The 58,760-nt window shown below is 45.4% G+C and overlaps 2 protein-coding genes across 2 annotated transcripts; one reads left to right on the top strand and one right to left on the bottom strand.

The window, feature by feature from the left end:
• Positions 1 to 309: 309 nt before the first annotated feature.
• Positions 310 to 35,322, bottom strand: TECPR1 (tectonin beta-propeller repeat containing 1). Its single transcript, XM_072982327.2, has 25 exons — positions 35,215 to 35,322; positions 32,746 to 32,978; positions 31,980 to 32,162; positions 30,000 to 30,122; positions 29,747 to 29,872; positions 29,113 to 29,287; positions 28,897 to 28,997; positions 28,443 to 28,544; positions 26,582 to 26,727; positions 24,476 to 24,978; positions 23,510 to 23,664; positions 22,691 to 22,843; positions 21,198 to 21,347; positions 20,118 to 20,275; positions 17,695 to 17,819; positions 16,813 to 16,915; positions 13,484 to 13,580; positions 12,532 to 12,611; positions 11,081 to 11,137; positions 8,039 to 8,213; positions 6,524 to 6,659; positions 5,645 to 5,737; positions 4,952 to 5,058; positions 3,275 to 3,394; positions 310 to 1,794 (listed from the first exon to the last, which is right to left on the bottom strand). Exons 2-25 carry the CDS (start codon positions 32,974 to 32,976, stop codon positions 1,594 to 1,596), a joined length of 3,600 nt encoding a protein of 1,199 aa, XP_072838428.2. The 5' UTR covers positions 32,977 to 32,978; positions 35,215 to 35,322; the 3' UTR covers positions 310 to 1,593.
• A 5,615-nt stretch (positions 35,323 to 40,937) lies between these two features.
• On the top strand, positions 40,938 to 58,525 carry BRI3 (brain protein I3). Its single transcript, XM_072982364.2, has 3 exons — positions 40,938 to 41,552; positions 51,127 to 51,244; positions 58,139 to 58,525. The coding sequence occupies exons 1-3, from the start codon at positions 41,357 to 41,359 to the stop codon at positions 58,269 to 58,271; spliced, it is 447 nt and encodes a 148-aa protein (XP_072838465.2). The 5' UTR covers positions 40,938 to 41,356; the 3' UTR covers positions 58,272 to 58,525.
• The last annotated feature ends 235 nt before the right edge of the window (positions 58,526 to 58,760 follow it).

Below are 58,760 nucleotides of genomic sequence, written 5' to 3'. Positions count from 1 at the left end.
AAGGCCAACACGGGAGTGCAATATTTATTCAATTAGGTAACATGAAGCAAGAATGCTTGGATTTGTTTTTAATAGTACGAAATAGTTTGGGGGCTGTATGCCCAGACATCTGTTGGGGGCCCACACTGAAGACTAATATAACGCTATTGCACTGCAGGTGGTAGTTGTCCGATCACCACAAAGTGCTCTTTTTTAAAAAACCTAAGAATGTCAAGCATCACACAGACAGCCCGCCCTCATTTCAATGCGCCCTCCCTTTCAAGAGAAAGTGGGAAATCGTTCTAAAGAAACCCTTGTCTTCACCTTCGATTCCGAAAACTTTAGTTTAATTGGCAGCAAATACGTTTACAATATATCGGTTCTGAAACTCAAGGACATGCACAAGGTGAACGGATGAACACGAAACACACAACTGCTGTGAAACCATGCCACAATGCGAGTCCAGGTTTGTTAAAGGGCTCCATGGACAGTCGCGTGAGATGAAAAGGAAAGAGAGCCATGCGTTCCGCTTGCAGCCTGCCTCCGATGGAGGTTAGCAGAAGGATCTGACCCTTCGGGAAGGCAGCTCCCTCGTTCGATGGTAGACCTCCCTCAAGGCAGTGGGCTGCAACTCCCGGAAGCCTTCACCACCAGCTCTGCTGGCCGCCGTTTCTGGGAGTTACAGTCCAAGCACATCTGGATGACCCACGGGTGGGAACCCCTGTTCTGAGTGGGGGGTGATGGGAGGAGCAGAACTGAAAAAGAAACAGTGGGTTCCTTTCTCCTTGGTTCCTCTTACTCTTGGGTAAGCCAGGAAGTGGACAGCAGCAAAGAGAAAAGTTTCCTGGCGTCCCAAGGATCCTGAGCGGGCTGCATGCCACACCAAGGCAGCCAGCGGCCGACCCCTTTTCTGTTGCATCGCATTGTTCTGCTCCAACTCAAGTTCTATTAAGAAATGACCTGATTTAAAATTAATTTCCCAGATCATATCTTAGACATCCTACCATAGCAGGAGACAGCTGTTCCCACCAGTCAAGAACCTGCCCTCACATAGCCGTTTGACAGAGGTCAGTGGGATTGTTACAAAACAGGTTTTAGGGGTACATTTCTAAAAGTGGGTAGGCAAAAAATTCATGAAACCAACCCAGTCGCTCCAACAGAACTATTCACATTATTGTCAGTTTATGCAGCAGCTGCCTTACAAAGGCTCAGCTTATGTGGACGGATCCTGTGCCATCCCAGACATTTGGCACCATATGCCTAACGTAAGTATGGAGAGGATAATAAATTAAAGTGGTTTGTCTTTTTTTTTGGTTAAAACAGCAATAACAACAACAATTTGCAAAGTGTTCAGAGAGAACATTCCACCCACCTTTAGCGTCTGACCTATTTGTGGGTGACTTCTGAGTTGTTTCGTGGGAACTGAGCACGGGTTTCTGGGTCCCCCCCCCGATCCCGGCAGCTTGTACTGTGGGTATCTGCGAGGCGTTGAGCCTCTTCTGTCGACCCAAGACAGAAGCATCCAGAGACCAATAGACTTCCGCCACATCTGCACAGAGGGAGTGGAACACAGAAGGAAAATGCAGGCCGTGGGCATTCTCTCTAGGAAGTGTGTTAACAGTGGATGGCGTTCTTGTCCATATCGCGAGCAGCGTCTACCAAGAGGGTGGTCTGAGGATGGTCTCCTCCTCCTCCTCCATTCTCTCCGGCATCTAATTCCCTCGGAGGGTGGGGAGGGTCCCTGGAGGTCTCTTGAGATGCCACCTTGAGGTTTTCCGTTGCGTTCCCTCGGACTGTGATGTGATCCCATCCACCCTACAACAATCAGAGACGGCGGTTTTAAAGCAGGAGTGGGCCGATGGTGTCCCACGCACCCCCCCAAGCTGTTTTGCTGCCCCAATCTCATCAGGCCCTCCCCAACCCTGTGCCCCCCCCATGTGAACGGATACTCTTGAAAGCTTGTCGGACCAGTCACGCTGCTTTTAAAGATTTCACTTCCTCCCCAGTAGGCTTTAAGGCCAACTGCTACAACAACAAAACAACCCTCTACACACACACACACGCACCAAAACTGGAAGCAAACTGTTGAAAATCACATAAACCTAGAATGCAGGAATTTTGTCCTTCTCCCATATTTTTGATGGTCCCCTGGATGATTCTGGGGCCAGGAAACATCCCCTTCCCACCTGCTGAAGCTGCCCATGGTTTAAAACCAAGTGGGAAATCATTCTGCCTGCGAAGGAGAACTAGAAGTGACAAGGCAAAACATGATGTGGAAATGTACAGTGGGGGTCTTGACACTTGTGTATTATTATTATTATTATTATTATTATTATTATTATTATTATTATTATTATTATTATTATTATTATTACTATTACTATTACTATTACTATTACTATTACTATTACTATTACTACTATTACTATTACTATTACTATTATTATTATTATTATTACAGTGGTGCCCCGCGTAGCGACATTAATCCGTTCCAGGATTAACGTCACTATCCGGAAACATCGCTATACGGAACGTAAAACCCCATAGGAACGCATTAAACTCTGTTTAATGCATTCCTATGGGGGGGAAAACTCACCAGTAAGCGAAGATTCCCCATCCAGTCTCCATTTTCGCTGCCTTGGTAAGCAAGGGCAGGGCGCAAAAACGCTGCGGGTGGCCATTTTCTGCACCCGGCAGCCATTTTGGAACCTCCGATCAGCTGTTTTCTTAACATCGCAATGCGAAGATCGGTAAGTGAAACACTTATCGATCATCGCAATGCGATGTTTACCCTATTAAAACATCGCAATGCGGTCGCATTAGCGATCGCAAAAAACGCGTCGCTATGCGGATTCGTTGTTAAACGGTGCACTTGTTATGCGAGGCACCACTGTATTATTATTGTTGTTGTTATTTAATAATAATAATAATAATAATAATAATAATAATAATAATAATAATAATAATAATAATAATAATAATAATAATAATAATAATAATAATAATAATGTGCTATGAGGTAAATTCTGACTCACAGCAACCCTTTTCAGGGTTTTTCAGGTAAAGAATATACAGAATTGGTTTCCCCTTCCCTTCCTCTAGGGGGCAACCTTGGGATGGTGCCGCTGACCCAAGGCCACCCGGGCTGGCTCTACTTGCAGGAGACATAGTCAGGAATCGAACTCCCAACTCTGGCTCCGCAGCTGGAGACCAAAGCCACTGAGCTATCCAGCCAGCTCTGACAACTGCATCAGGGCCCAATAAATCCCAGCAACTTTGCATGCACAGCACTCACCCCAATGCCATAGTCCCAGGCTCCTCCTCTAGGTTCCATGGGCTGGACTCCAGTGCGATGACAAACGGTCCCACAACTCAGGCTGTGGCTTCCTTGGACTTTATCTGCTATCACCCAGACCTAGAAAAAGCAAGAATAAGATTGCGCCCATTTTACATGCTGCAAAAGCTTGGAAATGACTAGCCCCAAGTAATGGTTACATATTAGTTCCTTTTTTAGAGTGACAACAATGCCAGGAAGTAACTTTTCAAAAGTAATGTAACTAATGAGAACTAAGTTAATTTACTGGTGCAGTGAATTAAAATTTACTAGTAACGTTAAAGGATATTTGAAGGTATTGAGCAAAATCCCATCACTTGGTATAATAAATTGTAATAGGTCCATTGAATCAATGGGGATTTGACGAGTCAACTCCTCCATAAGTTCCACTGATTCAAGTAGGCCTACTCTAACTGCAACTTACTTTTGGTATACTTAAGTCACAATTAGGATTTGGGCCACTTTAGAAGTATTTTGACAATAATTTTTTCAATTGCCAGTCTGCCATATTAACAACCTTATTTTTTTTTTAAAAAAGAAAATAGTAATAATGAAACAAACTACTTCTCAATCACTGTAACAAGTAATGCCAATTACTTAAAAAAAAAACAAACAAACAAAAAAAAAACTATGGCCAGAATCCTATTACTCAGGCACACTAGCACAAGTCAAACAGCATCAATGTCAAGAGTGAATTCCTCTAATCCAGGAGCTGGTACTTGAATTCTCATTGTCTGCTAAGCCACACAACTGGCACGTGACAGGGAATACAAGCACTGACTGCTTCGCCAGTATGGATTTGCCACTGAGATTCCCCCTAACAGAGGCAAGTCCAATAGGATTCCGGCCAATAAATAAAGGAAACAAATTACTTTGAAAAAGTAACTTTCCAGGATCTGGCCGATCTGTATTCTTAATGACTACAGTGGTGCCTCGCATAGTGAGGTTAATCCGTTCCGGATTAACCCTCGCTATGTGAAAACATCGCTGTACGGAACGGGGAAAGCCATTGGAACGCATTAAACTTAGTTTAATGCGTTCCAATAGGCTCCAAAACTCAACAGTTCAGCGAAGTTTGTTCATAGCCGGCAGCCATTTTCGCGCCCTCGGTAAGCGAGGGGAGGGCGCGAAGCTGCGTGCGGCCATTTTGGGGCTTCCGGCGGCCATTTTGGAGCCGCCGAACAGCTGATCCGCGGCATCGCTTTGCGAAGATCGGTAAGCGAAACGCTTACCGATCATCGCAAAGCGATTTTCGGCCATAGGGGCCATCGGTATGCGATCGCATTTGCGACTGCAGAAACCTCCTCGCTATGTGGATTCGTTGTTCTACGGTGCGCTCGTTAAGCGAGGCACCACTGTATACTAAAAGAAAGTGGCAAACTGATGGAATTTTATAGGCAGACATTTTATTATGAACCCATCTCTAGCCAGAAAACAGATTGTAGAGGCTTTGTAGCCCAAAGCATCTGGAAAGAAAGTGGCGAGGGAAATCTTGTTTCTTTTTCATGGTTGTTCTATTTATTTCTTGCATTAAATTTCTCCCCTGCCTTCCCACGAATAGGAGCAGCCCCCAAGCATCATTACAAACAGATTAAAAACAGTTACAATCTACAAGGTAAGTTCACGGCGCAATCAGACCTGGTCCAAAGGCCCGACGGAGACTTTACGGACGTTGTTCGAAATGTGCTCCCAGCTGGATCCCTGGGGATAGCTCGGTGTAATGCCCTGGCGATACCACAGATTACCTACGAAGGATAATAATATGCAATATCAATTTATTATTATAGCATTTCTTGTTTTAGCAAAACATTTGGGGAGGGCTTCAATCTGGAACACTGATGAGACCTATTTTAATAAATAACAGAAATACATACATTGGCGTGACACTCTTGACTTTGTTCTAATGTTTGCCGTAATAAGAGATAGGCCCGAACTGTCGAACCATCGATTCGTGCAGGTTAATTTTTCAGCCAAAATAGGTGTTCAGTGCCCCACCTTCTCTGGCAGGTGCCCCACTCATTATCGGTTCATTTAATTCTTTTAAACTCTTTTAAAATATTTGAATCATTTACTGTTGTTAGCTTTTAATAATTGTGTTTTGCATGAGGGAAGCCACCTCGGGCCTTTTTAAAGGAGAACAGGCATGCATGGTCAAAATAAAATCAAAAGCCTGTGCTAACTTTTTAACTTGCAGCAAGTCACCCATGAGATTTATACCAATTATGTAAACACCCCCATGAAAATTGAATGGGATTTTTGTTACCGCAGCAAAAACAATGGGAAGTAATTATGCAAGGAAACAAGCAAAGAAAGAAGTAAAAAAACACTCACCATTTTTATCCACCACAAACACGGACGTTCGCCCAACTGAGACTTGTTTGAGCTTCTGCTTTGGAGGAGAAGGAATGTGATACCAGCAGTCGCCTGCAGAAATGATGTCCACAGGGAAATTTTAAATACATTTTTTAAAAAAAAAAATCAAATTAATACTACTGATAGCCGCCTAAAGTGGTCCATCGGTCCAGATAGGCGGGGTATAAATCAAATAAATCAAATAAAAAATAAATAAATTGAAGTGAGGTTTTGTACGCAGCTGCTAAGCGTGATCTGTCAAAAACGCGCAATTGGAGAAATTCACACAGGCTACTGGCCCCGTTTCTGAGCCCATTTCCAAGCTTGGACACAGATCAGGAAACTGAGTCATTGAGATATTGTTGGACTACATCTCCCGTCAGCCCCAACTAGCTCAGGCAATGGCCAGGTCCCAAACCCTTCAGATTAAAAAAATATTATTTTTTTATTATTATTAGTTTTTTCTATATGCCACAGCTCTCCCAACAAGGGACCCAAAGCGTCTCACAACATTAAAAAAAATCACATAATTTAAAAACACAAGTTAAATATTAAAAGATAAATTAAACCTATATATGATTACAAAATTAAATTAAAATTAGATGACGTATAAGACCACTCCTCCACACCAGAAAAATGCACATCCACACATAGAAAGCTAGCAGGTTGTTCAGAATAAGTTGAATGTACTCTCATTGACATGCTAGTTTTCTACAAGCAGGGAATCATTTCGGGGAGCGCCCGCTCACACAATGAACCTTGCAGGAGCCAGATCTGCTTCAACATAATCTCACCACAGGATACAAAATCCTCACAGGAGAGCTGAAAATCAACCGCTGAAACTGAGTGAAGACTTACCTTCTGGTTTTTTGGGGGATACCGAACCGCGATAAAATATGGAGCCATCTCGAGCGACTGCCCAGACTTGGTAAAAGGCTCCTATGGAAACCGAAATGAAAGGTTGGTCGGTGCCAACATGTAACCAGGAGGTGCCCTAAAAGAAGAGAGGAGTGAAGGAGAAAGCAAACATGTGGTGGTTACGAAACCTCAGTCTTTTCTGAATTCCCAAGAAAGGTAAAAAGAGTAGAAGATTCTGTTCTTCTTTGGTCCGGTCCCTAGAACACACAAAATGGTCTGATCATAACTCAAGAGGAGAAGAGATGGAATAACCTGTTAAAATTCTATGTGACATTTTCCATATATGGCAAACGACTCTAGGTTAATGGTGGAACAACGTATAGCCATATGGAAGTTGCCAGAGAAATGCCCCATCAGGCCTAGCCACCAGCGCTGCTGATGGGAAATGGCGACGGGATCGTGGTTCAGCACAGCAGGTGGGGAAATGCTGATTCTTGTGGCTGTAGTGAATCCACTCCGGGTTTTAGTCAGAACTTTACAGAATCTATCCCGAGGGCTGAGCAGGGTTCTGTGCCTGGGAACAGCTACTGGAAAGCTTAGCTTAAAACCCAGGACACATTCGCTGGAAAATGGGAGTCCCCAGACTTCCAACATCTAGAGGGCCACGCATTTCACATTCCTGTTTGTAATTGCACAACTGGCACCACATGAAACAGGTTTTAAATGCAGCTCTAGATCATCATCTTAGAACTGAAGAGCTGGAAGGGAAGCTATGGCTCATCCAGTCCAGCCCTTGTCAAGGAGGAACAATGGGGAATCGAACTCCCAATGTTTGGCTCCACAGTCAGAGACGTAAACCATTGAGCTACTGCCCAAGATCCTGTATTTTCAGACCTGTTCCATATTTCAGTTGGGCTCTTTGAAGGAAGACCAGCTAGAGCAAGAGTAAGCTAAACTGATGCAAAAGACAACTACAGTGGTGCCTCGCTTAACGAGTGCACCGTTTAACGATGAATCCGCATAGCGACCTGTTTTTGCGGTCGCTAATGAGATCGCATTGTGATGTTTAGATAGGCTAAACATCGCATTGCGATCATTTCTGCACCCGGCAGCCATTTTGGGAACAGCTGATTGGTGGTTCCAAAATGGCCGCCGGGTGCAGAAAATGGCCGCCCGCACCATTTTCGCGCCCTGCCCTCACCGAGGGCGCGAAAATGGCGGCGCTACAGAGAAACTTAGCAGAACGGTGCGTTTAGGAGCCATAGGAACGCATTAAACTAAGTTTAATGCGTTTCTATGGCGTTTTCCGTTCCGTATAGCGATGTTTCCCCATAGCGATGGTTAATCTGGAACGGATTAACCTCGCTATGCGGGGCCCCACTGTACTAGATTCTCCAATGGATTGTTGTAAATCATAGCTGACCTGAGGACACAAATGAAGAAGGAACTAAACTGTTGCAAAAGATAAGAGGGAACAAGGTCTGCATCATAGGCACATGGGGGTGGGGGTCTTACCGCTGGGTTTTGGGGAGTGACGTTCAGTCGACACAGCACATCCCCTTTGTCGCTGATGGCCCAAAGAGCAACAAACTCATCCTCTGCCGCTGGTGATTGAGGAATGATCGAGACATTCCATAAAGCTATGGGAGGGATCTCCAACCATGGGCCAGTTGTGACGATTTTACATTTCCTGCAGATGGGGTATCAGGGTGAGAGGAAAAGAGGAACAGGAGTTAATTTTTCTGTCATTTCAGAAATGGCACAAACATCCCACCAGAAAATGGTCTTTGGGAAGAATACAACAGGAAAAAAATAAGCTAAAATCGTATTGCGACTTTTGACAGTGAACTAATACAAATCAGTGTAGAAAGTAGCTGAAATCTTGTTGATTAGCATAGTCATCCAGAAGTAGAGTAGGCATTTGAATCAATGAAAGTTGAGGAGCTGACTCACCCAATTGCCTTTGAGATAAAATATATACACATGCTGGACACACATCTTAACTGACTAATTATCAGCCAGGGTTTCTAAAGTCATTACTAATTGCAATATTATGTTATCTACTGTTATTTTCTTTCCCAACTAACCACACCCACCATTTCAGAAGAAGATTCAAAGGTAAAGTCTGTCATTCTTTATATTACCAGATGTTGTTCCCCTGTTGTTTCCTTTAATCACTATTGTTGTTTACAGAACCAGGCTTCAAAAGAAGCGAATATGAAACAGCCATCTGAAATCATGACTAGGTGTGAAATGCAACCTATGCATGAATGCTTTACCATGTAGTCCGTATTCTAATTCATATGTCTGAAGAAGTGGACCATGTTCCATGAAAGCTTGCATTAAAATATGGAACTTCTTAACGTCTTTTTGTTTTGTGTTTCTTGTACAATCGTCTCTGATTCAATGGGCTGAATCTAGAGTGACTTCTTACATTAAGCAAAAGAATTCCATCCATTATTTGTTGAGGACCAAGCTGAGAGACTCAGCACACCCATGGGCCAGATCTGTACTGATTTCACAACTCATTGCAAAAGTTGTGCCAATGCTGGCAACAGGATTTTGGTTATTGATTAGAACGGGGATCAGCCTGACCCATTTCCAGTCTTTGGCTTTCTTTAGGATTGGGGATGTGTGTCGAAATCTGTTTTGTTCAGTGTGTCTTTCCCATTTGGTTTTAACGTGGCAGCTTTGACAACGAGCCACAGTCTCAGCTGACCCTCCCCTTTGTTTTCGTAAGCGGCCATTCTAGTTGTGAAATAAAACGATGGTTCTAAAACATGTAAGTTTTCAATGTCATCTAGGGTCACAAACTATCTTCTAAACCATTACACTGACTATACAAATATTTAAAGTCTGGATCCTGAGGTGGGATGGGAAAGCCTTCACGTGTGTGTGTGCGCGCGCACGTGCACATGTGCATGGGGGGGAACGCTGCTATTCTTTCTCACAATATTCAGCCGTTGGGAGCTGGAGGCAATTTCCTTTACACCAGGAACCAGGCGGTTTGGGGCCTTGAGTGTTTAATCTGTAGCCAACAGAGGTAAACCCTGAGCAAGACAAGGACTCAAATTTAAAGGCTTACTGGGGTTAGTAAAGGAATGTGTGTTTTATGGATAACTGTGGGGAAAAAAAGTGGAGAATGCCACATGAGCCCAGAAGGAACTAAAGCAAGGTCAGTCAATGCACAGAGAAGGAACAATCAAAACACAGGAGCTGAAACCCTCCCTTTTCACCCTAGCCAAATACCTTGGGCTTTTTTTAACCTACATTACTACAACTTGATCAGACCTTGCCCAGTTGGCCTCTGCCTCCATGAGGACTAGTAACAAGAAGCACAGGCCATTAACTCAGTTTGGACTCACAGCCATCATTCCTGGGGGGGGGGGGTTCTAATTATAAATCAGGGATGGGCACCCAAGTTGTGGGACCCATTGTTGGGGTGACTCAACTCGGCTTCCCCCCCCCAACGAATCAGATTTGACTCACAACCCAAAACCCACTCACCTGCCCTTCCCTTTTTTCCTGTGGGGGGGTTTGTTTTTTTAATAGGGATTCAAAACTGGGGCTTGAGATTCGAGACCTGGTACCAAAGATTCAGGCTCAGGTCCAAAGAGGTGCCTACCTCCCTGGTATAGAAGTGCTCAGATGTGGTTTCACCATTTCCCAAAGACTGGGAAGGATTATATGCTACTGTCATTGACTTTGGAAATACATACGAGGAGGGAGAAGGTCTTGAACCGCCTTTAAAACCATCCACATATGAAAATCAGTGGTGTTTAAGTGACAAGGAGCAGGAATTCTTTTTAAAAGCACGCAAGCGATGCAAACATTTCCTTTGCTCTTCCCTTGGCAGCCTTAATTCTTTTTTTTAAAAATAGGTCTGCACCAAAACCAGCTTCTAAATATGTATTCTAAAACAGAATTTTGGCACTTAAAAAAAGGAGATTTGTGCTGGTATATTTGGAAAGCGCAAACAAGTAGACGAAGAGGCTCTAAATCCATGTGTCTGGGAGGGGCATCAAAATATGCCATGAACAAATTTCCGAAACATCTCTAAATGGAACGCTGGGGTGTTCTGGCCCTCCAGATATCTGGATGGCCAAATCTTTTTTTTCTTACATCTCTTCTGGACTCAGATTCCCATGATCCCTTACTCTGGGGCCAAACTGGGCCTGGTTCACAGGAGATGTAGACCAAGACATCTGGGAGACCAAAGACTTTCCTCTCTGTGAATAAAACACCACCCTTTCGCCCAAAATGTCCATCCAGATGCTGGTGGAGTCCGACTCCCAGCATTCCTCCCCATGGGCTGTGCTGCCTGTGGCTGATGGGAGCTGTAATCCAAGACCATCAGGAAGGCTGCCTTTCCCCCCTGACTCTCGGTTTGTAGTGGGGATGTTTTCGTAATGAAGACAGGCGTTGTGCATGGAATGGAATCAGAACACAGAAAAGTTGGCAGGCAGAGTCGGAAGGAAGGAGAGGAACGCAGGTGGGGAGTCAGGAAAAGAGAAGGCGGTGGCCTGAAAAGTATTTAAAGATCGTGCCGTGTTTTACCTGGCCCAGCGCCTCCGCCTCACAAAGTCCTTCATTGTCTTGTTCCCGTGATAAGACCTGGTGAAGAAGAAAGAGAGCCTTTTAAACACTGTCCAACCTGCGAGGATAAATGTTTTTCTGTCCCGTCAGTCCTCTCAAACAAAGGGGCAACCGTCGGAAGGGGTGGACCCAATGATGGGGGAGAAGGTGAAGGGACTCCTGCAAGGGTAGTGATATCGGTCCCCCATTGATTACTCCTTAGCACTTAGTCAGAGAGTTCCACAGGCCACTGACCTACCATCTTTGTGCTAAGGCAAGTCACAAGACCTCAGCAGTGCGTAGCGTAAGCCCCTTGAACAAGCCTGACCTTAAAAGAGCACTCTACTTTTACCCAGTACTTTGCAAGTACAGACACATGGGCTTTGTGATTCCTTAGAACTCACAACAGCTCAGTTAGGTAGGACTCTCAATGATAGCTAGTTTGTGGCCCTCTCCACCTCCTGGATTTAGCCAGACCCTGCTGTTCAAGAGACCAGTCGTCTGTCAGAATTTTTATTATTTTTTATTAGAAAACTAGAGTTTCATAGAATCAGTTTATATTGCTCAAGCCTTAGCATAAAGAATATATTCAAAGATCATTGCAGTTGAATAAAATAACTAATCCCCATTAAAATAATAAACACTATTAAGCTGGGCTAAGGTGGGCTAGCCCCACCTCTTTCTTTCTCTCCACTTACATTCTTTCTCCTTCAAGCCACATGCTCAAACCATCAAGTTCTTTTTCTCTCCCATCATCATGGAATCAAACTTCTCCCGCATAACCCATCGTCCATTTTCTACATAATCTAACTCCTCCCTTCTTCTTGACACTTCATGGCTGTTAACCAATTAGCCTCGAGGGGCTGTAACCCCTTCCTCCACCCTCAATTCCCATGAAGATCCAGGTGTTTTATCTCTTCTCCAATTAGCTCGGGATGTTGAGGCTTTCACCAACCCCTTGGCTGGATCTTCCGCTTTATCTCAAACCACGTTGTACCAGTCTTCCGAAAAACACTCCAATAGCACTTAGAAAAAACACGTTCCAATGTCTCTGAAATCATCTCCACACAGAACCTGTCTGACTCATCTTACATTTCTCTGACTATATATCCCACACTGCTTCAACTCCATCACACTAACATTTGCCAGATCATCATCAGGGACCAATTCATGGCCAAAACATGTTTGATCTCTGTTAGATACGGATTTCTCCTTGCTTATTTATTTAAGAGTGGCACTAAGCTGCTTGCTTTATTCAACTGGGATCATATATCCTGACTTCATAGCTGATTTTGACCTGTGCAGTGTGAGTGTGGACTTTTATTTTTTGCTTGTGTGAGTGATAACTACCAGCTACAGCCTGTTGTGTTGACTGTTTTGATCTCTACTTGTTTCTCGGGCGTCCAGAAAGAAAGAAAAATAGGAGTCCTTACGCTGGAAAATCTGCTGCGTACTGCCAGCCTTCCCGATCCGTGCCGCCTGAAACGCTAAAATCGATGTACCAGTCCGACACCTGGATTGCGGACAGAAAAGCAAAATTCAGAAGCAGAATGAAACTTTGCTCCTTCCCAAAGTTTGAGGCACTCCCTCACAAACGCAAACAAACACCTGTGTCTTCCTTTACTGAGTCAATCCATCTCATGTTCAGTCTTCCTCTTTTCCTACAGTTTTCCAATTTTCCTAGCATGACAGCATTTTCCCCCCAGTGACTCTTCTCATAAAAGCATGATTGCCTCAGTCAAGTCATTTTGATTTCTAGAGAGAGTTCAGGCCTGATTTGATGTAAGACCCATGTATAGTGATGCCCCGCATAGCGACGATAATCCATTCCAAGAAAATCATCGCTATCCGGAATCATCGCTATCCGGAACAGAAAACCCCATAGGAATGCATTAAACCCTGTTTAATGCGTTCCTATGGGGAAAAAACTCACTGCTATGCGGAAATCCTCCATCCAGACGCCATTTTCGCTGCCCGGTAAGCGAGGAAAGGGCGCGAAAACGCTGTGGGCAGCCATTTTTTTCCCAGCTGCCATTTTGGAACCGCCGATCAGCTGTTTTCTAAACATTGCAATGCGAAAATCGGTAAGCGAAACGCTTACCGATCATCGCAATGCGATGTTTAGCCATTAAAAACATTGAAGTGTGATCGCTTTTGCGATCGCAAAATCCGCATCGCTATGCGGATTCGTCGTTAAACGGGGTGCTCGCTATGCAGGGCACCACTGTATTTGTCTCTCTGCTGGTGCAAGATTTTCAAGATGGGAGGGCCGGTAAAAGCAGTGATGATGTTATCCAATCTCTTATGAGAATAAGAATAAGAAGGTGGCTGATACAAAATCTAAAGTCTGTCCTCCCACAGCAACTTGCTTAAGGATCCGCTTACCCAAGACCACTGGGGGGACGGGGGCTTGGTGTTTGTTTTCGTACACTCCCGTAAGCCAGATGCGTCGCTCCACATGTACCGATCCGTGGGCAGGCCCCTGCAAGACAAACAGACACAAAGCTGTGGCTGATCTGGGGCACCGTTACTCAGAAGAAAATCCTATTTAGATCATCAGAATGTCCCCGCCCCCCCAAAAAAACTTGGTGATCTTTTAGACTACAACTCCCATAGCCAGTTAAAACTATGGGAGTTGTAGTCTAAAACAGTGACCCGATGGGGAAAAGGCTCCTTTTGAAAACACACACAATGCTTCTCTCAGCCTCTGCTCTACTATCCCGAGGGCATCTGAACAAAGGAGAGAGGGCTGTCCTTCAAAAAGGCTGTAACTGTGACATCGAACTGTTGGCCTGCTCTCACAACCCAGAGAGGCTAGCTTGGCTGGTAAATGAAGGCACAGGGCCTTCTCTGTGGTGGCATCTCAGCTCCCAAGGGAAATTAGCCTTATTTCCACTGCCAGCTAAAATTGTACTGTTCTGAAAAGCCTCTGGTCTTTATTATTATTATTTTAAAAACTGGGTTTTAGAGAATGTCTAGATCTGCTTTTAAATAATGTCTGGGAACTTATATCTGTGGAAGGTCTGCCTAATTTGCTGCGGCTAATTGCATCTAATTGGTGAGGTTACGGTTGCATCTTAACTGAGCCACTGGCTGCTCGACCAGGACCGAGCCACATCCTGGTGCCTCCTCAGTCGCAGATGGTAACACATGCCTTATAGGATTCATCGTTTTTCATCCCCTCCCTCCTGTTTTTAAAAAGGTTTTCATCTCTCTGTAATATTTTTTAATCTATTTTCAAGCACGACACTAACGGAGTTTAGAAATGCTTCAGACCAAGTACAGTAGGACGGCTGGATCTGAATCGGTACCCGCCATTTCACTAATCCACCGCCTGAAAATAAAATAAAATAAAACCCCAAAACGCATGTTCCCAAGGTGTATTACCAAGACTGACCACTGGATGGAACCAGAGTTGTTGTTTAGTCGTTTAGTCGTATCTGACTGTTCGTGACCCCATGGACCAGAACACACCAGAGACTATCCTATAAAATGCACTCATGGCTTGACCGTCTCTGAGTGAAGCAGCTTCAGGCGATATGGAGAAACTGCATTTCGATGGTGGGGCAGATGGCAGTTGCTGGTTTCCAGGAAGCTTCCCCTGTGGACAGGAGGGCAGGAAACCCAGTCCTTTGCCAAGATTGGGCCAAGGCTCCCTCTCTCAACCATGCATGGCACCAAAGAAACCGGTAGTCAGAGCTTCACGTATTCGCGATTTCCGGTATCCGCAGGGGGTGGGCTTGGAAATGATCCCCCGCGGATACTGTGGTCCAACTGCAAAGAAATTCAACAGGAAATTGGGGGGGGGAGGAATTGCAACTTTTAGACCGACACCCCTATTTTAATCCCCAGGTGAGGACTTCTGCCCGTGAACTAAAAAACTTGGACTCTACAACTAAACTGACCGAAAGACACAAGCTGGGTATTCATAAAAACTTTCTGAAAGAAATTGTTCACTGGGACACAAAAGCAGTTCTAAGTCAAATGAGACCAAGCAAAAAACTAATGTTCCTTTCTACATTTTCAACCATGCAATGCAGACCTTTCCTTGTATGACAGAGCAGGAAAGGCTACTCGGCAGTCGCAATGAATCAAGGATCTCTTTTTATGAGATATACTTGTTGCATTCACAGATTGCATTCTCAGGGGTACATTAATACTCTGCAGCTATATGTGTGGAAAAAAAGAGTTCTGTGCTTAATACCGAGCAACTCCAGAGCGCTGCTTTCCAGCACAACCCCTTCCTCGCCAAACACACCCGGTTTTAACATTTGTTGTACGTCTGCCCTCACATGGTGAAATCCGGAATCCACTCATCAGGGCAAATGTCTTAGGCTTTTGCAAAACCAGAGGTCTGGAGCTCCAATTCCCCCCTGTGCATCTTTGGAGAAGAGCCAGCCTGAGTAGCCCTGGGCAAGCTGGACAGTCAGAACGAACTAAGCAGCACATCATCATCATCAAGAAGCTTATCGAAGGGTCAGGTTTAAGAAGATAATGTACACACCCTTCTTCCCCAACTATGAGGATTTTGCATTGATCACACCAAAAATTAGAATGCACCAGTCAGGTCGAAACTGCAGTTTGCAAAGTACAAAGACACCAGGGTGATTTCAAACATTCAGGGTAGACGGAGTGATCAAACTGGTCCTCAGTGATTTCAATGGGTCTACTCTAAGCATGACTAAATGTGGATCCAGCCCATAAACCATTTTACACGGAAACTACAACATCAGTGGGGGCCTGCTGGATCTAAGCAGGAGACCTCTCTGGTCCAGCATTCTGTAAGCCACGTGACTGGTCAACCACGAGACACCTGGACGTCCACAACACAAAGGCACAAGAGATGCCTGGCCACAATTTCACTGCACAGAGCTGATGACCCATACAGGCCCACCCTTATGCAACCCTCCCCTTGGGCACTCATCCATTCTCTGGTTCCACGCCAGCACTTTATCTTATCGCTGTGACTTAAGCTACTTCCCTTACGCAATCATTAAATAGCAAGAAGATTCTGGCTAGGGCTTAACATTCTGCATCAAATCCCAGCCTCACTCATATTTCCCTTCACATGCACTGCAGTTCCTGCCGTTCATATCCAGCTGGAAGGCAACCATTGTTTGCAATTTAATCCAACCCAGTAAACTGTAGTTTGCATTTTGCACCACAAAACGTAAGTGGAAAGTTGGGCACAAAGTTGTCATCATTCATTCATTCATTCATTCATTCATTCATTCATTCATTCATTCATTCATTCATTCATTCATTCATTCATTCATTCATTCATTCGCCATCAAAGTCTTTTTAGAAAATAATGCAGATGCAACTAAGAAGTGGAGTAGTACACTCAGGACTCAGAGGGTTAAGTCATCAGGATTTTTTGATTACCGAGAACAAGCACATCATCTGGGCCTTGCTCTGGCTTTTTTTTAAGCTCAGATGTACTAGCTGCAAGGGCGGAATGAATTTTCTCAGCAATAATATATTGGTGCGAGGTATTCCTGCTATAATACACAGCACTGAGTGGCAGATTGGTCTCAGATAGGTAATCAAGATCCATGGGCTCTACAAAAGACCTGTTCCCTATGAAGATGAAAAAATGCAAGAATTGTTCTGCCAATATGGGTCTATCACAAGGCGTGTCACATTTCAAAATCTACTATTACACTATCAAAGTGGAGCATTATCCAACCCTTCAGGTTTTCAGCGTCACTCACCTGCTGCTGTATCCAGTGACAGGATTCCATCGCTGGTTCTCATAAATGTAGACACATTTCACATCCGATTGTGTGTAAATGTTATCTCCACTGCTTGCCAGACCTACAAGTCCCAAAGTATGAATCATCACTCGCTGGTTGTGCATTTCCATTTGTTGGCTATGATCAGCTGGTGTCATGTACTGCCAAGTCATTTATGGTGATACTGATCCTTCGAGGGTATTTGAGATGTTCAAGGAGCAGTTTATCATTGCCCTCCCCAAGGCAGCTTTCATGACTGAGCAAGGTTTCGAACCCAGAGCGTACATAAAGCACTTTATCCACTATACTACAATGTCTCTCACGGATTTACAGTGGTGGGATTTTTACTCCAAAAAAATCCCATATCTATAAATTCTTCATTTTGAGAGTTCTGGCTGACTGGGAGGTGCCTTACAGACATCTCGATGTGGTTCGCCTGTGAGAAAGAGCCTACACTGGAAGGCTGTGATGGTGAACTAGGCCTAGCTTCCTGTTCTTCAGGTGGAGCTCTGGCCTCGCTAGGCCTCAAAGCCTTCCACGTTTAGGCCTTTCTCCCAGGCGAGCCATGTTTAAGGTGTCTGTCAGTCAGAATTTTCACAATTGAGAATTATGGGATTTGTAGTCCAAAAAAATCCAACCACTAGTGGCTTATTTAAACATTCATCTGGGGCCTTGATATCTATAAATCAAGCAAAACACATTAAAAGGCATTGAAAACTTTACATCTAGAAAACACTCGGAGCACAATGGACTGAGACAGTTTCTACACCTGGAAAGTATTTCTGAAAAGAGGAGCACCCCTTCGAGTCACGTGCTCACTTGTTCTTTGCGGTAAGAAATTTAGTAAGAAATCCTGGTTACCCAAGAAGCTGCCTCCGTATCCGCCCGTGTAAACCCAGGCTGTGTGGTCATAGCCGATGCCCCAGACGATGCCGCGGCTGTTGCTTTCAACCAGCCGGAGGTGTCCCCCAATCTGACGCCAGAACCTAAAAGTCACAAGGAATCCGCTCAGCATTTATCCAGGGTAGGGAAACATAAAGGAACACATTGGTGAAAGCCAGTATCCTGTTGGGTGAAATGACAATGGACGCTTGTCATGACTATTTTGAGAGATGACTGTTGCGCAGCTGGCTGTCCCAGGTAACCACAACCAAATGCTGGCCAATATTTTTATCTGCTGGTTGTTGTGGGTTTTTCGGGCTGTCTGGCCGTGTTCCAGAGTTTTTTCTTCTTCCTAACATTTCGCCAGTCTCTGTGGCCAACAGAGTTCTGACTCCTCTCCTCTGAAGAGGCCGGCCACAGAGACTGGCAAAACGTCAGGAAGAACGACCTTCAGAACACGGCCAAGGAGCCCGAAAAACCCAGAACAACCAGCAGATCCCGGCCGTGAAAGCCTTCGAGAATACATTTTTATCTGCTCTATCTTCAGAGGTGCTAAAGGACCCTGTATGTTCTTTCCTTCCCCTACCATTTATCCTACTTACAGTCCAGAGATGGCTGGAGTTTTGGTAACCTTGCCTGCTGCTTTTAGTCCGTTTTGGCTGGGAGGGACCTTTTGGGGCTGGGTGACTGTCCATCTACCCAGCACGACCCCACTGCTCTTGCCTGTCTCCCCTTTCAAAGCTTCTCAGTGCCTTTTCCCTTCCTTGCGAGTCTGCCGAAATCTGTTGCTGAAAGCAGTCACGTTTGTCAATTTGCTGTCTGATCTGTTCAATAACTTTTAAAAAGGGGTTCTTAATCTTTCTCCTTACTAATGTCTCAGCGAGAAATTGAAAAGTAAATGCCTGTGAATGAGGGAAAAAAAGAGGTGGTTTACTCTGGGAAAACTGACACGCTTCTGCTCTGTGAATCCCTGCACTTCTGCTGCGCAGCCAGAGATGTCACCAAAAATTCAAAACTCTGCAAGGTGAGAGACAACATGAGACTCTGACTCCTCAAATTAAGCTGGAGGCTCAGCAGAATGGGCTAGAAACTGGCACCCCAGGCTGGGACTTGGGAGGTCAAGGTTCAAGTCCCTATTGAGGCACGGAATTCTCTAGATGATCTCAGGCCAGTCACTCTCTCCCTCTCAGTCTGACCTACCTCACCAGGTCCGTGTGAGGATCAAAATGCAGGAGAACCGTGGGTCCTGCCTTAAGCTCACTGGAGGAAAAGCAGGACCAAGTTCAATAACTAGAAACAACAAAGGAAGAACAAACTGGAAATTCCTTAAGTTTGACATTTGAACCCAGAAGCAAGTAATGTGTTCTCCTGCTGAGGTTTGGGACTACAGCTCCCATAGTTCCTCACTTCTGGCCATGCTATCTAAGGTGGGTGGTACCTTTCAACCTCATGCTCTGCTAACTAAAGGAAATACCATATTTTTCTGTATATAAGATGCCCCCATGTATAAGACGGCACCACTTTTAAAATCCAAAATTAAGAAAAATAAGTGGGGCTTAGCAAGTGTAGGGGGAAAGGGATCAAAGTGCTGCAGGATCGCTTTGATCCCTGCTTTCCCCCCCACTTGTTTTTGTTCTCTCCTCAGCTTACTTACGTGTATAGATGAGCCTCAATCCTTAGTCTAAAGAAGATTTTAAACAAAAGTATAGTCTTATGCATGGAAAAATACGGTAATCAACATTCGCTAGCATATGTATTTTAGCTCTAACCACTACAGTATACCCTCCCTCAGGTTCTGTTTATTTCCAGTAAGGAGGATGATTAGAAACACAGCAGGTTCTGAGAGGTCAGGTTGGTATTTGGGAGCCCCCATCCAGCCCACTTCGCTGTTCCTTAGCAAAGAGCAAGCTGCCAGCCTAATTAGTTAATTATAGCTCAATAACGAACGATGAGTGATCAAATTAACATTGATGGTTAACAGGTTTGGCATTCACCGTTACAAAAAGAACCAAAGGCAGTAAGACTGCACTAAAAGCTACACAAAACCCATGTAACGAACATATCAGTCAAAACAACAACATAACCCACAGGCGAGCGCAAGTAAAAGTGTGCAAATTGGTGTTTCGGGACTACGATGCTCAGAATTCCCACAGCTGCCCTATGGAATCCTGGGAACTGTAGTCCCACAGCAAGAGGGCAGTATATAGACCTCCAGGGGAAGGACAGAGTTCGAACTGCAAAGTTACGAGTCAGGTGGAACCAAAAAGTGCTTCTCAGCCGACTAAAGAAGGGATTTGGCAAATATCGCTCTGCCGAGGAGAAGGCACTGCCCTGCGCAGCTGCCAACACCCACACCCACCCCGTAAATCACACGTGTGGCCCGTGCAGGAGAGGTTGCTTACATTTGGTCGCAAGGCATGGGGTGCATTGCCGTTTCCAGGTCGGGGCTCGGCTCGCTCACAAAGATGTCTCCTTTACAGGTCAGAGACCAGATGGCTTGGTGGGAAGGAGGCCCCTGGATCTGCCGGCTTTCGCAGCAGGACGTGCTCAGGAGAGCCAGCTGGGAGAGAGAAAACGGGTGTAGGTTTCCTACCAGCCAACTGGGAGGAGTGTGCAAACTCCCCCCCCCCTCTCTCCCCACTGAAAACACCTCCTTGCCCACTCATTGCCAGCAGCTACAAAGTACACTCAGCATCCAAGCATCAATCTAAATATTGAGGGGAATAGATATTCTTTAAAATTAAACTCCCTGTTTCTCCTGTTCTGGGATTTTCTTAAGGACAGGTCCCCGGGTAGTCACATGTACTACTTAAGCTCTGTCTTTAACCTAAAGATGAATCATGCAACATAGCACGCTAAACTGTAAAATACATTGATGCAGAAAATCACATCCTATTTCTCACCACTTGGGAAATATGTCAGCCAAAAATAAATAAAAAAGATCAATAAACCGACCAGCCCTAAATCCAATTCCCAGTTTCAACTGGAATCGACCCATTAAATGAATGAGATTATGTACCACGAGAGTTGATTTACCGTTAACCAACTGGTTTGGTGGGTCTGCTCTGGTTGAGATCAGCCACTGAACGTAAGCCATTATGTATTTTGCTTAAACAGAAGCATTCAAGAGCAACATTTTACCTGAAACGTCTTCGTAGCTGTGATGAGCGACTGTAGCCCTCCAGACATCTTTGGCCTACAACTCCCATAAGCCCTCTGGCCAGTGAGAAAACATAAGGGATTATGGGAGTTGTAGTAAAAAACAAAAACCCAGAGGACTCCCTGGTAGTCCAAATTGCACCAGACTCTGAGACACAAATGATCCGAATTCATTTTCATAAAAATGCCCCACTGGCTACCAGTTTGTAAGGTGAACAGTTAAGCTGCCGATGATGACCCCAACCCTGTTAGTCTTCAGTTCTTGAATTTCACTGCACTGCTGTGGGCGTTTGTTTTTTGTTGCAATTAACCTGCAGTCTTACCCAGTCGTGCATTTCTTGCTCGGTAGCTGCCGCCAGTCGGATGGGCCAACGCTGCTTGGTCTTCTCCGGCGTATACAGAGCAAACGAAGGCTTCGTCTCATTCAGGATCTCAACCAGGATGGTGACTTCATTGAGGAACACGTGGATATACTAACAAACGCATGCAACACAAACACAGGTTGTCTTATTCAGGACATGCACTGTTATGCAGTAGAACCCTCATATCCATGGGGGGGTCGGTTCTAAGCTGCTGCCCCCCTGCCCGCATATGTTGAAAAACACGGATTGTAGTGAATGCTATACATAACATGGTCCTTGGCTCCCTGTAGTGGCTAGTCCTGGATAACTTCATCTTTAGAAATATATATTTCTAGGATTTTTCCTTTAAGATTTTTAATATTTTCAGACCATGGATAGGAGAATCAGTGGATACTAGTGTTCTGGATATGGGGATCCTACTATACTCCTTTAAAATAAGTAAGTAAAGAAAGAAGATGTACAGAATAAATAAATAGATAAATAAATTCAAATATCCCATCTGTAGCTACCACCAAACCACCTACAAGCAATTACATCTACCCCAGTAAACCACAACGCTATATTATTTAGCCAGTGTGTTTAATGGACTTACAGTGGTGCCTCGTATAACGAGTGCACTGTTGAACGATGAATCCGCATTGCGATGCGGATTTCCCCATCGCTAATGCGAGGGCACGCTCGCATTACGATGGGGGAACAGCTGTTCTGCGGCTCCAAAATGGCCGCCGGAACACAAAAAATGGGTGCCGGTACACCCAAGATGGCCACCGGAACAAAAAAATGGCCGCTGGCACACCCAAGATGGCCACCAGAACACCCGAGATGGCCACCGGAACAAAAAAAATGGCCACTGGTACACCCAAGATGGCCGCCAGAACACAAAAAATGGGCACAGGTACACTCAAAATGGCTGCTGGTACACCCAAGATGGCCGCCGGAACAAGGGAAAACATCGGAGAACGGTGAGTTTTGGGCCCATTTGGAACGCATTAAACTTTGTTTAATGCGTTCCAATTGGGGTTTTTGATCCGTTTTACGATGTTTTCCCATAGCGAAGGTTAATCCGGAACAGATTAACCTCGCTATGCGGGACACCACTGTATTTTGAATCACAGCCCCCGGTTTTGCTGGTAAAAGTCAAACCAGAAGTCATCAGAAGTGGGCTTCTTGTGGTATTCCAGGTCTTGGCAGACTACAACTCACATTATTCCTAGCCAGCATAGCCAATGGTGAGGGAGCATGGGACCTGGAGTATAACAACATCTTTAAGACCATGTGCCTAAGATGGGGTGGAAGCTCTAGAGAATCTGGGTTTATTCCACCTTCCTGTTGTGTGGAAGGAAGAGAAGGAAGCTCTTGAGAGCCGGCATTTGGTGAACATTTTTCTGTGCAAGCGCATAACACTGAACTGTGGCTTATGGGACAATGCAGTCTCTGGGGTTGTTTGTTCGTACCTTCTTCTCCTCGTAGTGCATGTAATAGATGAAAAGGATGCTGTCGCGTGTGCCGTCGTCGGTGAACTGGTCGAGGGCCACGCGGACATCCACCCATTTGTAAGGCTTCCAGTTTCTCCACCACTGCAAAGTGCCCGTTTTGACCCAGACAGACTAGAGAGGCAACAACACACAAAGCACATTTAGGTGAAGACACAATAGCCAAACATCTTCTCCTTTCCCTACATGGACCTTTTTTTTCAGTGTGAAGATCTATGCTCTATTAATATTCTTCAGACAGAGTAGCAACACATGTACCAAGTAGGACTGGACTATGAGCAGGGAGCAAGAGGCGGACAGATACATCAGTTGTGTTTTTATTTCTAGATCTACATACAGATTGATAATGTTATGCTCCCTTCCTCCCTCCTCCTTCCACCTAACTAGGGACACACCTGAATACACAGAAGCCAGCTTTAGGAACTTTTGTAATGAATTTTAGGGCTCTTTCTCCTGAATGGACCTCCTAAAATGATAACCATAAGCATTCCATTTCTACCCAGTTCCTCGAGTAACTATGCCTATTTAACAACCCTAAGTTCAACACTAGTCTGCAGCAGTCCACTAGCAGAATGTTCTTATATCTTATTGCTGCTTTTATAAGGAACCTCTACACAAAACGCTTCAAGAGACACACAATCCAATTTAATAGTGCTATGAAACAATAAAATTATAGAAGGAATACAAAGCACTTCAGAATGTCTTTGAGGACCTCTGGAATCTCCCAAAACTTGCTCAGTTTGGAAGGCCCCCCTCCTAATGACAGCTGCTAGGCTTTACCTGCTCAACAGCCTGTTCGTAATGTCGGAAATTCTCTAACTCCCGCCGAGTTCTTTCTCTGAGCTGCTCGAAAATTTGTTTTCGCCAGGTGGCAGTCTGCACCGGGGTGATGGACAGGGAGAGGGACTGCCCCGAGGAGGAGGAAGAGGCGGTGGCTACAGACAAAAAGAGAAACGGGCCATCCAAGGTTAGGTAACGACGGCCCACCATCTTTCACTTTAAGCCTTTTAAATCCCATAAATCTTATGTTTATGATATCAATACACGTGGAGCTTTTATTTGGTTTTTACCTGCTGTCATCTGTGACAGAGTAGAGCTGGTGGGATATTTTATCATTATTACAGAGTATTTGTATCTGCCTTTGTAAATAGCCTTGGGAAAGATGGTGTGCATTGAAAAATGAGTGGTAACGATATCAACATGAATAAGCGAACACAATTTAAAAGACTTTGGAAAAGTGACTTTCCTGGATTACCCCTCCCAGTATCCCTAGTTAGCATGCCCAATGGGAGTTTATGAGCTTTGTAGTCTGAAAAGCAACATCCATGTAGAGAGGATTCTGGGAGCTATGGCCCCAAAACGTCACAGTGTTAACAACCCCCCCAAAAAATAAATAAATAGTATAAAATGTTCCATAGTATAAAACTCAACCCTGAGTGCTCATTGGAAGGACAGATCCTGAAGCTGAGGCTCCAATACTTTGGTCATCTCATGAGAAGAGAAGACTCCCTGGAAAAGACCCTGATTTTAGGAAAGTGTGAAGGAAAGAGGAGAAGGGGACGACAGAGGATGAGATGGTTGGACAGGGTCATCGAAGCTACCAACATGACTTTGACCCAACTTCGGGAGGCAGCGGAAGACAGGAGGGCCTGGTGTGTGCTCTGGTCCGTGGGGTCACGAAGAGTCGGACATGACTTAACAACAAATAAAACGTTCCGTAAGAAAACTGGTAGCAAACTCACACACCTGATTGTGTTGTAAACCATTTCAGGGAGCTGTGTGAATCCACCAGGCAGGCTCCACCGGAGACCCAGGCCCACAACGGGTGGTCGTCGGTCACAAAATGATCCTCGACGCCCCCAGATAATGTGCTGAAGGAGGAGAGGCTGGAGGTCTCCGCAAAGGGGCTGGCAGACCCGGTCTGGGGCTTGCAGGCTTCCTTCAGGTCAATGTTAGTCCACTGTAGCTCAGCCGGTTGGGAGCCGGGCTCTGAGACCGTGTCCTCTGGGGCCTCCTTGGCTCTTTTCTCCAGAGCAGGAGCAGCTTCATTTAGGGGGGAGACGAGGATGGGACACGCAGCCGCAGGGGCGCCTGAGCCCGTCCTCTGGGGGTCCCCGTTGTTACGACTGTCCCCCGAGGAAACATCGTCCGCTTCCAGAGATGCTAACGGCTCCGGCGGAAGGTCTCCCTCGGTCTGGAAGAGGGAAGTGGCTTGTTCCTTGATGTCATCCGTGAAGAAGCAGCCGGCACTTTTTGGGGGTGGGGGTAGGGAAATTAAAAATAATTATCTGAATAGATTTTGATCCAAGAGAGATCACAAACTGAAAGAAATCTGTTGAAGTGCCACAATATTACCCAATTTCTCTCTCATTTCCCCCCCCCTTTTCCTCTCTTTAATTTTGCCAACCTTCTGAGCAGACACAGGCAGATTTATCTATTTATTTGTCCGCTGCAGGATTAGTTACGTAACCTTATGGTGATTAGGGTTATGTAACGTTACAGCACCTAATGACGGTCATACCCTGACGTTTCTCCGAGGAGCTCAAGGTGGCGGCTGTAGTAGCTCTCTTCCTCGTTCGTTTTCTGCTCACCACCAGACCTTAAAAAGTGTGTGCACGCTCAGGGTGAGGTGAGCTCACGCATTTCAAGCTTCAGCGGAGACTCCGGAGCTCTGCAGGGCACATCCGGCCGAGGTGTGCAATTTTGTGTTTCTGGACTGCAACTCCCAGAATTCCTAAGGCAGAATTCTGGGAGTTGCAAACCAGAAATAATTTTAAAAAAATGAACCTGCAGACATAGTCCTCTAAGGAAAGGGTCGCCATAAGTCAGAACTGACTTGATGACCCAGGATGACAATTATCAGTGGAGGGCTAATTTCTAGGCAGGAAACTCCCTCCTTCTTCAAAACCGAAATACAAAGCAGAAAAATGGAGGCAAGGAAGCCTTTCCCTTTAGGTTTCTCCTGTCCCGCTCTCAGGATTCTGCCCGAGGGGAGGTCCTGACTGCCCTCTGGGAACGGAAATCTTGCAAATCTAAAAGTCACATCCCTGTTTTATTTGTGCCTGTTGTTTCTTCCAACACACAGCTCTCAATGCTGTTGTGGTTGATCTTTGACCGTAATAAAGTTTTATCTATCTATCTCTCAATGCTGCTAACGACGACAGAACGAGTTACAAACCAGATCAACAACAACCGCAAACAGAAGAAAGCACTACAGTGGTGCCTCGCATAACGAGCACCCCGTTTAACGACAAATCTGCATAGCGATGCCGATTTTGCGACTGCAAAAGCAATTGCATTGCAATGTTTTTAATGGGTAAACATCGCAATACAATGATCGACAGGTGTTTCGCTTACCGATCTTCGCATTGCGATGTTTTAAGACAGCTGAGCGGCGGTTCCAAAATGGCCGCCGGAAGAAAAAAATGGCCGTCCGCAGCGTTTTCGCGCGGTTTCCTTGCTTACCGAGGCAGCCGTATGGAGGATTTCCGCATAGTGGGGAGTTTATCCCCCATAGGAACGCATTGAAGGGGTTTCAATGTGTTCCTATGGGGTTTTTGGCCCCGTATAGCGACGATTTATCCGGAACGGATTATCGTCGCTATGCGGGGCACCACTGTATTTAAAAAATGGAAAAGCAGCCCCAGCCCATTGGACTCCAGATCTTGCATCTCAGCTGTCCATATCTTGGGACCAAGACGGCAATCCAAGCGACATTCATCTCTCTGGATGAGCTTCTCTATGGTTCTGCCATAGGGACCTTGAGCTTGGAAGGCCCGAGGTCCTCCCCATTTCAGCTGTTCTTTTCCCCCTCCGCCCTCTTCCAAATTTCCAGCTTGGGTTTGTTGCTACCTGAGGCGGCTGGCGGAGCTGTCCGTCTGAGATCGGTCGCTGTCGCGGCTACAAGTGATGGCCTTCCACGTTTTCCCACTTAATTCGCTCGGCGTGACTCCTTGACGGAAATAAACAGCCCTGTCCTCACAGCTAATGCCCCAGACCTAGGAGAGAAGAAGGAGGCAGGGGGTGAAAGAAAAAGAAAAGAAGGGATGATGGAGCGGAAAAAAAATCGTATTTTTAAATAGATAATTGATATTTGAAATCAGATGCGAGAATGTTAAGACTCAATTTATGTGCAGCACAGGCTGCGTGTACACTCTGGGTGTGTATTAGCCAAGTCGCCTGTGACCTGTTACGAATCTTTTCCAAATGAAATGGAAATCTAGCCCATCAGGGAAAAATTTAAGCCACACCCTTCCTGACACGCTAGCTTTCTAAATCTTCACTGATTTTGTTCTTGCCACTGAGAACAGAACATTTTCAAATGTCTTATCTCTTCTGAGACTGCAACAGTTTTTTTTAATATTTTGTTTGGATTTCAGGACTTTGTGAGCCAAAAAAAAAAAAATCATAGAAGTGTTTTGTGCCAAAGCCTTGTAATAACGAATGTTTATACAGTGGTGCCTCACACAACGATGTTAATTGGTTCCAAAAAAATCAACGTTGTGTGAAACATCGTTCTGTGAAACACCATTTCCCATAGGAATGAATTGAAAACTGGTTAATCCGTTCCAATTGGAACGGATTGCCATCGCTGAGTGAAAATCCCCACAGGAAACATCGCTGTGTGAAACAATGTTTCCTTCATTGGAATGTATTGAAGCTGACTCAATACATTTCAATGGCTTTGCGAAGTCCTTTTTCGCTCCTGTAAAAGTGTCTTACAATGTTTGGAAGCTGTTTTAAATGATTGCAATGGTTAGCCCACCTCCTGAAACCTATGCAAACTGATTTTGGTGTTGTTCTGACACTTCGTTAATTTATGATGATTTTTTGTTTTCTCCATTGGAAACCATTAGATAGACCATCCAATGGTTTCCAATGGAGAAAATTCAAAAAATCATCATAAATTAACGAAGTGTCAGAACAACACCAAAATCAGTTTGCATAGGTTTCAGGGGGTGGGCTAACCATTGTAACCATTTAAAACGGCTTCCAAACATTGTAAGTCACTTTTACAGGAATGAAAAAGAGACATCGTTGTGTGAAAATCCCCCTAGGAAACATCGCTGTGTGAGGCGGCAAATTTAACAGAAAAAGGCATCGTTGTGTGAATTCATCATTGTGTGAGGCACCCGTTGTGCGAGGCACCACTGTACTTTTCTGCTAATGTGGCTGTTGATCAAAAGAGCATTTATGCTTTTGTTCTTTGGCAGGAATGAGACATCTTGCAGTAGCTGGTGATTTTTCAGTCCCAGTGTTCTGAAGGACCCTATGTTGCTAAGAGCCAGAGGTTGGGAGTTTGGTCCCCCCACTGTATCCCAAGGGAGAAGAGCCAGCCTGGGTGGCCTTGGGCCAGCTGTACAGTCCCAAGATTGCCCCCTAGAGGAAGGGAAGGGGAAACCACTTCTGAGTACTCTCTACCTAGAAAATCGCGAAGAGGGGGTTGTCAAGTCAGAACTGCCTTGATGACAAATTATTATTATTATTATTGATTATTTTTCTAAGAATAAGAAAATTTGAGAATATTTGTGGCATCCAGAGCTCTCAAGTCGTAATCCGGTACTGTAACCACGACACCACACTTGGCTCGCTGAGGTCAAGCGAAAGATAACAGACAGCATGAATAGCTGTCAGGCCCCTTGCAAGCTCTGCCTTTTCATCCTTTCTTGCAATGGCTTTTATGCCACCCTTCCTGGTCTGAAGTTAGCCTCACCTGGTCATTCAAACCCACGCCCACCATCATCATCTCGCCAACCATCTCAATCCAACTGGTGCCACACGGATTGTGTGAATTCACGCCTCTTCTGAACCAGACCTGGGATGGACGAAGATCCAGATCAGACTTGGAAGCAAAGTCTTGGTCTTCTCCTATGTCATATACTGAAGCGAACCGGACTGCCAACTGAATTTCATTTTTAACCCGAGTCAAGGGGTCCTCTCCTCTTTCATTCCCTGAAGGCCAACCCCCCCACTGCCACTTTTGTGGGCGTGGAACTGGTTTTGTGGCACACACGGGTCCCTCCTCCAAAAGAAGGGAAAGGCTTGGGGGGGGGGGTCAGGAAGCAGCCGCTGCCAGCTTTCAACCCCAGCCACATTCTGCCTAATGACAGGGCCGGCCCTGCAGCTTTTGAGCATTATTATCGCCAGAGAAGCTCAAACCCACTTACTTTCCTGTCTTTCGTGACCGCCCATACCACGTTCACCCCGACAGACACATGCAAGATTCCGTTCTCCGTGACCGGAGAGTCCACGATTGTCCAAGAGATTCCTGTCAGAAAAGAAAACACAGATCTAACTGAAACCTTTGTTTTCAAATTCCATGGCAGAGATAGATATACATATATTAAAAGTACGTTCTTCTGGGACCACAAAATAGGACTTGCCCTGAGGGTTGTTCCGATCGATCCCTTCCCTCACAATCGCCTGGCCTTCCCAAAGGGTCGCCCACACAAGGTCATACGGCCCACAGCTGATCTGGACAGCTTCACCGGGAGTAGGTATTAAAGTCCACGAAGAACCTTCCGGATTGTGACGGCAGACATCTTCTCTATACCACACCTGAGGAGACAGGAGGAGTCTTTAGGAAGGGTTGAATCCCCAATTCAGGGGTCCGCCAGAGGGCCACGCCTCTTCCTCTTTGGCCTTTTGATGAGCCTGCCCATCACTAGAATTTAGCTCCCAAAGTCGGTGGGACAGAAAATGGAGGCATCACAAAAACACTAGATGCCTTTATGAAATTCTGTGTCCACACCCAGGCAAAGGCTGACCTAGATCAGGGATAATAAAATGTGCAGCTCTCCAGTCCTTATTGAACCAGTTCCCATCATCCCTCATGATCATATCTGTGGCTGATAGGAGTCATAGTCCAAAAATACCAGGAAACAACCCCCCCAAACACACACACAATATTTCTCCATCTGTCACCTGGAACAACTGACCAACAGATGGGAAAAATGTTTTATCACGTGCAAAAAATGGTGAAGTCCATCGGCGTGACTGCCCGCAGAAAGTGCTTACCTTTCCTTGCAAAGAGACAGCCCAGACGGACAATCGCCCGACCGGCTCATCGGTTATCTCCCAGCTCCCGACGGAGAGATCATTAAAAGGGTCTGGAAGTTGCTTGGGATCCTCCAGGTATGGAATCTACAGCGGGAGAAGATAAGCTTAGCGTCGCTCTTCTCTCAGCATCAATCACGGATGTGAATCGGACGGGGCTGACCCCAGACATGCCGTACCTTTAAGAAACAAAGAGGGGGGGAAAGGGAGGTACCTTGGCCCACAAATCCCGCGATTTGTATCTCCTGTAACGAATCCACCTCCTGCGCCGCACGCAGGAATTCCACCGCTTGTCTTTGGTATAGGCGGCCGGGAAGTCAATAGCATACGTCCAGCCCTGCCAATAAAAAACGGCAAAAGGTGTCAGAGGTGGGAAACACCCGTTTGGTCAAGATGTAAGAATATGAGTAATCGATCTCTAAACATCTCCACACCTGAATTTGTGACCGCTGACCTAACATAACCATACAGCTGTTTTTCGGAGCTACGCTTCATTGAAAGCAAGTCCTGGAGCTCATTGGTGTTAAAAGCCAAACTTTACAGTACAGATAGCACATTGGAAGCTGCAAATCTATTTGTGTGGGAGAGACATGATTCCAGCAGACTTTCAGGTCCAACTTGCAAGGGAAGGCTGTGCTAACCTCCTGATGATCCATCACAAAACAAAGGTCAAGATCCAACTGTATACGTCAGAGGATGACATTCTTTCCCCTCCTTTTCCTGCAGCAGCCAGTCTGGTATCAAACAAAAAAAAAAACCTTGCTCTACATAGGTATCTATCTCTTCCTAGCGGGTTTTCTAGATGAGGGGGGAGACAGTCCTGGTGGAAACAGTGGGACCTGGTGGAAGTACAATATTGCATTCCGACCAAAATAAGCTCATGGGAACATTACGGGAGGTATGAAACACTGACAATCAGATCTATTTAAGCGGATAAGGAATTCCTTCTTCTAATAAGCTATCTGTAACACATAGCTTGATCCTTATTGGAGGCTTCACATGAAGAGTTCCATAGGCTTCAGGCTTGCAGAACTGACTTTGTTTTATACGAAAACCCCAAGATCTGCCAGCTGGAGGGTAGTGCAAAAGACACACACATACAATTAAACAGTTCTTAGCCCAGGAATCTGTTTTGAGTAGTCACAGAATCATAGAATAACTGAGTTTGGAGGGGCCTATAAGGCCATTGAGTCCAACCCTCTGCTCCAGATCAAAGCAGATCTGATAGATAGTTGTCCAATTTTCTCTTTCTCACCACCTCCAGCGGCAATCAGTTCCGTTGTCATACTGCTCTCGTACTGTTAAGGAGTTTTTCCTGATATTCAGGCCTGAATCTGGCTTCCTGTAGCTTGGAACTCATTATTACGTGTCCTGAACTCTGGGAAGACCGAGAACAGATCCTGCCCCTCCTCTGGATGACTATCTTTCAAATATTTCAAAAGTGCTCTCCTATCACCCCTCCGTCTTCTTTTCTCAAGGCTAAACATGCCCAGTTCTTTCAGTCTTTTCTCCTAGGGCTTGGTTCCCTGATCCTTCTTCCTGCCCTCCACTGAACTTGTTAGTACCGAGCAACTTGGTTGTTGTTCTATGAAAAAACAAAAATCCATGTTGGTCAATCCATGTTCCCTTCGTTTCAGGAATATAATTCAGGATGGGTGGGGGAATCAGATCATTGCTGCTGTTAAACAATCCGCTTCACTCCAAGTCATCCAGAAATCTATCAAAGGATCTAGCCTCTCAGACCTGATGAAAATGGAGGAAGTGGCTGAGCAAGGATAAACTCTCTGGGAACTCCCAAGACATTATGGGCCTGGTGGTCTCCTGAGAGGCACCCTGTACGGAGTGTAATAGAAATCTCAACTGGCAGGCCCGTAATGCCTTGCAGTTCACATTGAACTTGGCTCCACAACATGTCTTCGGATAGCCCAGTTTCCCTCTGTAACAAACACCAGATTTCTAAAAAAACAAACAAACAAACAAACAGCCACACATTCTTACTCAAAGATAGGAAAAGGTTCCTTCAAACTTCATTTGGGAAGTATACCTCCCATAACATCGCAGTCAGCATGGCCACTCTTGAATGAAGTATGATCCATAATTCCTCTCAGCCAATCCACCCACCCTCCCCTTTAACTTCCTCCCCACGTATACATCCCAAAGATGTGGATTTCCCAAAGCAATGCTGTTCACCTACCCCTTTCTCTGTAGGATCCCCGCCAAAATTCTCATCCACATACCAATCTGATTCCCACTCCCAGTGAGGCGATGGCAGCACAAAGCTTTCCAGCTTCTGATTCTTCAGCCCACTCACATCGCTCCACTGCCAGCGATCGCTGGGCAGCAATTTCTCTGAGAAGCCGGTCACAGGGTTCCAGCGCTGGTGGAAAGGGAACACGGGAGCAATGAGGAAAAAAGGCACATTCTTACAAGGTGGTCTGAATCTATACAATTTAGGAAAGGAAGTTTGTAATAATAAAAATATTGTTCAATGGGGTCCCGTGGGTATGGGGTACACGGTAGAATTTAGTGTAGTCCCCTTTAAGGCTATTAATTTAGTCCCCTTTAAGGCTATTAATAAAGTTTTTTTCAGCACAACATTCCATGAACTATAAGTTTTTTTTAAAATCCGAGCCTCTTTTTTTTTGGCTGTTTTACAGCTATCTCCTTGAAAACTTATCTTTGTGAGTTACTCCTGGAGACCTCTGGCTGAGTGGAAGAATTACGAATCCTTTGAAGACTCAAAATATATCCACTTGAGCAAATGGGACATGAAAAGACTCCACACCTCACCCCCCCCAAAAAAATGTGCTAGTCTTCAGAATGCCCCGAGATTCTTCAGCAGCAGCATTCGGAATATTCCTCCAAAAAGAAAATAAACAGCCTGAACGTGGGCTGCTGTTGCTAGGATTTTGGTTTGTCGGGCAGATGTCATCCAGAATCCCCGTAATCATGTTACATACCTGATTTTCATAGGTTTCCTCCTGGTATCGGATCGGGACATCGTTAGAGTGGATGTAAACGTAAACCTGATGGTCACAAGCGATTCCCCAACAGCACTGTTTGACGGCAGAAATCCGCTTAAATTCCAGCTCTCCATTTTTACAACGCTCCCAGTACTGGCCAGTCGTTGACAGCGTGTAGACTCTGCCAAAGATATCAACTGCCCAGAGGAGAGAACCGGAGGTGCTCATGGCTGGAAGATATATATATATAAAAAACACAGTTTTGGAACCGGAGCATTGGCATGGATCCAATTTAGTTTCTCAAAAGGGTTTTCCATCACATGTCTTGGTTCAGGCTGAACACGGCCTGCTTGCAATCCTATACCCATCTACATGCATCCCTTCCCCAGAGCTTGGCGGACTACAAACCCCATGATCCCTACTATCACGGCTAGCATCATGGGTGCTGTAGTCCACCCCACACAAATCCACAGAAAACAAAACAAGTGGGGGAAAAGCTGATAAAGAAGGGGGAAGGGAAATATAAGGGGATTTTCTTTCAAGAATCTATCAGGGAATCTCAATTCTTTTCTCATTATAGTGCTTAAGACAACGTACAACGTTCTGCACCGATGCTTTCTCTTCAACAACCCTCTGAGGCAGGCTGGGCCTGCTGTAAGGAGACCGTGCTGATTTTGTTAGCTGAAAACAAAATATTAAGTCCCAAACTTCCTGTTCAGTCCAGGCACTTAGTGATGGTCTTGAGTCAATTACCATTTCCTGGGCTAACCTACCTCACAAGACAGATGTCAAGGCAACACAACGATAGGGCTGAAAAGCTGTATCCTTTTCTTAGCTAGATAAATATAAAATAAATGAATGACATTGGTTTCTACACGTGTCAACGTGGTCCTACATCTGCTTAGTCAGGATGAAAAGGAGCAAGCTGAGATGTAGTGGAACAAGGGCTAGCTGGGTCAAAGCCCCAAGCCTTTCTGAGTAGCAGGGATTATGCCATCATCTGCCCTGGGCTTCCTCCTTTCCTCTGAACTTAGCCACAATCTTCAAAGGCGCTGGGACAGACTGGGATTCTCCCACAGTAGCTGGAAGAAAAGTGGTGTAGTATTCCAAGCGATTCCTTTTGTATAATGCAAAGTATTTGAGGTATTCTGAATGGGCAATCAAGAGCCACTAGCTTTACAAAAGACCTGCTCCTCGTTCATTCTCTGCATTTCTGGACTCTTCCTGGAGTGGGGGCTTAGCTATGGCAATGGTCCTGAAGAGCATTTACAGTTCTGCGTTCACTGCTACACCCCCGGAAAGCAATTCAAAACTGCATTCCACACACTTTACTTCTTAAAAAGCAAGCTTAGAAATGCAGGCTTTATTTCGGTCCCAGACGGCCACTGCAGAGTTCTGGCATTGGAAAGGATCTCACAAACCATCCAGGCAGGATGGATAGCAATCTGCAACTGCAGCATCCTTTCCTCCCATCATCCCCCCCTCCCTCTTTCACAGATGCAGCAAAAGATTGCTCCCCACCGCTTTCTTCTCCAGATGTCTCGGTCTAATCAATCTCTGTTTGTTTCAGGTTCAGAGATGGGCAGTGTCACATTTTTGGACTACATCTCCCAGCCAGCACTCATGGGAGTTGTAGTCCCAAAAAAGGGGGGGTCTCTTTCATACTCTGAGTAGCTTGCAATCAACAATTTGAAGGAAATGGTTAGAATACAGGAAACTAGCTGTAGCTCTCTCTCTCTCTTTTTTTTTTTGGTCCTACAATTCCCATCATCCTTTACCATTTGCTGGCAAAATGTCTGGGAACTGCAACCAAGGATCTCCTCGCCGGTGGGTTAAGTTACCTGAACAGGCCCAGGAAAGGCACTCATTCGGATCTGTTTGTTACCATGCAGCTTTGGGGCGGGGGCGCAGAAACTGTGAGCCAACCACCTGCTCTTCTTAGCCTGTCCTACCTCACAAGGTTGTTGTGAGCATAAAATAGATGCTGAGGGAGAGACCACCACACATAATGCCTTTCAGCTCATATGGAGGGGGGAGAGAAACAGGATACAAAAGCAAACAAGCGCTGTGGCAAGGTAGTCAGCACCCTTCAAATCAACGAGTTTTTACTTCTGAGTAAATCTGCTTATCATTTTGCTGTAAGTATATCCCACATAAGACCAGGTTGTTGTTTTTTCCCCTTAAACTTCTGGATTTAATCATCTTTAGGATCGCGCTGTCCAGGACGAGATGCAGGATGCTGCCTCTTTCCATTGGCCATTTTTTCCTTATTATTATTATTATTTTGCAATTAATTAACACACGCCAAACCGTCACGAGGGTTATGTTCACACGCACTGGGAAAAGGGGAGCAGGTGCCCACTGAGAGAGGACCCCCCCATCCCGATCTGGGCTGTACGGCTAGATCTCCTCCAGAATCCGAATTAACCCCCCCTTCCCCCTTTTTCCCCAGACCGACCCCCCTACCCGATCCTCCGGAGGGATCCTTTCGGGGTTCCCTCCTCCTACCGCCGCCGCCGCCGCCGCCTCAGCCTGGCCGAAGAGCTGCAACCGCGAGAGCGAGGAAAATCCGGGCTGGGCCGAGCCGCTCGCTCATTGGCCGGGAGCTCTCAACCCTCGATCCTTATTGGACGGCATCCGACGTCATTCTCTCCGGCTTCGCCTCCGCCTCCTCCTCCTCCTCGCGGATAACAAGCCGGTCTCGTGTCGCGCCTCAGGCGGCGGCGGCGGGGGGGGGTGGGTTGCGTGTCTGCGCGTCGTGGGAATGGGGGTCGGAGGTCACTTTCTGATGGCGGATAGCCTGGTTTTCTTTTAAACTGTTGTTGGGGGACAAGACTGAGTGAGAAAGAACAGGTTTTTTTAAGAAGAGCTGGCGAGATTTATTTATTTTATTTATTTCCTTCGCTTGAGCTACCGCCCTGTTAGTGCGATGCGTTATTCCGGGTGGTTGACAACAAGCAGAATAACAGAACACAAAAAAACGTGTAAAATGATTTTAAGAAACAAGCATGACACCATCAGCAAACAATAGTACAAAGGCACTTTCTCTATGAGAGCGAAAGCAGAGGGGGTACATCAGGCAGGGGGGGTCCTTATGGAAGGCCTCCCTGAAGAGCAGGGCTTTGAGCTGCCTTCTGTAGGTTAGCAGGGAGGGAGTCGGGCCTCGATCTACCGGCAGCTGGTGCCACAGAAAAGGGTGCCACCGCAAAGGAGGCTGGGCTCCGGCTTCCGCATAGCCTGGGAGGATCTGCTGGGCCAGGCAGATGATGGTGGGGAGAGATGCCTCTACAGACAGAGAATTTGCTTTGGGCATATAATATAAGGTATACAACATTTCATGAGCGTGCAGGACCTGCACCAGGTCTGTGTGGGCTGTCATAGGATTTGTTTACTTGTTATTTTTCTTTCCCGTTTTTCTGCTAGCTAACCCAAGGCCATCTCACATCAGTCCGGTGAGGTAGCTCAAACTAAGAGAAGGTGACTGGCCCAAGGTCACGTAGTGAATTTCACGGCCAAGTCAGGTTTCGAACCCAGGCTGGCCAAGGTCCTAGTGTAACACGAACGGGTATATCAGTCGTCGTGGTGCTCCGACGGTCAATGTCCTGCCTTTCTGGATGAAGAGGCTCTTGGAATGGCTTAGGTAAAGATTCCCCTTGACATTTAGACCAGTCGTATCCGACTCTAGGGCGCCGTGCTCATCCCCATTTCCAAGCCGCAGAGCCAGCGTTTGTCCAAAGACAGTTTCTGTGGTCACGTGGCCAGCGCAACTAGACATGGAGCGCCATGACCTTCCCACTTTGGTGATACCTATTTATCTACTCGCATTTGTACATGCTTTCGAACTGCTAGATTGGCAGGAGATGGGACAAGCGATGGGGGCTCACTCCGTCGTGTGGATTCAATCTTACAATGGCTGGTCTTCTGACCTTGCAGCACAGAGGCTTCTGCGGTTTAACCCGCAGTGCCACCACGTTGGAATGGCTTACATATCAATTAAAAACAACACTACCCCTGATGTCAGACTTGCAGTCTAAAAAAAAAGAAAAGAAAGAAAAAGGCACGACGTGAAAGGAAAAAGGAATGAGGAGGGAAAAGGAAAACAGTAAACTGAGACTCCCCTATTCTTAGAAGTTAAGCGAGGTGGCTTCTAAAAAGGACTGCCGTTTACCTCTCCCCTTTTTTTTAGCCTGGTGGAATGGCTGCTGGGAGAGAGGCCAAGTCCCATGATGCTGGCTTTTTGAAAAGGGGTGATGTTGACTCTGCTCTTCCAGCCGTGTCTTTCCCCACACCCCAGCTCCACATTCCTGCCTTGTCTGGATCACCAATTAGTTGGTGATTTTTACAAGAAAGCTAGCATAAAATGTGCTTCCTTCCCAAATATATAAACAGCACAGAAGCAGAAGTCAAACGGGGGGGGGGGGGGAATCTGGTTTCACCCCGTGCCACATCTGGGCAACCGCTAGCCCTTTGAGAGCTAAGATTCTACCCAAGGTGCTGCTACTGGCAGTGCGTATTAACTGGTGGCCATCAAGGGACCATCATGGGGTGAGAGCCGAGGCTCCTGCTTGGCTCCAGTTAGTGCAGTTTTATATCTGCAAGTGCAGGCATTCAGCCTGGAGGCAGGCGTTGCATCACGGCCTCTCCCAATTTGAAGAGACCCTTGTCCAGCAGGCTGAGACAAAGAGGAAGTCCCGAAAGCAGCAAATCCAGGGAGCTGGACAGGGGACAGATTGGATTTGTCTTCACTGTGGAAGGAATGGTCACTCTCGAATTGGCCTTCTCAGCCACACTAGATGCTATTCCAAGACCTCCATAGAGAGCACGTTCCCATCATCTCTCGAGACTGAAGGAGGCCTACTTTGACATTTGCAAGTGCAATGCCTGGGGACCCGTGGCAGATTGGGCATGATGGAAGTTGTAATCCAAAATGTCTGCAAGGCACTGGACCAGGTAGACTGTTGGGGGCACAGGTATGGAAGGACTGTGTCTTCTCGTGCAGGAAGACTCAAGGGCCGTTCAGGCTCTGCTCTCCGTCCTGCCACCCTCGCAGGACCCTTTGAACAAGGCTTGGTAGTGGCTCCCAGTGTCTGATTTATTCCAGCAGGATTTCAGTCATTAACCAGAATCCCATAATCATGGAACTAGTTGATAAGAACTAGCTGGTTTTGTTATTACTTACAAATTTATTTTCAACTGGAAACAAGATTTGTACAGGATCGTGGAATATATCTGGGAAAATTCTCAGTCCTCCAGGGGAGGTGGTCTGGATGTTGAGTGATGGCCACTGGACTTCTTTCCTATTAGGTTGAAATGTTTCGCTCCTCACCCAAGATGTTTCTTCAGCCTGAGGGGAGCTGGTAGGAGATCCCTACCAACATGAAACCAAGGTGGAGGATCTATCCAGGGACCTTCTACCAACTCTCCTCAAACTGAAGAAGCAACTTGGACGAGGAGCCAAACGTTTCAACCTAAGAAGAAAGAAGTCCAGTGGCCACCACTCAACTTCCAGATTATCATGGAATGTACAATGGTGCATTATATATAACAAATGTAAGGACTGGGGGGGTCTGTGGGAAATAAATAGGGGACTGGGATGGGAGGCTAAGGGGAATATAATTATAAAAGATTTGCCAGATTGATAGAGAGTATTACACATGGTTGACCCTTCCCTTCTTCTGCAGGCATCCTGGGACCGTACAGTTTGCCCAAGGCTACCCAGGCTGGCTCTACTCGCAGGACACACCAACCTCTGGTGCTGTGTCCAGAAACCTAAACCACTGAGCTATCAGCCAGCTGTGTTTGACTCATCATTAGTAGAAATCAAGCCTCTAGAGGAAAAGGTATGCTTTGCATGCATTGTTTAACTCCCAGAAAGGTTACTGCTTTGTAGCACTATATGTTGACACCCTTGTAGGTCATATTACAAGCGGATCAGTCAAATCCTCACGTCTTCTTCCTCCTCTTGTTGCTTCTCACAAGAAGAAATGAGAAGCTTCTCCCCTAAGATCTGCTATCTCTGCTCACTGCTGCCAGATTAGTAATTGACTAACGGCTGAGAACACGGGCTTTTGATGAATCAGGCCCATTCATGTGTTTTTAATCTAACAGTACAAATGTAGGAGAGCTGACAAGCCTTTACTTAGAGCAGTAAAAATTAACTTCCATCCTGTGTGAGCTCTTGTAAATAAATTATTTTCTTCAGATATACACCAATATCTTGGGGAGAGTGTAGAAAAATTATAAATGAATGACCTCAGATGGTCATGGCAGATGTTAAAGGAGAGATCAGAGCTGGTTTCAACCTCTGTGTGTGTGTGTGTGTGTGTGTGTGTGTTTGTGTTTGTGTTTGTGTTTGTGTTTGTTTGTTTAAATGCTTCACTCTTCGTACCATGTGGCTGGAATTTTCCGCTGAGCCTCCAGGTGTGAAACCACCCCTCAAAGTTTGTGTTTTAAGAGAAAAAAGTTTGTTTTCTTTTTTCAGAGAAATCTCGTGTCTCAATGGACGAGGCACCATGCAAGATACCAAGGTAACATCCGTGGCACACTTGGGCTTTACTTCCAATAATAGAGAGAATCCACCAACTTTCAGGACGATCTGCGGTGCCACAGCTCTAATCAGTAAGAAGTTTCCAGATTTTCAATGACTTACCCGTATTTTTCCGTGTATAAGACAACCCAATGTATAAGACGAGCCCCACTTTTCCAACCCCAAATAAGAAAATTCGATCGCTGCTTTCCCCCTTCCACTTCTTAAGCCCCGCGAAAGCAGGATCTGGAAGTGGAGGGGGAAAGCAGCAATGAAAGGGTTGCAGGATCAAAGGGCTGTGATCCTGCAGCTATTTGATCCCTTCCTCCTTACTTCTGTGTATAAGACGACCCTCATTTTTTTACTCTATTTTAGGAAAAAGTATCATACGTGGAAAAATACGGTATGTATCCCCGTGGAGCAAATAGAGTGAGAATCTTGCTTCATTTTCTGCCATGATGGACCAAACGTCTGATATCCCTCAATGGGTCTCACCCTAATCTTATCTTCCCTGCAGGGTTAAACACAGGCAGCTCCTTCAATTGTTCCTTGAAGGTCTTCCTTGCTTTTCAGGCCCTTCCACCGCCTCTCATTTCCCACCAGACATGCTCCCATGTTGACACATGTGATATCAGTTCTTGTGTAAGAAGATCATATGATGGGGTGTTTTATTCTCCCCTCCAGCCACTTTCCGCTGATCCTAAAGAGGAAGTGAGGAGCCCAAGCAACGGAACAGCCAGGATTGGGTCCGACTGCCTAGCATGGGTACAAAACATAGCCAGCCGTGCCCTCTTCCAGAAACCTCCTTTCACCTCCCCAGTGTTTCATTTGGATAACTCAGTGGCTGCAGTTCGATTCCCCACTGGGCCTCCTTGAGACATGCTGATGATCCACATGGTCCCTTGCAGCTCCACATTTCTAGGATGATGATGATTTTAATTTTAAAATAGATACCCAGTAATGCATGATCTGTATTTATTGAACCTGCCTTTTTTTTTTGAGGAGGGAAAGCTTTTTTTTAAGAGATGGCTTTTGTTCTTGAAATTTGCGTTTGTTCTTCTGTTGCTCTGGCTATCTTGGTGCCAGGCTCCCGTACCAGCTGGGTGGGGTAGGGAGGTATGTTGTGTTGGCAACCTCTGGAGAGGACTAGGATGTTTCTCTCTCGCTGCACCCCAGGATAATCCTGACGACCCTGAGTCCGCCCTACTTGGGGCTCATCATGAGAAGGGTAGGCTTCTCTGGGAAAAGCGATAATACAGGCAAAGGTGGGGAGGCAGCAGGAGAGGAGGAAGACCAAATACAAGACGGACGGACTCCCTAAAGGAAGCCACAAAGTTTGAGTTCACAAGAGCTGAGCCGGGCTGTTGAGGATGGGACCTTTTTTTGGGGGTGGTGGCTCGTTCACGGGGTCACCCTCAGTGGGAGGCGACCGGAGAGGACATAAGGAGGAAGAGGAGGGGAGGGGCGGCCGGGCGGGCGAAAGGGGACGCGTCTCCTTTAAGAGGGGGTTCCCCCGGCGCCTCTGCCGCTGGAGGAGTCACCGCCGTGTCTCCGCTCCAAAGGGCGGGGTGGGTGCGCGCGCGGGGGAAGGGGGGGGAACGCGAGGGAGGGGAGGGGGGAGAGCCAGCCCGCCGGCGGGTCACGTGAGCCCAAGTCTTGTGACCGGCCGGAGAGCCGAGGCAGAAGAGGGCGAAGAAGCACGTTGTGTGGCCGCCGCTGCCGCGGGCGCTTCCCGGGCAGGATCGAACCGGGAGGAGGAGGGGGGGCCGGATCGGCTGCTCCCGGCGCCCCTTCGCTTCCCCGGGGTGCAAACTCTCTGGCCAAGCGGGAGGGCGCGGCGGCGGCGGCGGCGGCTCCGGGCGCTCCTTGGGGCGGGTGCCCTCGCCGCCTGCGCCCCGGGCGAGTAACGGGCGCGCCGCCTTCTCCGCCGCTTGCCCGGTGGGGAGAGTCCGGCCGCCGCCCCGGGAGCCGGGGCAGGGCAGAGCAAGGAGGAGCGCCCGCCAGCCGCTAGCCAGGGGCGGATCGGGGCCGCCGCCCTCCTCCTCCCGCCTGCCTGCCTGCCTGCCTGCCTGCGCGGCGAGCATGGACAGCAAGCCCCTCCTGCAGGAGAGACCCCCGGCTTACAGCCCCTCCAGCCAGCCGCGGGGCGCCGGGGGCGGAGGAGGCTACGAGTACGGGCCGAACTACGGGGCCATCCCCACCGCCGCCGCCGCCGGGCAGCCCCCGCCGGGCTTCCAGCCGCCGCCCCCTTACCCTTATCCCACCGGGCCCGGCGCAGGTAAGCTGGCCAGAGGCGGCGGCGGGGGGGGGGGGAGAGAAAGAGAAATGGGAGGGAGGGAGGGGGCGCGCAGGGAAGACTTGCCCTCGGACTTTTCCGCTAGCCCTCCCCCAACAGGTCGGGACGCCCGAGAACCAGGGCCGAGAGAGAGGGGGGGCCCTTTGGCTTGCCTCCCCCCCCGGACCCGGGAAGGATCTTGTCAGCTGTTTCTGGTATCCGAAAGAGGAAACAAGATTCCAGGTTTTGCAAAGGAGGAAGTGCGCCCCCCTCCCTCCATGTCGAGAGTTGGGGAAGTTAGTTATTTACTTACTTTTTTGGGGGGGGGGCACCTGTTTTTCTTCCATTTGCACATTTTTATACATAGGTAAACAAAAAGTGCCTTGGGGATACATGTTTCTATATGTATATATCACTTATTTGTGGTGTTTCTGGTGTTGTTTTGACTTGTACACCACCCTGTGGTGCTAAAGCACACTCTGGGCGGTTTGCAACAAAACTATGCAGACAAGACTTTGCCCCCCCAGCAAATACACACACACACACACACACACACACACACACACACACACACACACACACACACACACACACACACACACACACACACACACACACACACACACACACACACACACACACACACACACACACACACACACACACACACACACACACACACACACACACAGAGGGACACAACCTCAGACCTTCTTAGTGAACTATTTCGGGAGTTTTACTCTGTTGTGCCCCCAGCCCGAAGGTTTGACCTGAAAAGATACCGCAAGCAGCATGCCAGATTGCAAACATGGCATTTCCTGCCCGTGGGGCTGTCGTTTAGAAGGGCCTTCTGTACTTTTTGCTTTCGGTTTACTTAGTTGAAATGAGGCGGTGGGAATTTAGCAAACCCAACTGTGCTGACCGGAAGGCCTTCTCTGTTTTTTTTTTTTTTAGCGTGACTTTTTTGCAATATTCAAGGGTATCAGAAACCACAGGTTCAAAGTGTAAGCGCTTTAAATAACTTTTTAACATTTTGCACTGTGTGAATACTTTGCTGATGGCAGTCTGAACAGAACCCTTATACAAGGAACACAGAGTTATGCAAGAGCGTCAGGACTTGAACAGAGTACCTCTCTTTATTGAAGTGGCTCTTGATAACAGCGCCGAGAGACAAGCAGTAGCTAAGCACTGCTTATCCTGCAGTGGTAGAACTCTCCTTTTCATTCAAAGAGCTTGCGTCGACCGTGGTTCATAGGATGCCCGCTTCAGGCCGGTCCTACCTTTGGGCAGGGTGGGACACGGAGCCTTCTGGCACGGTGGTTAAACTGCAGTCAAGCCTATGTTCACAGCCTGAGTTTGAGCCTGGCCTCAGGTATCCGACTTAAGGTTGACTCAGCTTTCCATCCTTCCAAGACTGGTAAGATGCCCAGTTCACTGCAGGGTGCACGGGGAGGGATGTGTGTTTTGCATAATTATGCTGTAAACAGCTTTAGCACTACCAGGTGGTATATAAACCAAAACAACGTATCTCAGGCAGTACATGAGCTAGGAGGTGGCAGCAGAGCATGTGGAAAGAGCTCAGTGGTGCCCCCCCGCTGCGCTCCCTGAGCTAGCTTGCCGGCTTCAGAGGCAAGAGAGAATCCTGGCCCATAGGGCCGCATTTTCAAAACTGTTGGTGCCCGGATATTATTGGGCTGTGTTAATAGTTATGCACCACCAAGTCAATTCTGATTTGCTGCAACCCCCTTTTTTCAAGCTTTTCTAGTTATAGAGTACTCAGAAATGGTTTATCATTCTCTTCTTCTGGTGGGGGGTGCCCTGGGATCACGGTGCAGTTTGCCCGAGGCTACATAGGTTGGCTCTTCTCCTGGGAGTCCCAGTGATGAATCAGATTCCCGACCTCTGGCTCTGTAGCCAGATACCTAGGTCATTGAGCTGTCTGGCCGTCTTGTTGTACTATAACTCCCAGAATTCTTCACCATTGGCCACGGTTGCTGGAGGTGTCTGGGAATTGAAGTCCAGCAACATCTGGTAACCCAGGTGACAGAACTACAGTGGACCCTCTACTTACAGAATTAATCCGTATTGGAACGGTGGCTGCAAGTCGAAAAGTCTGTAGGTCAAATCTCCATTGACCTACAATGCATTGAAAACTGATTAATCCCATAACTGGCAGTTTTTATTCTATTTTTGTTCCATTTTGGTTTTTTTCTGGTCTGTAAGTTGATTCTCCGGCTGCAAGTCGAATCTAAATTTTGCAGCCAGAGAAGTCTGTAACTCGAAAAGTCTGTAAGTCGAGCCATCTGTAAGTCAAGGGTCCACTGTACTGCTCCAGCAAATGATGAAAAAGTTCTAACTGGCAGTCTAGTTGGAACGGGAGGGGACACCTTGGTCTTATTTTGGATCAGGCGTGCAAAATATATTGGGTCGACCGTGTGCCCCTTGAAAATGACACGTCCCTTTGCTGTGATGCTTCTGTTTCACGGTGTCATGATCTTACAAGGGCCGTATGCAATCTGGCTTCCCCTGAATGTGTTGGAACGTCGTTCCTGCCATCACCGGTGTGTCTGAATTCCAGTCTGTCTGGGGATGATGGGAGCTGGAGCAGAAAACATCTGCAGGGCACTAAGCTATGGAAGAGCTATGTCCTACATGACATGTTTGTCTGATAAGTTATATTGAAAGTTTGTATTACAAGCAGCATGCCGCTGGATTGGTTATGGGGCAGTAGAAGGAGAGGCTGTGGTTTTTTGTGCCCTGCTTATGAGCGTTCCTGAAGGCTGGGATGGATGGCTGAGGGAGGGGCCATCCTTAAAATGATCCAGGCCTTGTGTAGAGGAATGGTTCCCAGCCTAGAGTTCTTAGAGGTTCTTAATAGAGATGGGGAGATACTTGTACAGTGGTGCCTCGCTTAACGATTGCCTCGTTTAGCGATGAATTCGCATAACAATGTGTTTTTTAAGAAAATAATATGCCCCGTATAACGATGTTTCCTGTGGGCGATTTTCGCTTAGCGAAGTTTGGGACCATGCTTCGCATAACGAATGCGATTTTAGGTCCCCTGCTTCACTTAACGATGTTTCTTTTTTCAATTAAAAAGTGTCTTAGAAGGGTCAAAAACGGTTCTAAATGCTTGGATTCGTTAGAGGACCCCCTAAGTCATGTGCAAACCTGGTTTGGCTTTGATCTGAACTTTCGTTAATTTTTTGTGAATTTTTTCTTCCCCCATAGGAAAACATGGAGCTGTCAGATTTTGACAGGTCCATTGGTTCCTATGGGGGAAGAAAAAATTCACAAGAAATTAACGAAAGTTCAGATCAAAGCCAAATCAGGTTTGCACATGACTTAGGGGGTCCTCTAACGAACCCAAGCATTTAGAACAGTTGCTGAGTCTTCGCTAATTTTTTGTGAATTTTTTCTTCCCCCATAGGAAATAATGGAGCTGTCAGATTTTGACAGCTGTCAAAAGTTGGGGGGGGAATTCACCATAAATTAATGAAAAGTCAGATCAAAGCCAAATTAACTTTTGCATCCGTTTTAGAGGGTGCAGAAGCTAATCCAAGCATTTAAAACCATTTTTGACCCTTTTATGACACACTTAATTTTGCAAAAATTGACTTCGCAAAGCCATTGAAATGTATTGAGTCAGCTTCAATACATTGCAATGGAGGAAACATTGTTTCGCTTAGCGATGTTTCCTATGGGTTTTTTCGCTTAACAACGGCAATCCGTTCCAATTGGAACGGATTAACCGGTTTCCAATGCATTCCTATGGGAAATGGTGTTTCGCATAGCGATGGTTTCACATAGCGATGTTTTTTTTGGAACCAATTAACATCGCTATGCGAGGCACCACTGTATTTGTAAATGAATAGGAATACCCCCCCCCCCCGGTCCCAGGTGCACCTAATGCAGGTCTGGCCACCCAAGACTGGATCGTCCACTCATGCGTTTTGGCGCTGTGAAGGTCCTGATCTTCCTGCCAATTGCAGCAGTAGCGCTGCTGTCTCCTTGCTCGGCTGGCCACTCCAGGCAAAGGGGGCGGGAGGACATTGCCCCCCCCGCTGCTGAGTGGACCCGGCGGAGATCCCGTTGCAATTGGCGGGACAAACAGGACCTTCCCAGCGCTGGAACATGTGAATGGATAGTCCGGTCCCGGGGGCCAGATCTGCCTTAGGTGCCCCTTGGACGAGGTTATTCATATTTGTTTACGGACACGAATATCCCCATCTCTAGTCCCTAAATTAAAACTCCCGGAAGCCTTCACCGCTAGCTGTGTTGGCCAGGATTTTTGGGAGTTGTAGTCCAGGAACATCTGTGGACCCAGGGTTAGGAAAGTGGTTTAGATCTCTGCCTGCAGAGCCAGAGATTGTGTGTTCGATTCGTCAGTGTGCCTCCTTGAGAGAAGCTGGACTTGATCCATAGGGTCCCTTCTAGCTCCATACCTCTAAGACTATTATTATTAAAACTGTTGGATAGCTCAGTGGTTTAGGTATCTGAAGTTGGGAGTTTGATTCCCCGCTGTGCCTCCTGTGGGTAGAGCCAGCCTATATTGCCTTGGGTAAGTTGCACAAACCCCAGGGCACCCCCAGAAGAAGGGTATAGTAAACCATTTCTGAGTATTCTGAATCTAGGAAACCCTGATTCGTATTATTCTATACAAGCATAGAGAGTTAAGATTCCTTGCTGATGTCTAGTGATGTTAAACAAGCATCATTGCATGACATTTCTCAACTCACTTTCTGGCAGTAGCTATAAGCGAGGGAAGGGCATTGTCTGTCCTCAGACAAGTTTGAAGCTTGAATGTTGGTCCACAGGATCTCCTCCCTTCAGTGAAAGCATTAGCCCTGGGAAAAGATATCAAGCATCCTTGAAGCAATTGAGCAATAAAAGGCCCTGTGGAGCTATCTAGCCCCTCAACTGTGTTGGGTCTTCTTGTCTCTGGCTCTGGTTGGTAGACATCAGGATTCTAGGAGAAAAATAAAACAGATCTTGTAAATCTGAAATGCAGTCTCCAGGTCCTGTAAGGTGGTAATCTCCCTTTATTGGGGCACTTAGTCCTCATCTTGAGTACTATGTCCCATTCTGGACACCGCATTTGAAGAAGGATGCCAACAAGTTGGAAAGGTAGTCCTGCAGAGGAGGGGCAGGATCTGTTAAAAAAAAAAGTTTGGGTATAGCTTATAAGATGGCAAAAAACATCTTGATAATGAACAGATCAAACTAAAGTTGGTTCCTGGTGGAGGCTCAGCGGCATTCAGTCTTTGTACAGTGGTCTCGTGGTGGACCTGGAAGGCCCAGGAAATGGGCTTATTCTAAGTTAGACTCCGCATCATCAACTTTGCCGGGCAGCTATGGTTTTAGAGCATTTCAGTAGGACTCTTTCTCAGGCTTAAGAAATGGTCTTAGTTCTGTTCTAAGTAGTTGCTCAGCTAAACCCGCTTAGCTTCAGAAAATGAGACAGGTGCAGGTGTGATCAGAGGGGTCAGTTTTCTTGCCTGTTGGCCTGTTCTGCTTCCCACACATCATTTTAACCTTCCCCTTCCTTCCATCGGAAATTCTTGCAACACTAGGGATGGGTCAGAATGGGCTCTCAGCCTATGTTTGCTTAGATTTCTCCCAAATTTATAAACCACTTCCTATTCAGGATGTATAATACTGTACAGAAGAGGCAGGGACGAAAAGGACTGAATACTCTGGACAAGTCTTATAGCGGGATGGTTATTTTTAAAGAATGCACTGTTTCAACGTCTTGTGTTTTTAGGCACAATTTCTTGGCTCTTTGACCAGTCACAAGGCCACCAGGCATAGGGCCATTTGCTGCTTTTTCTCTTGGCTTCTCCTGGGTTTGTTGTTGTTTTCAATTTAAATACAGCATGCCCTAGAGAAACCACATATTCGTTAGTTAGCATGTCCCCAAGCAGAATTCCTCCCCCTTCCTAGTTCTTGCTGGAAACGATGACCCTTGTTCAGTTTCCAAACTGCTAATGTGCTCTTTTTATTCCAGTGGTCTTCAGATAAGTTCTTTGAAGTTAATAATTAGCCATTTGTGCATTCTTAAGACCTGAAGACTAGAGGGCTTAAGTCTAGAAACAGTTTGCTCTTGTCAGGGTGATAAGTATTTATTTATATTATTTATTTATTTATTGGACTTATATACCGCCCCATAGCGCTACAAGCACTCTCCGGGCGGTTTACAATTTTAATTATAAAGGCTACACATTGCCCCCCCAGCAAGCTGGGTACTCATTTTACCGACCTCGGAAGGATAAAAGGCTGAGTCAACCTTGAGCCGGCTACCTGGGATTTGAACCCCAGGTCGTGAGCACAGTTTTAGCTGCAGTACAGCTTTTTAACCACTGCGCCCATGAGGCTCCATATTCAGAAGAATTTGGCCCAGTTTCATCTTGGTGAATGCAAGAGAGGTGTGTGCGTATGGAGAGCAGAGAGAAAATGCTGATCATGTTGCAGTTGAGTTGGAATATTTCATGGAGGTCCAAAGACACAAGGTTTTATTAGCACTTGTGGCTGCTGATAGTTGAGTATAGGGGGTGGAACAAGGAAAACCCTTCTGCTTAGCTCCTGTTGCTTATTTTCATATTCATATCCCACTTTCAGTTATGTAAGATGAGATCCAAAGAATCATAAGAGTTGGAAGGGGCCTATAAGACCATCCAGTTCAACCCCTTGCTCCGTGCAGGAATCTAAATCAAAGAAGAACTGGCAGATGGTTGTCCAATGTTCTCTTCAATACCTCCAGTGATGAAGTGCTCACCACGTCCTGAGCTCTTTGGTTCCATTGCCGTACTGCTCTAACAGTTAAGAAGTTTTTCCTGAGATTCATCCTAAATCTGGCTTCCTGTAGCTTGAGCCCATTGTTACATATGCCTGTTTCCTTCTATCCATGTTATCTTCTGAAAAATCCAGAGACAGGGTTGAGAGGGGCTCAGCGGAGACGTCATCCTGGATATCTCTGTGTGTCTCGTCCACTTTTTATTGCCTAGTTAACTGTCTTGCCACACCTGCTCCTTGGCTCATTTAATCTTTTCATATAAAATAGAACATGTAGGAAGTTACTTTTTAACAGTTATTGATTCCATTAACTCACTTCAGTGTTTGAAAAGTAACTGGCTCTTTTTATTCGTTGTATGGTTAGGATGATAGCTCATTAATGGTGCTTACTCGATTCCTTGTCACTTTTTGTTGCATTCTATCTATTTTGTTTGAAAATAAAAGAATGGTATAAAACTTGACCATTTCTTCTTTCAAAATATCTGTTGAAAACCCTTAAAATGCCTTTTAAAAGTAACTTTGGGAAGGGATACTCTTTAGCCCTTTGTAGAGTTATGGCAACTTAAATCCAGGAATATTTAACTACTCTATTCGTTGTAATGTATGGTATGTTCTGTCTAGTTAGAAATGGATTCATGCCTTTCTAATTTGTTTTAATAAAACATTTTATTTTAAAAAGTAACTGCTGGAAGTATCTAGATAACGGTAGTCAGTGTGCTGGTAAGATAATGTAAATGCATACTCATCCTGTTACTTATGAAATGTAATTTTGTCACGCTATTGACCTCAGCCAGTAACTTGTTACAGATTGACTTGTAAAGTGTTATTTCTAAATATGGTATTGTCTGAAAAAGTATAGGGTCTTAGTAGAGTTTTCAAAAATAGACCGACATTAAAAAGGTAAAACCCAGCAATAGCGGTCATTCAGCACTTGATGACGCATTGTATGGTTTGTCTTCTTTAAGAGGTGTTTAGTTATTGGTCAGACCAGCTGTTGACCAGTCATGTCCAGAGAGGTGATGTCAATGAAACAGGCATTGTGATACCATCATCCTAAATGGAAAGGGCTGGACGGGCTGCTGCTTTTTGAGTCCTTGTAGGTGACTCTACTAGGCTGGTGGTGCTGCCCCGTCATGGCTTTTTTGAGGGAAGCAGCTGGAAGATGTTTAAAAAGGAGACCCTGGGCTAATGCTACAAAATACTGTACAGGGGAAGCCCATGATTTCATGCAAACAGCTTCAACTTCTGGTATGTTTCAAGTTAGTTTCAAGTTAGTTCAACTTCTGGTATGTTTCAACCTCTTTAGAGGTTGGTGGACTTCAGCTCCCTTCCTCCCTAACAGTGATTTACTTGCCTGGTGATCTTTGGCATTCCCTGGTGGTCTTCCATCCATGTACTAACCAGGCATAATCCTACGGACAGCCACTTGCTCCTCCTTAAAGCCCTGTACTGTATTTTTTCTCTCCCCCCATTTTTCCACTGGCCAGTAAAATAAGCACAGAACAACTTATTTTTCTAAAACAGATTGTAATTCGACCTGAAATCATACTTTGGAAGCAAAAAGACAGTGTTCATTTGTGCAGTTTCTGTAAATGCAACATTGGAAGTCCATCTGTCTGTTGAGAAACACAGCACTGTGGCTGATTCGTTTCTCCTGCAAATGAAGACTCTTCTTTGGGTCAGACTGTACAAGATGCTGCTTTTGAGTAATAAAACTGTATCCCTCCAGAGACAAATTCTTCCAAAGCTGCTGTGTCTGAGCAGTCAGACTTGGAAATGATTTGGCTCCCCATCACAGAACACAAGCAAGGTACTTTTTCAAAAAAGGATGAGCACATTTCTTAATCCTCGAAGGAGGTCTTCTAATGTGTTCCCTGCATCGTACAATGTGACCCTCAGACTCCTGAATGTTTAGCTGGCCCTAAGTGCCACAAGAGCAGAATACTTGCCAAGACAGGGAGGTGTCTGTAAATCCAGTTGCCTTCAAGCTCTACGGAGCTGCTTCTATGGGGTGCGTAGGTGAACCTTAGGCCAAAAGCAATGGTGAAGTCAGAAGTGACTGAAAATCACTTCTGATTTTCAGTCACTTCTGATTTTCAGAAGTGACTTCTGATTTTCAGCCACCCAAAATAGGTTGGTCTGGTGGCCTGTTTTACAGACGCAGTCTTCTGTTTTGAAGACTTTCTGTTGGATGGGCTTTCCTGTTGACATAGCCATTGGGGAGAGATGGTGGGACTTAAATTTGGTGGGCAGCTTGATGCTTTCTTCTGCATTGCAGTGTGATGCCCTGTACCTCTGCTCAATGGTAACCGTCATTTAAAAACTTGCATTGCGCATATAGTTAGCCTATGCAAAAAATCCTGCATTTATGCATTTATTTATTTATTTGATTGATTGATTTGGGTGTATTGGCATGCAGAGCCTAAGCGGCCACATTCTAATCTTGGAGGCATGCCAGAATATCCACTGTCGCATGTTCAGGTGCAATTCACAACAACCGACAAACGCAGCGTTGTCTGTTGTGGATGTTAATAGACCTAGGGATTGACGGGTGGTAGAACGGTCCTTTCATTGACCATGTTTATATTCCAGCAACCACATTGTGCTAACCATTGTTGATAATGGTGCTTTTTTTTGTTTGTGGAACTTAAGTGAGTGGCAACAGGCAGGAAGAATTCATCCAGACCGAGTGCTTGCAAAGCTAACAAGGGGAATGTTCTCAAAATGACTCAACTCAGTAACGTTTCATGGAACTTCTTTTTTGTCTTTATGTCTCCTTGACCAGGATATGTTGTTCCTCCGGGCCCATCACCACATAACTTTCCCAACACTACGTACACAATAATCCAGCAGCCCCTTCCCACCACATCTGTCGTAGTTGTTGGAGGCTGTCCGGCTTGCAGGTATAATTCTTTTATGTATCTCTCTTCTCTCTCTTTCACACTCAAAGGTTCGTTCATGACTGTATCTTTATTTGTAATAATACATTAGAACAGTACAGTTAACATTTCTATCCCACCTTTCCCCCAGTGAACTCCAGGTGGGGTACATGGCTCTTCTCTGCCCCCAAATCCTGTGAGGGAGGTCAGGTGCATAGAATGGGACTGTCCCAGCATCAGTTAGTGACCTCCAAGGATGACCTAAGGATTTGAACCCATGTCTTCAGAATCTAATTGTGACTCCACAGTGGCATCTCGGAACTGTTTGAAGGAGGGAAGATAGTTTCAAGAGAACAGAAGCCCTTTCCTCCTTTAAAATAACACAGTTCCTCTTCAATCTTTGCATTATATTATATCCATATTCTCTTTCCATGATGGAATTCCACATGCGATGCCCAGGTTGTGTCTCTTATGGCACTTGGAAAATTTACTTTTTTGGACTATCCTCCAAGTATTGACCAGACGCAGAGATGCAAGACATGCCTTCAAATCATGTCTCAGAATATGAATAGTGAGGGATCCCGCCACTCTTCCTCCACCCCCAGCTGCTCCCATCTCCTGAGCTGACACCCAGCGGTCATCTGCACGCTGGCAGGGAATTATGAGAGTTTTAGCTAAACATACCTGTAAACCACTGGTCTGAAGGAGGTTGGTTAGGCTACATGCTAAACTAATTTCATTCATACAGATTTTCTGTCCCAGCTTCTATTATTCATAAGGTAGCCTGTCTCTTAAAACTGTAGCACTGTCTGTTTCCTCTCCTTCCTGCCCTTAGCCACAGATAGAGCTTACTTTGGCATTAGCGTTATGTTTAACTCTAAGCAACAGCAAGCTCTTAACTGGGATTTGGAGCTGATCCCACAGAGTTGCTAGCTAGTTTTGGAATTGCTGGCTATGACATGCGTTCATTCCAAATGCTGTTCGTTCATTAGTTCTGTTTATAACCTACCTTTATTGTCCATCGAGAGCCGAGTTCCTATTTTCTTAATTCTGACAATCAGAATACATATGATTTTAAATGAATATAATAAATTAATAAAATGAATGAATATAATTGTTGGAGGCCTCCTTCCCCGATCTGAATTCCTCTGATCATACTGGGGATCAGCTACCACCAGTCTTGACCGTTGGCCATCCTGGCTGAGGCTGATGTGAGCTGAAACTGAAAATATCTGGATGGTAGAAGCTGGGGAGAAGGATCTGATAATACACCAGATGATCTTAAATCTGGGCTCCAGGAGCCAGCCTCTAGTTTGGCACTCAGAAAACTTAAACCTAGAGGAAGTGCAAATGTTCTGGTGGCTTGACTCTTCTACTCTTCTTTTCTCTTTGGGTAGGGGAAGGCTTAAGTAACGTCTTATTTTTATTAGAGTGGGAGGTCTGGCTTCAGAACAATGGGAAGTAATATTCTTTCCTTTGGACTGGATCATTAAAATTCAGAATTAAAAACTGTCCTTCAGGCACCCTTAAGAGCTGGAAACGTGTTCTTCTCATGAGTTTCACTTTGGGAAATACAGTAGCTGGCACCACGAGGACAGTTTTTTTACTCATTCATTTCTGGGTAATAGGAACTTATCACCTGTTCATTTTCATTTAATTATGCCTGTATTTACGGTGATGCAAAATGTGTCTGTTTCTAAATATGTTCAAGAGCACAGCAACATTTCCTTGCAGGCAAGAATTTCTGCTTCTTCTTGTTCTGGAACCTCTCAAACACCTTTATAGTCCACAATCCTTAGAAACTGTCATTCTTGGATCAAGCTAATATAACTGGGTTTAAATATTTCTGGTTATCTGGAGACTCTACACTTGAGAAGTATCCTGGAAAATATGGCTTCTTGATGTAAAAAAATCTTCACATGGGCAGGAACCTCTCCTCTTCAGATGCTGTTGCATGAAGAAAGTAGTGAAGGACCGGGCAGGGCTAGGCTCTGCTCTCTCCTCCTAGCAGGGAGGATTGAAATCAGTTTGATTTAAATCATGATTTAATTTTTTTAAAAAATCATTGATTTGTATCCATCCTGCCTCCTATTGTGTTGAGAAAATAGGATTCTCTAATGCCCTAACCACACCAGTATTGGTACATAGCAACTTCTCCTTAAGAGGAGACGCCTGTGACTGTGATGAGGTATGACCTTAGACATATCTCTGGAGTTAATGTGTAGGTTCTTTAAAAATGCAAATAGCATTAGCTGCACTGAGGGCTTTGGCACCAATGAGGAATGCTCCTCCTGCTCAGTTTTGAAATTTTGATCCCCTATTGAAATCCGTTTATCTCGTGTATCTCCAGGCTGCTTCTTGGGATGTGAACGTCCTAAGCAAGGCCCAGATGTTTTATGGTGGTTTCAAAACCGGTGCCATCATCCCCTGCCAGCAGAATCAATGGTTGGGAAATACTTATCTTCTTTATGACATAGAGCTTCCATGGTGATGGAATTACATCTGTAAGCTGTCAGCTCCGACATGCTGTCCACACTGGCCAAAGGACAGTTAACCTCTGATTTAAAAAAGGGTTGTCAATCCATGTTCTGAATCTCATTAGGTCACCAGGCAGCAGAAGTACAGCTCACATGTGAAGCCCTGCTTGTGGTAAAAAATAAATGTCCCACTATTTTTAGAGAGCCTGGGAGGGGCATGGCTGTAAACCAGAGGAAAGCTGCTTAGGTTCGCCATGCAAACTTTTATAGTTAAGATTAGCAGATCTTTAAATGGAAGCTGTTCCTCTCACCTTTACCCCCCCCCCCAAATACATTTCATCTAAGCAGGGACTTCCAAAAAGATTTAGTTTCCGAAGTGTAAATTGTTTACTATACAATATATGGCACTGGGCTAACAATCTTGATTGGTCATGCCCACTTTATCATTAAGCAGTGGGAATGCACCAAGGGTTATTTTACCATTGGGTGAGACTCCTACGATTCAGGCATAGCCATTGAACTAGCTGGCTTAGAAATTCAAATAGGAAATAATATGCATTGTTTTTTTGTGGCCAGGGAGCTTTTCCTGACTCTATAGTAGTAATTTCTGATCTAAATCATTTTATTGCTGGGGGTGGGGAAGTGAACAAATCTTTAACTGAATCTTTAAAAAAGAATTTATAATTTATATATCCCAGGGGGGTGAAGGAGCCCTTAGTTTTTGTCTCTTTTCCCGACAGGGGCAAAAATGTCAGTGTTCACCTTAGAAGGAAAAATGGTGTCCTTTTATTTTGATTTGGAGGCATAAAAAACCACTTCCCTTGGAATGTGTAGCTAGCATCAAAGAATAATAACACTGTTATACAGCAGTCAGTTTTTTTTAAAAAAATGTAGCATCATAGACTTAAATTCAGAGTTAAACTGATTCAGCAAGTCTGCTATTGTTGGGACAACTGGATGTAGCCCATATGTTAAACAAGAACAGAAGAAAAGGTTGCCAAGATGCCATTTGAAATACTTGCAGCATGAAACAAAATAAATATTTGCTGTTTGTATGGGGAGGAGAGAATTAAAGTGATTGCTACCTTCATTTGTACACGAACGAGTGGTTGAGATGTGCAGAGGGGGTGTGATACCTGATACCATGGGCTAAGGCGGGGGGAATGGAAACTTCCGTTGGCTGCTCTGAAGCCTAGGAATGGCAGACACATCCTAATGCAACTTTATCCATCTTTAGTAGGAACACATCATCTCTTTTTATTTCTGCTCTTTTGAGAAGCTGTTCTTTCCGCTGTTTTCCCCCCACCATTGCCCCCTGCTTTCTTTCGGTCTGTTTGTGGCAATTGGCAGCTTTGGAGTAAAGTTGGAAAAATGAATAGGTCGGGATATGCAATCTTGACAAAACCTGACCTCATGATGGTGAAGTTTTCCTCAAACTTGCTCTTAATTTCAGCTGTATAGTTGTTGTTAAAAACATTGAAATGAGTTCTTGCTCCTCTGCCAGAAGTTAACAATAAATTCTGATATAGGCCAAAATCCTCATGCTTCGTGTCGTAAATCACATGCGAGGAGGTCTATTGAATGAATGGGGATTTGCTGAGTCGACTCCTCTGTAAATTCCATTGATTAAAGTGGGCCTACTCTGTTGCTTACTTTAGTAAGGGAAAGCTGCTTTGACTTAGCATAGTTAAAAAGTCTCATACTTGTTTCTGTGAATGAGCAAAAATGAATGTATGCTGTTGCTCACCAGATTTTTACAATTAGTTTGAGTGATGTTACTATCTAATTTCAATTTGCAAAAAATTGCAAAGTGCATTGAATCTGCGTTTTAAGGCCATTTCTTTTCTTTGCCTTTTTTCTTTCACTGATCATTTGTGAAAACACTGACTCTGTTTAAATCAACCATGCTGTGCTGCGTAAGACAACTTTTTTCTAAAGTAAAACAAAACCCGTCCCCACCCCCGGGGAGATATTGAGTGTCCAGATGGATAGGGGAGACCTGTTTCCATATAAAAGTCTAGTTATCAATGGCAAAAATGCAAAGATCTGTTTCTCCTATGCGTCACCAGTCAAGGGCTATGCATTGCATTAAAAAGACAAAGCTTACTATTAACAGCCGTTTTGGAAATCTGCACTCTTGGGAGGTCACTTGTGTTGGACAGGGAAGTAAATACGGAAGCATTCCTGGGCATGTAGCCTGAGAAGTAAAGCCAACTTATATCTAGAGAAGAGAATCCTCCCTTCACACTTGGGATTTGTACATTTGTTATATAACCTGGCTACTCTACTACTTAATTGGGCAATTGCCATCTCTCACCCCTCATGCATGTTGAATGTGCAGAGTAAGCCTTGACTTTGTCTTGCTGGCCGTGAATTGCTTCCAGTCATGTCTGGAGCAATGTTTCCCGACTGTCTGTGATCTGGAATGCTTATTTTTCTGCCCTTAAACAAAGGGCACCTTCTCTCTCTTCATTTTGAGCCTTCTAGTGAACACTAAGTCAACAAAAGACATCTAACGTAGGTATGGCTCTTAGAATAGAGGACAAAAGAGTATCTAAATCAGTTTTTTTTAAAAAAGAGGAATAGGATGATGGAAAATCTACAAATCCCTGCTCAGAGATTGGTCTACTATAAAAATAGACCATATATCATCTGCATTAATACTGTGAAGATATCCAAAACTCTTCATAATTGAAATCGTACATGTGTATTTTGAAACCTAGGAATTGTTTGTGTCTATCCCCTTGTTCATCCATGGAGTTCAGGAATGTAACCTAGTTTCCCCATCCCCATAATCCTCATAACAATCTTTTGAGGGAGGGGTATTGAGAGAGAAAGTGGGAATTTGGACCTAGATCTTTCTTGTTCTGGAGTCTCATAGCTCCACCTCCCTGGTTTTGTAGTTGTTCATTCAAAAATGTGTGAGTAAGAGTAGTTCAGTCCAGAGGTTCTATGTATAATGAACATTTGTTTTGGCATATTTACAGCAGGAAAGACATTTTCTCTTTGCACAAAAGTTTCAGCGTTACAAGGGTGATCTAGAACAGTCTTCATCAACCTGATGCTTACAACTTCTGTTAACAAAAACATAGGAAATTGCCTTGTAAGGAACCAGGGCATTGGTGCTTGGAGTCCAGTATGGTTGCTAATGACCAGCAGTAGCTGTCCAGTGTTCCTACCTCTACCTGAAGATATCAGTGCTTGAACATGACCCATTCTGCATGCAAAGCAGGTGCACAGCCATTGAACCTTAGCCTGCCCCTGATAAACCAGGCTGGCAAAGACTGTAGTCAAAGCAGCTGGAGGGCATCAGGCGAGGGAAGGCTGACCCGGAAGAATGCACTATCAGTCATGGGAAGTCTTGGGACAGTGTCAGATGGGTGGAGCGTATCAGGCACTTCTGATTAAGACTTTTTAAAAAGCATTTTTAGTTTTTGAACAGAAGGGACAATAAATAGCTGTGGAGCGGACCAATCTGTGTATTATGTGCATTACTCTATTTAGTATTGGCAAAATGAAAAATATATATAACACATTTAAGCTTTATTGCACTGTGAGCTTTTGTGGATCAAAGTGGATATCCATAGAAAACCGGGGTGTCTGATGACTTGTAAGGTTAGCTCATTGATTTAGGGGCAGAGCCAGAGGCTGGGAGCTCAGTTCCCTGCTGTGCCTCCAGAAGACCCAGCCTGTGCGGCCTTGGGCAAGTTGCACAGTCCCAGGAAGGTGCCGGGTAAACCACCTGTTATTTTCTATCTAGAAAACCCTGAAAAGGGTTACCTTAAGTTAGAATTGATGGAATTATTATTAATTAATTATACATATCCCCATGACCAAGTGAGGGATTCTATCTAGACCATGTAGTGTGCCACTTCCATGACCAAGTCTTGTATTGTCTTGTATTTCCACTGTATTGTCTGTAAAAGTGGTCTTGATCTACAAAAGCTCACAATGAAATGTAATGGTTAGTCTTTAAATGCGCAACAGCGTTTTGTTTTGTTTTTGTCTTTTCGTTTGCCAATGTGCTGAGCTAGCCGAACACGGTCACTACTTTGGAGATTACTTAGTGTCTGTTTTTAAAATTTCTCTGGGAGACATTTTGAAAACTTCTACAGTATTGCTAAAAGAACGATAAATACTTAAAATGATTTACTAGCTTCTGCATTTCACTTAGAATTTACATTTTATACTTAGCTTTGGACAGTAACATTATTTTATTGGTCATAAACTACATTGAAGGAAAAAAACATGTTGGGGTAGTAGTGATGGTTCAATAAAAACAATAGTTGTATTTTCCTGGCAACAGGAACAAAGTATATTGATGGCATTATTATGAAAGAGGGGGTCCTTTGTGTGATTTTTTCCAAGCTTGGCCTTTGTTTTGACTCTTCTTCCTCCCTGAAAGCATTACAGCTAATCCGTATCCTTCTTGCTTTTGCAGAGTGGGCGTGTTGGAAGACACTTTCACCTGTCTGGGGGTCCTCTGTGCCATTGTATTTTTTCCTATCGGAATCCTTTTCTGTCTGGCCTTGAGGCAACGAAGATGTCCTAACTGCGGTGCGACATTCGGTTGAGGGATCAACACAAACAGGCTTTTGGAAACTAATTATCGTAGTACCTTTTTTGTAATGTAAATGTTATGTACAATCATGTTTCTGCTTCGGAGCTGATTTTGTAAAAGTGTGATGAAGTTAGCCCCTCTCTTTCCTTCTCGCATGTAAAACTGATAGATGAAGCATGTCTGTTTCAAGAGAGAAACTACACTTGACTTTGTCTTTTAAATTCATCTTTTTTGGAAATTTAAATAAAACTGCTTTTGCAAAGTTCACATGATAGGGTCCTATTTGTCTTTCTGGAGAAAAAAAGGGGGGGGGGAATTGGCAACACTGAAGTTACTACGGTGGAGTCTCGACCTATGGACTTAATCCGTATTGGAATTGTGTCTGTATGTTGAAAATGCATTGAAAACCCATTAATCCATTCCAGGCCTTTCTCCCCCACCATCGGGCCAGCCTGTTGGGAGAAGCTGGGCAGCAGGGAAGAAAGGCAGGAGCTGACCCAGT

This window comes from Pogona vitticeps, chromosome 13 (genome assembly GCF_051106095.1).
Source record: "Pogona vitticeps strain Pit_001003342236 chromosome 13, PviZW2.1, whole genome shotgun sequence".
Classification (NCBI taxonomy): Eukaryota; Metazoa; Chordata; class Lepidosauria; order Squamata; family Agamidae; genus Pogona; species Pogona vitticeps.
The sequence above is the reverse complement of the archived record's forward strand: the minus strand, read 5'-3'. Positions and strand labels throughout refer to the sequence as shown.

Coding starts and splice junctions, on each gene's coding strand:
- TECPR1 (XM_072982327.2), bottom strand. CDS start 32,976: ATGAGCACCTCCGGTTCTCTCCTCTGGGCAGTTGATATCTTTGGCAGA. Junction 26,728..28,442: donor GCGTGGGTTTGAATGACCAG/GTGAGGCTAACT, acceptor CTTCTCTCCTAG/GTCTGGGGCATTAGCTGTGA. Junction 21,348..22,690: donor TGCACTACGAGGAGAAGAAG/GTACGAACAAAC, acceptor TGCGTTTGTTAG/TATATCCACGTGTTCCTCAA.
- BRI3 (XM_072982364.2), top strand. CDS start 41,357: ATGGACAGCAAGCCCCTCCTGCAGGAGAGACCCCCGGCTTACAGCCCC. Junction 41,553..51,126: donor TCCCACCGGGCCCGGCGCAG/GTAAGCTGGCCA, acceptor CTCCTTGACCAG/GATATGTTGTTCCTCCGGGC. Junction 51,245..58,138: donor GGAGGCTGTCCGGCTTGCAG/GTATAATTCTTT, acceptor TTGCTTTTGCAG/AGTGGGCGTGTTGGAAGACA.